We start from the raw sequence: 72,089 nt of genomic DNA, 5'->3' as shown, positions 1-72,089 counted from the left end.
ATACCCAATTTTTTACAATTTTTATCATAAAAAATGTTGAATTTGTCAAACGCTTTTTCTGCATCAAGATGAACATACAATTTTTATTCTGTTAATCTTTTTCTTAATGTGGGATGTCACATGTACTGATCTGTGTATATTGAAACATGCTTGCGTTCCAGCGATATTTTGTTATCATATATGAACCATTTGATGTGCTGTTTAATTGATTTGCTAGTATTTTGTTGAGGATTTTTGCATCTTTGATCATCTGGGGGTATTGGCCTATAATTTTCTTTTCTTGTATGTCCTACTCTGGCTTTGATATCAGGGTATCATAGCTTCATAAAATGATTTTCAAAGTGTTCCCTCCTCTCCAATCTTTTGGAATAGTTTGAGAAGAATTGGCATTTATTCTTTAAATGTTTGATATAATTCACCAGTGAAGCTATCTGGTGCTAGACATTTATATGACTGTAGAGTTTTATTACGAATTCAATGTCCGTACTTGTTATTGATCTATTCAGCTTTTCTACTTCTTAATGAGTCTTTGTAGATTATATATTTCCAGTAATTTATCCACTACTTCTAGGTTATTCAATTTGTTAGTGTATAATCATTCATAGTCATCTCATTATCCTTTTCATTTCTGTGATATCAGTTATAATGTATCATCTTTCATTTATAATTTTTTATAATTTATAAATTATTTTTATTTTATTTAAAGTTTCGTCAACTGTTTATCTTTTCAAAAAGCTAACTCTTAGTTTTATTGTTCTTTTCTATTGTTCTTTTAGTCCCCATTTTATTTAATTTCGCTCTGATCTTTGTTGTTATTACCATTATTATTATTTTAGAGACAGAGTCTCTACTTTGTGGAGTGCAGTGATACAATCATGGCTCACTGCAGCTCCAAGCTCCTGGGCTCAAGTGACCCTCCTGCCTCAGCCTTCCTAGTAGCTGAGACAATAGGTGCACACCATTACACCAGGCTAATTTTTAAATTTTTTATACAGAACGGGTCTTGCTATGTTGCCCAGTCTGGTCTCAAACTCCTGGCCTCAAGTGATTCTCCTGCCTTGGCCTTCCAAAGTGCTGGGGTTATAGGTGTGAACCATTGTGTCTGACTTGATTTTTGTTATTTCCTTATTTCTACTAGCTTTGTATTTACTTTCATTTTTTTTTCTAGTTTACTAAAGTGTATACTTAGGTTGTTTATTTCATATATTTCTCTTTTCTTCATGGGTGGCATTTATCACTAAAACTTTCCTCTTATAGCGGTTTTTCATCCATCCTATATGTTTGGTATGTTGTGTGTTCATTTTTGTTTGTGTCAAGATATTTTAAAATTTCCCTTGGATTTCATGTTTGACCCATTGGTTGTTCAAGCATGTGTTCTTGATTTTTACATACTTGTCAGTTTTCTGAAATTTCTCCTATTGTTTTCTAATTACCATTGCAGTTGGAAAAGACACTTGATAAAACTGCAATCCTCTTAAATTTTTAAGACTCGTTTTTTGGCTCAATATATAATCTGTTATAGAGAATGTTCCACATATGCTGCTGTGGGATGAAATGCTCTGTAGGTCTGCAGGGATGAAATTACCTTTTAGGTCTGTTAGTTTTATTCACTCTAAACCCTAATTCAATCCAATGTTTTCTTATTGATTTTATTCCTGAATGATCTATGCATTGTTGAAAGTGAGGTATTGAAGTCCGTTGTATTATCAATTGCTGTATGTTTTTCCCTAAACACCTATTATTTGCTTCACGTATTACGGTGTTCTGATGTTGGGTGCATGTATGTTTATAATTGTAGTAGCCTCTTGATGGATTGTTCCCTTTATCATTTTATAATAACCTTCTTCATTCCTTTTTGTAGTTTTTGACTTAAAGTCTATTTTGTGTGATATAAGTATAGCTACTTCTTCTCTCTTATGGTTTCCATTTGCATGGAAAATCTTTTTTCATCCCTTCGCTCTTAATTTATATATGTCCTTAAAGCTTAAGTGAGTTTCTGTTGGCAGCATTTAGTTGGGTCTTTTTGTTTTTTATCCATTTAGTAATTCTTTGATAGAAGAACTTATTTACATTTAAAATGGTTATTAATAAGTAAGAACTTACTATTGTCATTTTGCTAATTATGTTCTGGCTGTTTTGTAGATCCCTTTATTCCTCCATTGCCATTTTTCTTTACAATTTGTTGATTTTCTGTAGTGGTATGCTTTGATTTCTTTTCATGTTTTGTATATTCATGATAGATGTTTGATTTTGATTACCATGAGGCTTACTGAAAATACTTTATAGTTATATCAGTTTATTGTTTTAATTTTATTATTATTATACTTTAAGTTTTAGGGTACATGTGCACAATGTGCAGGTTAGTTACATATGTATACATGTGCCATGCTGGTGTGCTGCACCCATTAACTCGTCATTTAGCATTAGGTATATCTCCTAATGCTATCCCTCCCCCCTCCCCCCACCCCACAACAGTCCCCAAAACAAGCAATGGGGAAATGATTCCCTATTTAATAAATGGTGCTGGGAAAACTGGCTAGCCATATGTAGAAAGCCAAAACTGGATCCCTTCCTTACACCTTATACAAAAATTAATTCAAGATGGATTCAAGACTTAAACGTTAGACCTAAAACCATAAAAACCCTAGAAGAAAACCTAGGCATTACCATTCAAGACATAGACATGGGCAAGGACTTCATGTCTAAAACACCAAAAGCAATGGCAACAAAAGCCAAAATTGATAAATGGGATCTAATTAAACTAAAGAGCTTCTGCACAGCAAAAGAAACTACCATCAGAGTGAACAGGCAACCTACAAAATGGGAGAAAATTTTCACAACCTACTCATCTGACAAAGGGCTAATATCCAGAATCTACAATGAACTCAAACAAATTTACAAGAAAAAACCAACAACCCCATCAAAAAGTGGGCAAAGGATATGAACAGACACTTCTCAAAAGAAGACATTTATGCAGCCAGATAACACGTGAAAAAATGCTCACCATCACTGGCCATCAGAGAAATGCAAATCAAAACCACAATGAGATACCATCTCACACCATTTAGAATGGCAATCATTAAAAAGTCAGGAAACAACAGGTGCTGGAGAGGATGTGGAGAAATAGGAACACTTTTACACTGTTGGTGGGACTGTAAACTAGTTCAACCATTGTGGAAGTCAGTGTGGCAATTCCTCAGGGATCTAGAACTTGAAATACCATTTGACCCAGCCATCCCATTACTGGGTATATACCCGAAGGACTATAAATCATGCTGCTATAAAGACACATGCACACGTATGTTTATTGCGGCACTATTCACAATAGCAAAGACTTGGAACCAACCCAAATGTCCAACAATGATATCAGTTTATTTTAAGCAGATAACAACTTAACTTTGATTGCATATAAAAATACTACACTTTTGGCCGGGCGCGGTGGCTCACGCCTGTAATCCCAGCACTTTGGGAGGCCGAGGCGGGTGGATCATGAGGTCAGGAGATCGAGACCATCCTGGCTAACAAGGTGAAACCCCGTCTCTACTAAAAATACAAAAAATTAGCCGGGCGCGGTGGCGGGCGCCTGTAGTCCCAGCTACTCGGGAGGCTGAGGCAGGAGAATGGCGTGAACCCGGGAAGCGGAGCTTGCAGTGAGCCGAGATTGCGCCACTGCAGTCCGCAGTCCGGCCTGGGTGACAGAGCGAGACTCCGTCTCAAAAAAAAAAAAAAAAAAAAAAAAAAATACTACACTTTTATCCCCCCCCCTCCACATTTTAGGTTTATGTCATAATTTATTTCTTTTTATATTGTGTATCTTTTTATAAATTATCGTAGCTATAGTTATTGATATAGTTTTGTGTCTTAACTTTTATACTAGAGATATAATTGATGTCCACATCATCATTACAATATGATGTTGTACTTACTTTTACCATGAGTTTTTACTTTCATATGCTTTTATGCTACTAATTAGGATCCTTTTATTTCAGCTTGAAGAACTCCCTTTATCATTTTATGTAAGACAGGTCTAGTATTTATGAACTCCCTTAATTTTTGTTTGTTTGGGAAAGTTATCTCCTTCATTTCTAAAGGACAACTTTGCCAGGCAGAATATTCTTCATTGGCAGGTTTTTGTTCTTTCACTACTTTGAATATATTATCTGCTCTCTCCTAGCCTGCAGTTTATTCTGATAAATACACTGATAGCTTTTGGGGGGGTTCCCTTCCATGTGAGTATATATATTTTTTTCTTTGCTGCTTTCAAAGTTCTCTTTTCTTTATTTTTTGACTATTTGCTTATAGTATGTCTTCTTGTGGTTTTCTTTGGGTTGAATCTAATTGAAGACCATTGGCTTTTCTATGCTTGGATATTTATATCTTTCCCTAGATTTGATAAGTTTTCTGCCATTTTAACTTTAGGTTTCTGTTCCCTTTCCCTTTCTTCTTATTCATTAAGGTTTTTAATGCTAAAGTTAACTATCTTGATGCTGTCTCATAAATTTCATAGGCTTGTGTATTTATTTATTTATTTGTTTTCCATAAGTTATAGGGGTACAGGTGGCATTTGGTTACCATGAGTAAGTTCTTTAGTGGTGATTTGTGAGATTTTGGTGCACCCATCAACGAGCAGTATACGCTGCACCGTATTTTTAGCCTTTTATCCCTTGCTTCTCTCCCACTCTTCCCCACAAGTCCCCAAAGTTGATTGTATCATTCTTTTTTTTTTCATCTTAATGCAAATGTTTAATTTCTGTTTTATTTACTTTTGGTTTACATTTTCATATATATTTATAGTTTAAATAGGTGCAATCACATTACACTGTACTTTTTTTAGTTAACATCATACGGTAAACATTTGAAGCATTCTTGCATGTTTCTCCCTAGTCTTTATAATTACTGTTTTCCTAGAGTCGTGATGGTGCATCAAGTTGACAGATCATACTTAATCAACCCCCTCTTACTGGGTGTTTATATTACTACCACTGCTTAGGCAGTGAAGCCTGTAAAAGAGGTGCTTTTCATCCATCTTCATAAATGTGGCTATGGAGTGTAGCAGCTCGAGAGCCTGCAAGGGATGTTGTGGATTCTGGTTCCCACATCAAGGAGATGCAAGCTGGCCTTCATTATAAGGGCTGCATGACTGAGGTTGGGTACTACAACCCTCGAGTCTTCCTCTCTGTTCTCTCTTTTAGGTCCTTCTCCATGAAAAAACTACAAAGCAAATCAAATCCACTGTGCATAGGATGTAAAACCTATGTTTTCCAGAAGAAATCTAATGTGTTTGAATGAAAAATTCTCTAGAGCATCAATTTGATTTAACAAAATGTATTAAGGGGCTGCTATATGGTAAAATTGCCGTGGTTAACCTCAAAAGCTGTGACTCAGAGAGACCTGGAGTTATATTTCTGCTCTGTTCTATAATGATTGAATAGCCACAGCAAGTTATTTCATCTTTCTCAGACACAGTTTCCTCAGTTGAAAAAATGAGAAGCCCATGATTTAATACAAGTAAAATATTTAGCATGTCTATGGCACACAGTTAGTGTAGAATAAAGCATAGCTATTATTATTATTGTTGTCTTTATTATGTGTCTTCCAGGCTAAGCACCTTAGGCAAGTTATATTACTCACAGAAGCCTCTATTTCCATATCTATAAAACGGAACTCATACTAGTATCTACCTTTTTTTTTTAATATATACTTTAAGTTTTAGGGTACATGTGCACAATGTACAGGTTTGTTACATATGTATACATGTGCCATGTTGGTGTGCTGCACCCATTAACTCGTCATTTAACATTAGGTAAATCTCCTAATGCTATCCCTCCCCACTCCCCCCACCCCACAACAGGCCCCGGTGTGTGATGTTCCCCTGACTGTGTCCAAGCATTCTTATTGTTCAATTCCCACCTATGAGTGAGAACATGCAGTGTTTGGTTTTTTGTCCTTGTGATCGTTTGCTGAGAATGATGGTTTCCAGCTTCATCCATGTCCCTACAAAGGACATGAACTCATCATTTTTTATGGCTGCATAGTATTCCGTGGTGTATATGTGCCACATTTTCTTAATCCAATCTATCATTGTTGGACATTTGGGTTGGTTCCAAGTCTTTGCTATTGTGAATAGTGCCACAATAAACATACGTATGCATGTGTCTTTATAGCAGCATGTTTTATAAGCCTTTGGGTATATACCCAGTAATGGGATGGCTTCTTACACCTTTATGTGCTCATAGCTTAGCTCCCATATATCAGTGAGAACATACAATGTTTGGTTTTCCATTCCTGAGTTACTTCACTTAGAATAATAGTCTCCAATCTCATCCAAGTCTCTGCAAATGCTTTTCATGCATTCCTTTTTATGGTTTGGTAGTATTCCATTGCATATATATATGTATATACTACAGTTTCTTTTTCTTTTTTTTTCAGAGGGTATTCCACTCTTGTTGCCCAGGCTGGAGTGTAATGGTGCAATATCAGTTCACTGCAACCTCTGCCTCCCAGCTTTAAGTGATTCTCTGGCCTCAGCCTCCTGAGTAGCTGGGATTACAGGCAGCACATCTGGCTAATTTTTGCATTTTTAGTAAAGATGGGGTTTCACCATGTTGGCCAGGCTTGTTTTGAACTCCTGACCTTAGGTGATCCTCCCTTCTCAGCCTCCCAAAGTGCTGGGATTATACTACAGTTACTTCATCCACTTGTTGATTGGTGTACAGAAGGGGTCTTGCTATGTTGCCCAATCTGGTCTCAAACTCAGTCACATTTGGGTTGGTTTCACAATTTTGCAATTGTGAATTGTGCTGTAATAAACGTGCGTGTGCAAGTATCTTTTTTGAATGATGACTCCTTTTCCTCTGGGTAGATACCCAGTAGTGGGATTGCTAAATCAAATGGTAATTCTACTTTTAGTTCTTTAAGGAATCTCCACACAGTTTTCCATAGTGGCTGTACTAGTTTACATTCACACCAGCAGTGTAGAAGTGTTCCCTGATCACCAAACCACATCCACATTAACACCTACTGTTTCTTTATTTTTGATTATTGCCATTCTCGCAGGAGTAAGGTGGAGTCGCATTGTGGTTTTGATTTGCATTTCTCTGATTATTATTGATGTTGAGCATGTTTTCATCTGTTGGCCATTTGTATATCTATTTTTGAGAATTGTCTATTTACTTCCTTAGCCCGCTTTTTCATGGGATTGTTTGTTTTTTTCTTACTGATTTGTTTGAATTTGTTGTAGATTCTAGATGTTAGTCGTTTGTCAGATGTATAGATTGTGAAGATTTTCTCCCGCTCTGTGGGTTGTCTGTTTACTCTGCTTACTATTCCTTTTGCCAGGCAAAAGCTCTTTAATTAGTTCCCAGCTATTTATCTTTGTTTTTACTGCATTCGCTTTTGGGTTCTTGGCCATGAAATCCTTGCCTAAGCCAATGTCCAGGAGGGTTTTTCCAATGTTATCTTCTAGAATTTTTATAGTTTCAGGTCTTAGATTTAAATTCTTAATCCATCTTGGGCTGATTTTTGTATAAGGTGGTCAATGTGCTTATTTTTATGCCAGTACCATGCTGTTTTGGTGACTATGGTCTTACAGTATAGTTTGAAATCAGGTAATGTGATGTCTCCAGATTTGTTCTTTTTGCTTAGTCTTGCTTTGGTTATGCAGGCTCTTTTTTGGTTCCATATGAATTTTAGAATTGCTTTTCCTAATTCTGTGAAGAATGGTGGTGGTATTTTATTGGAAATTGCATTGATTTTAGATTGCTTTTGGCAGTATGATCATTTTCACAATATGATTCTTCCTATCCATGAGTGTGGGATGTGTTTTCATTTGTTTGTGTTGTCTATAATTTCCTTCGGCAGTGATTTGTAGTTTTCCTTGTAGAGGTCTTTCACCTCCTTGGTTAGGTATATTCCTAAGTAAAAAGTTTCAGGTATTAGGCTTAAGTCTTTAATCCATCTTGAGTTGAATTTTGTATAAGGTGAGAGATGAGGATCCAGTTTCATTCTCATACATGTGGCTAGCCAGTTATCCCAACACCACTTGTTGAAAAGAGTGTCCTTTCCCCACTTTATGTTTTTGTTTGCTTTGTTGAAAATTAGTTGGCTGTAAGTATTTGGGTTTATTTCTGGGTTCTCTATTCTGTTCCATTGGTCTATGTGCCTGTTTTTATACCAGTACCATGCTGTTTTTTGACTATGGCCTTATAGTATAGTTTGAAATCAGGTATGCCTCCAGATTTGTTCTTTTTGCTTAGTCTTGCTTTGGTTATGCAGGCACTGTTTTGGATCCATATGAATTTTAGAATTTTTTTTTTCTAATTCTGTGAAGAATGATGGTGGTATTTTTATGGGATTGCATTGAATTTGTAGATTTTTTTGGCAGAATGGTCATTTTCACAATATTGATTCTTTTGGTGTCCATTTGCATGAAATGCCTTTTTCCACCCCTTTACTTTAAGTTTATGTGAGTTATGTAAGTTTATGTGAGTCCTTATGTGTTAGCTTGGTCTCCTGAAGGCAGCAGATAGTTGATCAGGGAGTTCTTATCCATTCTGTGGTTCTGTTCAATGTTAGTATTGAAATGTGAGGTATCATTGCATTAATCGTGCTCTTTGTTGCCTGTGTGCTTTGTTTTTTGTTTTTGCTTTTTCACTTGTATTTTTGTTTTATAGGTTCTGTGTGATTTATGCTATTTTCATGTGTTTCCAGGATTTGTTTCAAGATTTAGATCTCCTTTTGGCGGTTCTTTTAGTGGTGGTTTGGTAATAGTGAATTCTCTCATCATTTGTTTGAAAAAGACTGTATCTTTCCTTCATATATGATGCTTAGTTTCACTGGATACAAAATTCTTGGCTGATAATTGTGTTTGAGGAGGCTGAAGACAGGGCCCCAATCCCTTCTAGCTTGTAGGGTTTCTGCTGAGAAATTTGCTGTTAATCTGATGGGTTTTCCTTTATACGTTACCTGATGTTTCTGTCTCACAGCTCTTCAGATTCTTTCCTTCATCTTAACTTTGGATAACCTGATGACAATGTACCTAGCTGATGATCTTTTTGAGATGAATTTCCCAGGTGTTCTCTGTGTTTCTTGTATTTGGATGTCTAGGTCTCTAGCAAGGCCAGGGAATTTTTCCTCAATTATTCCCCCAAATATGTTTTCCAAGCTTTTAGAATTCTCTTCCTCCTAATGAACACCAATTATTCTTATGTTTGGTCGTTTAACATAATCTCAGACTTCTTGGATGCTTTATTTATATTTTCTCACTCTTTTTTTTTTGTCTTTGTTGGATTGGGTTAATTCAAAGACCTTGTCTTTGAGCTCTGGATCTTTCTTCTACTTGTTCAATTCTATTGCTGAGACTTTCCAGAGCATTTCACATTTCTAAAAAATGTATCCAATGTTTCCTGAAATTTGATTGTTTTTTCTTTAAGCTATCTACTTCCTTGTGTATTTCTCCCTTCACTTCTTGTATCGTTTTTTGGATTTCCTTGCATTGGGCTTCGCCTTTCTCTGGTGCCTCCTTGATTACCTTAATAACTAACCTCCTGAATTTTTTTTCAGGTAATCAAGGATTTCTTCTTCATTTGAATCTATTATTGGTGAATTAGTGTGATTTTTTGGGAGTATTTTGTTTGGATTTTTGGAGCATATTATCAGGGCTGGTTTCCTGGTTCCTTCTCATTTGGGTAGTTTCTGTCAGAGGGAAGGTCTAGGGCTCAAGGCTGTTGTTCAGATTCTTTTGTCCCATGGGTTGTTCCCTTGATATAGTATTCTCCCTCTTTTCCTATGGATGTGGTTTCCTGTGAGCTGAGCTGCTGTGATTGTTGTCTTTCTTCTAGGTCTAGCCAACCAGTTAGTCTACCTGGCTCTGGGCTGCTACTGGGGGTTGTCTGCACAGGGTCCTGTGATGTGAACCATCTATGGATCTCTCAGCCAAGGATACCAGCACCTTCCAGTGCAAGTAGCTGGGGGCTGGGGTGGGGGTGGCGGGGCGGTGAAATGGACTCTGTGAGGATTCTTAGCTTTAGTAGTTTAATGCTCTATTTTTGTGCTTTTTGGCCTTCTGCCAGGAGGTGACACTTTCCAGAGAGCATCAGTTGTGGTAGTATGGAGAAGAACTAGTGGTAGGTGGGCCCCTAGAACTCCCAAGATTATATGCCCTTCAGCTACCACAGTGGGTAGGGAAAAACCATCAGGTGGGGCAGGGCTAGGGGTATCTGAGCTCAGACTCTCCTTGGGCGGGTCTTGCTGTGGCTTCTGTAGGGGATGGGGGTGAGATATCTCAGCTTATTGGAATTGTGTACCTAGGAGGATTATGGCAGCCTTTGCTGAGTCATGCAAGTTGTTAGGGAAGTCAGGGAAAGCCGGCAGTCACAGGCCTCACCCAGCTCCCACACAAACTGAAAGACCAGTCTCACTCCCACCATGCCCCACCCCAGCAGCCCTGAGTCTATTTTTAGGTGGTGGGGGAAACGGGCTTGAAAACTCGCCCCAGGCTACCTGCCTCCCATCTTCGAAAGAAAGGTGTTTGGTTGTTCCCCTGCCTGTGGAATCTGCACACCAGATTTGCGCCCTCCCCAAAGTTCTGGCCAGGAGGCTTCTTGCCCTGTTCAAATTGTTACAGAGCTCAGCTAAAGATTTCCTTCTCCCTGTGTAGTTTTACCCCCTGCTCTTCTGGCCACCCTTCCAAGGATCCCTGTGGTGTCAAGCAGGAATGGGCTGTTTGGGGGCCTAGCGAGCTCCTAGGACTTTTCTGATCCTTCTTTTACCCCTGTATTTCACTCAGCTCTCTAAATTGACTCAGCTCCAGGTAAGGTCAGAACTTTCTCCCACAAACAGACCTTCAATTTCTCTAGTGGGGGGTGTGTGTTCGGGACAGGAGGTCTCCCTTTCCCACTTCTGCAGTTGGGGCAGTCACGGTGTTTGGAGTGTGTCCCAGGTCCTGCTGGAGCAGTCCACTTCTTTCAGAGGGTCTGTGGGTACTCTCGAGATTGATGGTTTGTTCTTAAAGTTGATCTGGAGCTTAAATTCAGAATGTGAGCCTCCACACACTGCTCTGTCCAGAATTATAATCTAGTCCTGCCTCCCCTCTGCCATGATGATCTCCATAGGCTTTCTTCATTTCTTTTTATCCTTTTTACTTTTTTCTTCTCTGATTTTATTTTTTCAAATAATCTATCTTCAAGTTTACAAATTCTTTCTTCTGTTTGATCAATTCTGCTGATGACCTGCATTTGGTATTTTATGCATTGTATTCTTCCACTCCAGGCTTTATGGAGTTTTTAAATTCTTAATCTCTTTGTTAAACTTCTTGTTTTGCTCATATATTGTTTTACTGGTTTCAATTTGTTGTCTCTCTGTGTTCTCTTTTAGTTTGCTGAGCCTCCTTAAGACAACTATTTTGAATTCTTTGTCAGGCAGTTTGTAGATCTCCATTTCTTTGGGGCTTGTTACTGGAAATTATTATTACTACTATTATTTGAGACAAGGTTTTGCTCTGTCCCCAAGGCTGGAGTGCAGTGACACAATCATGGCTCACTGCAGTCTCAAACTCCTGGGCTCAAGTGATTTTCCTGCCTTAGGCTCCCTGGTATCTGGGACTACAGATATATGCCACTATGCCCACCTAATTTCTTTATCTTTAGTAGAGACAGGGTCTTGCTCTGTTGCCCAGGCTGGTCTTCACCTCCTGAACTCAAACATTTCTCCTGCCTTGGCCTCCCAAAGGGCTGGGATTACAGGCAAGAGCCACTATGCCTGGCTGATATTATTCTTTTGGTGGTAACATATTTCCTTGTTTTTTCATATATCCTGTTATCCTTCATTGATGTCTGCACATTTGGTAGAACAGTCACCTCTTCCTGACTTTATGTGCTGGTTTCACTGGGAAAAGGCTTTCCCTTAAGGGAGAGTGCTATGGCACTGACTGGGAGAGATTTGGCGGTTTGGGCTCTGGCAAGGGTGCAGTGGCATAGTCTTTGTGCTGCTCTGTCAACTTAGGTTGGCATTGGTGAAGATTGCAGGGATTTTAGAAGCCAAGACTGTGGGTATCAATAGCAGCAGTAAGAGCTAATGGGGTCTTCAGTGGTGAAGGCCACTGAGGTTTTCTCAATCTCTTTTTATTCCACAGGGAAATCATGGCTGAGGAGATCACTTTTGGCACAGTGTCCAGTGGGTACACCTGTAGTTGTGGTGACACTGATATCAGATGCATGGTGCTTGTGCAACAGTCCTGGAGTCAAGATCTGAAGCATGGACATGCACAGAGGCATAATCACTCTGGAGTCTGAAGTGTCGATGACATGAATGCCTTGGGTGTAGATGCCCCACTGCTGCATTGATAACTGTGTGTGGGGCACAGATGCTTGTAAAGCAGCTGAGAAGCTGGGGGCCAAAGTCCAGGCATGTGCAGAGATACAGTGGCTCTAGGGTCCAGAGTGTAGGTTTGCTCAGAGCTACCGTGACTCTGGGCTCTGGGCCTCAAGCTGCTCAATATTGTAGTGGAGTTGGTGCATGAAGTGAGTATGCACACACAGCAACTGGGGCTCTAAGGTGTGGGGTGTGGCTAACCTATAACAGTAGTGGCTCCAGTGTTTGAGGCATGTGCAAAATTGGAAGGAATGGTGGCTTTGGCCATGGGGCAACAAAGCAGTTGCCCCTTCTGGGAGCATTGGTCCAGCAGTGTTTCCTTTTCTGGGGGCTCCACGGTGGGGATGGCTGTTGATTATCTTGGTAGTGAAAGATGGCAGTGTTCTCTGTAGAGCAGGTTGCTGGGAACAATGGTGGCATTCATAACATGGTTGATAATGCTAGAACTTGCTTTTCTTTGTTCCTAGACATCTCTAGACATGTCGGTTAATACATATCTCCAACAGTCTTTTCTATGTGGTTATTCCCCTCCCACATTTTTTATTTCACTATGTTGCTACAGGTTTTTAAATGGTCCCTTGAGTCCTACTAAGGCTATTATCATTCATGGATAATTATCGGTTGATTTTTTGTGTGAGGGGAAGAGGATTGTATCTCCTATTCTGCCATCTTGTTTATGTGTCACTCTGTTTGTTTTGTTTGTCAAGGTTTCTTTGGTGGAGGATGCTGAAATAGAAATTGACAAGGAAGAGGTCTAGTTATGAAGAAAACATACTGGCTTCTTTTAGATTTTGTTAACTGTTTTGAAACTTGGGTCCTTTACTACATACATTTCATTTTGTTTGGAATGATCTTTTCCATACTAGTTCTTTGTCATTTTTAAACTTGGCTGAAATCTTTTTTTTTTTTTTGAGACGGAGTCTCGCTCTATCCCCCTGTCCCCCAGGCTGGAGTGCAGTGGTGCGATCTCGGATCGCTGCAAGCTCCGTCTCCCGGGTTCACGCCATTCTCCTGCCTCAGCCTCCCGAGTAGCTGGGACTACAGGCGCCCGCTACCACGCCCGGCTATTTTTTTGTATTTTTTAGTATAGACGGGGTTTCACCGTGTTAGCCAGGATGGTCTTGATCTCCTGACCTCGTGATCCGCCTGCCTCGGCCTCCCAAAGTGCTGGGATAACAGGCTTGAGCCACCGCGCCTGGCCAAACTTGGCTGAAATCTTAATTTTCCAGAGAAAACATTCTGACCAAACAATATAAAGTAGACTTATTTTTTATCTCATTTTTATGTATAGTTACATGCTTATTCCACACATAATTATATATATGTACATATGTATTTATATGTGTAAATATGCATATTTACGCATGTTTCTTACGGGGTTTATTTGCTTACTGTCTATCTTCTCCATTAGATTTAAACACCATGGGCACAAGAATGATGTTTATTTTGAATGGGTCTATGTTCTCAGCTCTCATTACTATGGCTAAAATCCATTTGCAATCAATAAACAGTTGATGAATTAATATTTCTTCTCAATGGTTCAAACATTTAAGGTGAATTAAAAGAAGTACTAATCCCTGAAGTCCACATCCCTTATTTAATGATAAAATGTATGTCTCTGTCTCTTAGTATTTATGTCAAATAACAGTCTTGAAGGACATGCTGTGGCTTAATTTGTGCATTACCCAAGAGAATAACTGAAAGTAACATAAATACACTCATGATCTCCCACAACAAGCAGAGCTGAATCCCCATAGATACTTTAATCACCTGATTTCCAGTTATGTGAGATAAAGTGTTTTGTAGACCTCATAGAGTATGTGTCGCCTGAGAGCTCCATGACCATACAATTACCTCCTGGTTCCCACTTTTCAACTGATCAAGTACCTATATGATTCCATTTGGCTTCATATTAGAGGGAGCAGCCCCAGAACCAGAGTCACTTTGACCATTTATTTATTCGTCTGATTGTCAATAGTCATCTAGTAGTAACTATGGCCTTCTCCAAAACTGATACATAGCAAAGAGCCTACAACAATGTTTAGGAAAAAAACCAGTAATTATTATATTAATTGAGGTTATGATTATCACCTCTTACCAAGTATAAGAAATTGTAGGTTTCCTATTCTTTTCTTACCATAGCAGCAGTTTTCAGGCTGGATGTTGTTAGGGCTATCTTTTAATATTTTCTTTTTTATAGATTCAGCTATTGATATTCAAATGGGTTAAGAGACTTATCTACAAAGAAGGGGCAGTAAATACAGGAGTAGAGCTCTTGCTAGCTGATTCCAAAGCCAATAGCATTTTTCTTTCAATTTCCCCCTGCCTCTAAAGAACTTTAAGCCTTTTGGCCAAACGCTAAAGAACAGTCTCCAAAAAGTTGTTTTCCTTCTTTAAAGGACTTAATTTCTGATGTGACATTCACTTATATATGAAAGTGCTGGACCTGAATTTTGTATTTCTCAGGGAGAAAGGTAAGTCTCTGGATCAAATCTATTGTCTGCACAAAGTTACAGGGGCAGAGGTAACTAGAAAAATGCATCGAGGTACCCCTTTCTCCTTTGGTTTAATCAGGGATTTGGCTCTAATATTTTGACTATTTCTTTTATCTGTTTCACACATCCAGAGGCTATATATGTTGAGTATTCCTCATCTAAAATATTTGGGAACAGAAGTGTTTTGGATTTTGGATTTTTTAGAATTTTTGAATATTTGCATGTTTATGAGATATATTGGGGATGAAACCCAAATTTAAACACAAAATTCATTTATGTTTTATATACACGTTATATCCATAGCCTAAGTAATTTTACATAATATTTTAAATAATTTTTGCACATGAAACAAAGTATGTGCTACATACTTATGTGTGGAATTTTCCATTTGTAGCATCATGTTGGTTCTCAAATAGTTTTGGATTTGGAAGCATTTTAGACTTTGGATTTTTGGATTAGGGATTCCCAACTTGTGTAGAATGTGTTTACTTATCATGTGACATAAAGAAAAAGCACAAGAAGGCCTCGAGTCCCTGCTTTACAAAGAATAAGATTGCATTACTTTGAGCAAGTTAAACTATTTATTTCTCAGTTTTCTTTTTCAGGAAATATGATAATATTAGTTCTCCTAATTCTACAATTGTTGAGATAGTCAAATGGAATATCAACATAAAATTTTACCATAATCTGGAAGCCCATACTAATATTTTTTTAAAAAGAGAGACAGAAGGAATGGTGATTAATAAATGAGGAAGAAATCAGGCTTACAAGCCAGTTATAAAATGCACTGAAATAGAGATGTGCAAAATTACATAAGGCACAACTAACTATTGGAATGAGGAGACCTAATCTCATGTGCTAATTCTGTCACTAAAAACATCTGGTCATTGGACACACAATTTATAAACTATATTGTGGACCGACTGATGGTCTACAGTGTAGATGTGATTAACATCTATCACACAGTTCTGAGCAAATAAGAAAACACTTCTGTCTCCTTGGGAATGGAGAATAAGAATATTCTGAACTTAAACATAATATTTATCAGTTTAGATATCTATCTGGTCAGGAAATGTATCTCTTGCATTAATGTAAACCTGGCAATTAGCATGAAACATGGTGCTCCATTCGAAATTAGAGCTTGTAGAGAGAATAAAGAAATGAACACATCCAGAGATTTATGTTGATTGGTCAATTGGTTGGTATTACTGAAGAGTCATGTTCCTTTTTAACTTTTTGAAGATTTTTTTAAGGGTTGGAAGTAGTTATAAACATTTGTGGATCCAGTTATTATCATTTAACTGAGATCCAGAAATGTAGGTTATTTGCATGAAGCCAAGAAAACTGGTAAGTATATTTGATTCCTAATTTCATGCTATTCCATTCTTCACATTGACTTACAATGATAGATTTAATTACTCCATCAGGCAGTCAGTCAATTAAATAAATTACTGTCTTGTGCCCAGTTTAGACTGAATGTAAAAGATTTAAAGGAATTTTTCTTTGTGATAAAGAGTTAAGGCTTTAATTCAAAGTGACTTGGTTTTATATTTCACCTGTTCCAATTAATTAGTCTGATGATCTTGTATGAATCTTCCTTTTCTGTACCTTAGTTCGGTAATCTATGAAATTAGGAGTTCGGGATGAATTATCTCCAAAATCATTTTATTAAGAATGCTCTATGAATTATTGTAATTTAAAGTTGCATTTTGCGGTCATGGGCATGTTTTAGATCCGGGACTCCTGGAAACAAGTAATTACAATACTGGAATAAAGCAAAAAAATGGCATGCTGATTGATCTCAGTAGTCCTCCCTCCATTTATCATTCTGATTCTGCCTTTTCATTTCTACAGGGCAGCTACATAATTCCCAATGGAGAACAACACAGAGGTGACTGAATTCATCCTTGTGGGGTTAACTGATGACCCAGAACTGCAGATCCCACTCTTCATAGTCTTCCTTTTCATCTACCTCATCACTCTGGTTGGGAACCTGGGGATGATTGAATTGATTCTACTGGACTCCTGTCTCCACACCCCCATGTACTTCTTCCTCAGTAACCTCTCCCTGGTGGACTTTGGTTATTCCTCAGCTGTCACTCCCAAGGTGATGGTGGGGTTTCTCACAGGAGACAAATTCATATTATATAATGCTTGTGCCACACAATTCTTCTTCTTTGTAGCCTTTATCACTGCAGAAAGTTTCCTCCTGGCATCAATGGCCTATGACCGCTATGCAGCATTGTGTAAACCCCTGCATTACACCACCACCATGACAACAAATGTATGTGCTTGCCTGGCCATAGGCTCCTACATCTGTGGTTTCCTGAATGCATCCATTCATACTGGGAACACTTTCAGGCTCTCCTTCTGTAGATCCAATGTAGTTGAACACTTTTTCTGTGATGCTCCTCCTCTCTTGACTCTCTCATGTTCAGACAACTACATCAGTGAGATGGTTATTTTTTTTGTGGTGGGATTCAATGACCTCTTTTCTATCCTGGTAATCTTGATCTCCTACTTATTTATATTTATCACCATCATGAAGATGCGCTCACCTGAAGGACGCCAGAAGGCCTTTTCTACTTGTGCTTCCCACCTTACTGCAGTTTCCATCTTTTATGGGACAGGAATCTTTATGTACTTACGACCTAACTCCAGCCATTTCATGGGCACAGACAAAATGGCATCTGTGTTCTATGCCATAGTCATTCCCATGTTGAATCCACTGGTCTACAGCCTGAGGAACAAAGAGGTTAAGAGTGCCTTTAAAAAGACTGTAGGGAAGGCAAAGGCCTCTATAGGATTCATATTTTAATTATAAAGAATTCACAATAAGATAATTTTTTCCACCTCATATTAATCTTTGTCTACCAAGCCCAATATTTGGGCTTCCTCATGGACAGTTTCTATTGACTGTTTTCTTAAACATATGAATTGGCCATACTTTCTTCATTCTTTAAGTGACACTTTTTTTGTTGTTAAAATCTGGACATTTTAAATAATAAAAAATAGCATATTCTAAAAATCAGATCTCTCCTCCCATCTAGGCTTTGTTTTTGTTGGTGGTACTTTTGTTTGTTTAGTGATTTTCCTGAGTTACTTATGTTAATTCTGCATTTCTTGTTGTGTGTGGCCACTGAAATTTCTACTCAGTTAGGTTAGTGGTCAACTAACAATTGGGTAAAGTTTTTTAAGTGCTTTAAATTGCTAATTCTCTGAAGCCTTATGCATGGGCTTTGCATGTGTGTGTTGGAGCACGTTTTCAGCGCTCCAGCAGTTTAAATTCTGCCTTTAATCTTCACGTCCTCTGTGCAGAGCCTCAAGTTCAGCCACAAATGAAACATTAGGTCCTCTCAGGTCTTTCCTGTGCATACATAAGGCCTTGCCCATATGCATGATTTTTGTAATCCCCAGGAATGTATGGGAGCTTTTCAAAGCCCTCTATGGATTTCTAAAGCCGTCATCAATTTTTTTTAAGAGTTTGGTTAGATTATTGTATGCTCCAACTGATATTTACATTTTCAGGCAATTGCAATGTTAAACAATTGCTGTTCAACGCTTTGACAAACACTCTAGGAATAAAACTTTTTCACTGAGTGAACTGAGTCTGGTGAAATAGGGACAAAATTGTGAATGGAGTTTTCCTAGGAAGCTGCCAAATAGGTGAAACAGTGACAATTCCCTGGGAAGCAGGCCCATTAGCAATCTCCAACACATTTTGTTCACTTCAGTGGTTGTTAGGCCAATGTTTTTTTCAGCTACCATAGTTCCATGTGTGCTGGTTTTCAAGGTTACCACAGAGCTGATGGATAAAGCAAGCTAACATGCCACAAAACTCACCGTTGATACTGAGATTCAGTCATTGTTTTTGAATGAATACTCCTTGAATTGTTGCATGTCCTTGGTTAGTTTCTAGAGTTTCAAACATTTTTATTATACACAGTTTTGCCTGTGCTATAATTGCTTTTATGGAAGAGCAGATTTTTGGAGGTCCTTGCTTTGCCATTCTGGAAATATTTATTCTATCCTTTAAATTTTTATTTATTTATTTTTTATTTTTGATACAGAGTCTTGCTCTGTTGCCCAGGGAAAAGTGCAGTGGCACCATCTCAGCTCACTGAAACCTTCACCTCCTGGCTTCAAGATATTCTCATGCCTCAGCCGCCTGAGTAGCTGGAATTACAGGCATGCACCACCATGCCTGGCTAAATTTTTGTATAATATTTTTAGTAGAGATGGTGTTTCACCAAGTTGGCCAGGCTGGTCTTGAATTCCTGGCCTCAAGTGATCTGCCTGCCTTGGCCTCCCAAAGTGCTGGGATTACAGGCATGAGCCACGATGCCTGGCCTTATTCTATCCTTTTAAATTTAAGGTTCCTCTGTTATAATCCTCTCTGAGAAAATTGTTTTATTTTTTTCATAATATATATTATAATTTATAATTATATATTTATCTGTGAGTTTAAGTTTTTAATGTCTCCCCATTAGACCAAAGTCTATTTATGCACGGACCTTTTTTTTTTGCTGTGTATACTATGGATTTAACAAAATGTCTAACACCTATACGTGTCATATTCAGATTGCTGAAAACCAAATATAAGAAGAAAATTATAAATACATTCAGAGGAAAAAAGACACATTACATACAGAGGATCAAAAACAAGATTCACCGCAGATTTCTCATCAGAAACAGTGCATGCCAGAAAACATCTGTCAAATGCTGAAATAATAAAGAAACCCTGTTAAACAAAGTGAATATATTCAAAAATAAAAGAGAAATAAAGACATTTTTCAGACACACATGCTGAAAGTTCATTGTCAGCAGCCCTTCACTGCAAGAAATATTGAAGGAATTTCTTCAGGCATAAGAAATATGATGCCAATTGGTAATTTACATTGGCACAAAGAAATGAAGAGGACTGAAAATGAGATAAATGAAGACAGACAGACATAAGACCTACTCTTTTTGTATTTTTAATTGTTTAAAAGATGATTGTCTAAATCATAAATAGGAATATACTGTATATTTATTTATAGAAAACATAAAAGGAAAATGTGTAACAATAATATAAAGTATTAGAGTGCATAATTGGCAGTATAAGTTTGCAACATCCTTAAACTACTCGTAAAATGGCACAGTATTACAAAGAAGCATATTTTCATGAATTCTAAACATATATTGTAAACTCTAGGGCAATAACTAAAACAATTTTTAAGAGAGGTATTTAATAATAAGTTAATAGTGGAGATGAAACGGAATCATAAAGATCGTTAATAATTTAAAAAGGAAAAGAAGACAAAAGAAACAAAGAAAAGATGGAAAAAATAGAAAAAAAACTAGGAAAATTGTACGTTTTTTTGTTTGTTTGCTTGTTTTGTTTTTGTTTTTTGAACAGAACCATGCTCTGTCACCCAGGCTGGAGTGCAATGGTGCGAGCTCAGTTCATGGTAACCTTCGCCTCCCAGGTTCAATAGATTCTCCTGCTTCAGCCTCCCAAGTAGCTGGGATTACAGGTGTGTATCATCATGCCTGGTTAATTTTTGCATTTTTAGTAGAGACAGGGTTTCACCATGGTGGTCAGGCTGGTCTTGAACTCCTGGCCTCAAGTGATTCACCTGCCTCGGCCTCCCAGAGTGCTGAGATTACAGGCGTGAGCCACCCACTCCTGGCCTGATGTTAGATTTTAATTCATTGCGTCAATGAGTACATTAAATATAGTGTAAACTTAGCAAATTGAAAAAGAATGTTAGATATTTTTTTTTAAAAAAAAAGACCCACTGCATGCCATTTACAAGAAATTTACTTTAAATATAAAGGCATAAAATTAGTGTACTTGAAATAAGCCACTGGTATACTTGAGCTTGTTTTTTTTTTTTTTTTTTTTTGTCATTTTCCAGTATAATAACCTAGTATTATGAATTGGTATTTAATAAGAAAGCCTGAGAACTGAGCCAAATATGCTCCTCTTTCATGGCTTTTCTTTTTATTTTCTTTCCCAGCGAATTGAGTTGGAATTCCTCTACTGAACATAGCTGATAAAACATCATGGCCAGTGCATAAGTAAGTCGAGATAATGTGAGTAAGCAGAGACAAAGAAGGATGTCTGTTTTCCCCCATATTTAAGACATGGCATTATAATGTCATCTCTTTGATGTTTGGTATGTGGTGCCAAGCAGTCTAGTCATGGCCTGCTTGGGAGTTTAAGAGATATGAGAAGGCATTTCATAACATAGAGCAGAAGTGGCAGTGGAACCTGATAAGTTTCTCTCCACCATCACTATCACTGCCTATCATGAATGTGGGTGGTATGTGGGAGAGAGAGGTGACAACCTTGGATGTACACAACAGAAATCAACTCTGGCTAACTTAAACAAAAAAGAATTTATTTGAAGAATAATGGTGTGCTCCCAGAATCAAGGAGAAAGTTGGATAATTAAGCTGGAAATAATTAAAGGAAGCGAGAGGGCAGAAACCAGAGGCAAGATCAAACCACTGGAACAGTTTGGTTAAAACAATTCTTCCAGCAAGTTGACCACTTCTATCCTTTTACACTAGTACCTTTGGTCACCACTATCAGTGGTGCTTTTAGACTTTTGCTAATGCCACAAGCCACAGTATGCAGTACAAATAAATTCTAACTATCCTGACTTCTGGGTGTTACTCACTGCATGCTGTTGACTGAGACAAGTTTGCTGGCAGCTAAGCTGTGAGCATGGTAAGCAGAATTTCAAAAGGAACTGTTCTCATTTATATAGCATCCTCGTACAATTGCACTGTTCTTTGTGTTTTACATATCATAACTCATTTGATCCTGACAACTCCATGGCAAGGTAGTATTGTTATTATTATCATTTTATTAATGAGGAAAGTATGACTTAATAACATTAAGACATTTGCCCATGTTCCAGGACAATTTAGGCAGAACCAGGATTTGAATCCATGTCATCCTGAAAACTGTTTTTTTGTTTGTCTCTTTGTTTCTGTTTTGTTTTTTGTTTTGTTTTGTTTTGTTTTGTTTTTGAGATTGGGTCCTGCTCTGTTGCTTAGGTTGGAGTGCAGTCGCCATCTCAGCTCACTGCAGCCTATGCTTCCCAGGTTCAAGCAATTCTCCTGCCTCAGCCTTCCGAGTAGCTGGGACTACAGGCAGGTGCCACCACTCCTGGCTAATTTTTGTATTTTTAGTAGAGACAGGTTTTCACCATGTTGGCCAAGCTGGTCTTGAACTCCTGACCTCAAGTGATCCGCCCACCTCAGCCTCCCAAAGTGCTGGGATTACAGGCATGAGCCACTGTGCCCAACTGAAGACTATTATACAGTTTTCCACCAGGTTTCACATAGTAGGAAACTATAAAACAGTTCTTGAACAGTGTTACACAGTCTTCCACCAAGTTTCACGTAGCAGGAAACTATAAAAAATAGGAAGACTTGGGATAAAGGACTTCCAGAAAAAAATGTTATATGTCTGCTTCTGGTGGCCTTGTTATAGACTATCTCTGCATAAAAATACATCTGGAAGGTTTTTGATGAGTACTAGGGTTTTTCGACTTTATATCTCAGTGGATAAATTCAGTACGCTACAGATAAGAGTGTTTCCCAATTTGCTTTGTCAGCTTAAACAGTGTACATTTTAATTCTCTTCTGTTTTATTTTTAGCTTGTTAATTATTTAAAACAACTCCAACCTCATAATTATGTTGCAAGATATTTGGAATTAACTCGTTGTGGCTTCCAATGTCCCTAAGGGATATATTATGTATTTTGGAGATAATGAACACTCTTAGAAATGAATGGAGGCTCTTTCATAAAAAAGTATGACTTTATAATTTTTTTATAGCTAGTGTGTTTGTTCACAGTTTAGTATGTACCCGGCTCTGTTTTAAGCACTTTATTAATTTATGTGCTCCTACCAACCATATGCATTAAGCACTACCATCATCTTCATTTTATTTTTATTTGTATAAATTTAATGAATACAAGTAGAATTTTGTTATATGGATATATTGTGTAGTGTTGAAGTCTGGCCTTTTGAAGTAACCATCACCTGAATAATGCAACTGTATTCATCAAGAAATTTTTCATTTGTCACCGCCCCTCCCCCCTCCCCCTCCCCCCTCCCCACTTCCTACCCTTCTGAGTCTGCATTGTCTATTATTTCACACTGTATGTTCATGTGTACACATTATTTCACTTCCTCTTATAAGTAAGAACATGCGGTATTTGACTTTCTGTGTTATTTCTCTAAAGACAACAGCTTCAAGTTCCATCCATGTTGTTGCAAAACACATGATTTTATTCTTTTTTATGGTTGAGTGGTATTCCATGGTGTGAGTGTATATATATGTGTGTGTTTATACATATACATATGTGATATATATATATATAACATTTTCTTTATCCCGTCGTCTATTGATGGACACTTATGTTGAGTCCATATCTTGGTTATTGTGAATAGTGCTTTGATAAAAATACAAGTGCAGGTATATTTTTTATATAAAGATTTTTTTCCTTTGGATAGATAGCTAGTAGTGGGATTGCTGGATTGAATGGTAGTTCTATTTTTAGTTATTTGAGAAATCTCCACATTGTTTTCCATAGTGCTTGTACTAATTTACATTTCCACCAACAGTGTATAACTGTTTTTTTTCTACAGCCTCACCCAAATCTGTTATTTTTTGACTTTTTAAACAATAGCAATTCTGCCTGGTATAAAATGATATCTCATTGTGATTTTAATTTGCATCTCTATGATGATTAGTGATGTTGAATATTTTTCATGTGCTTGTGGGCAATTTCTATGTCTTCTTTTGAAAAATATCTCTTTATGTCCTTTGTCCACTTTTTAATGTTTTTTCTTACTGTTCTTGTTATTGTTTACTTATTTGAATCCTTTATAGTTTCTAGATTAAAATTAGTCCCTTCTTGGATGCATAGTTTGAAAATATTTTCTCTCATTGTGCAGGTTTTCTCTTCACTCTATTCAGCTGTGCAGAAGCCTTTCAGTTTAATCAAGTCATATTTGTCTATTTTTATTTTAGCTGCCTGTGCTTTTGAGGTTTTCATGAATCCTTTGCCTAGCCCAATGTCCAGAAGAGTTTTTCCTAGGTTTTATTCTAGTATTTCTACAATTTCAGGTCTTACAGTTAAGTCTTTAATCCAACTTGAGTTGATTTTTGTATATGGTAAGAGATAGGAGTCAGTTTCATTCTTCTGCAAAGGAAAATTCTATTTTTCCAGCACCATTTATTGAAAAGTGTATCCTTTCTCAAATGCATGTTTTGTCAACATTGACAAAGATCTGTTGGTTGTAGGTATGTAGCTTTATTTTTTGTTCCTATATTCTGTTCCATTCATCTATGTGTCTACTTAGAAACCAGTACCATGCCGTTTTGGTTTCTGCAGGCTTGCAGTATAACTTCAAGTCAGATGATGTGATGACACCAGCTTTGTTCTTTTAGCTTAGCATTATTTTGGCTATTTGAGCTCCTTTTTTGATTCCATATGAATCTTATGACTGTATTTTTCTAATTCTGTGAAAAATTACATTAGTATTTTGGTAGAAAATGCATTGAGTCTGTAGATTCCTTTGGACAGTATGGTCATTTTTATCATATTGATTCTTCCAATTCAGGAGCATGGAACGTTTTTCCATTTGTTTGTGTCATCTATAATTTCTTTCATCAATGTTTTGTAGTTTACATTGTAGAGGTGTTTTACCTCTTTGTTTAAATATATTTCTAGGTATTTTTTGCACATATTGTAAATTGATTGATGTCTTGATTTGATTCTCAGCTCAATTCAAGCTGAGAATCAAGCTTACAAATGAATTAAGTAAAGTTTAAGGTTATATAATCAACGTACAGAATTCAGTAGCATTTCTATACAAATGCTACTCATTTTGAAATGCTACTGAATTTTGTATGTCGGTTATATAGAAATGCTACTGAATATTTTATGTTGATTATATAACCCTAAACTTTACTTAATTCATTTATCGGATCTAAGAATTATTTGGAGGAGTCTGTGAGATTTTTTACATACAAATCATATCATCAGCAAACAGAGATAATTTGACTTTCTCTTTTCTAGTTTGAATGCATTTAATATTTATTCTTGCATGATTGCTCTGGCTATGACTTCCAGGGTTATGTTGAATTGGAGTGATGAAAATGGTCATCCTTGTTTTGTTCCAATTCTTAGGGAGAATGAGTTCAAGTTTTCTCCATTCAGTATGCTGTTGGCTATGTGTTTTTCATGTATAGCTTTTATTATTTCGAGGTATGTTCCTTCTATGTCTGATTTTTTGAAAGTTTTTATCATAAAAGGATGCTGAATTTTATCAAATGCCTTTTCTGGATTTATTTATAGGATCATAGGGTTTTTGTTTTTAAATTCTGCTTATGTAATTAATCACATCTATTGATTTGTGTATGTTGAACCATCCTTGCATCCCTGAATAAAACCTACTCGATTGTGGTATATTATCTTCTTGATATGCTGTTATACATATATCTCAATATATGTGCAAAATCCTTACATACAAAATCCTTAACAAAATGCTAGCAAATGATGTATACTTTTGAGGATTTTTGCATCTATGTTTATCAGGGATTGGTCTGTAGTCTTCCATTTTTATATCCTTGCCAGCTTTGGTATCAGACTCATACTAGCTTTGTAGAATGAGTTAGGGAAGATTCTCTCCTCTCTGATTTCTCAGAAGAGTTTCAAAAGATTGCTATTATTTCTTTTTACCTTTGGTGGAATTCGGTTGTGAATTTATCTGGTCCTGAGCTTTTTTGTTGGTGTTGTTGGGAAGTTTTATATTACTGATTTAATCACTCATTATTGCTCTGTTCAAGATTTTTCTCTCCCATTCAATCTTAGGAGGTTATTTGTTTCCAGGAATTTATTCATGTTCTCTACGTTTCTAGTTTGTGAGTGCAAAGTTGTTCATGGCAGCCTCTGATGATCTGTGGTATTAGCTGTGGTTTTAGCTGTAATGTATTCTTTTTTATTTTGGATTATGTTTATTTGGATCTCTTCTCCTGTTTTTCTTAGGTAGTTTAGCTAGTGGTTTGTCTATTTTATTTGTTTTTGACCTGATTTCATTTAGTTCTACCCTGATCTCTGTTATTTGTTTTATTCTGGTAGCTTTGGATTTTGTTTGTTCTTGTTTTACTAGTTCCATGAGGTACAATGTTATGTTGCTAATTTGTGATCTTTCTATTTTTTGATGTAGGCATTTAATACTATAAACTTCTCTCTTATCACTGCTTTTGCTGTTTTCAATATGTTTTGGTATGTTTTGTGTTTCCATTTTTATTTATTCCAAAAATTTTTAATTTATGACTTAATTTAGTAACAAACCTAAATATTGTTTAGGAATATATTGTTTACTTTCCATGTATTTGTATAGTTTCCAGAGTTCCTCTTGGTATTGATTTCTAGTTGTATTTGGCTATGCTCTGAGAAGACACTTGGTATAATTTCAACTTTTAAAAAGTTGAATACTATATTGAGACTTGTTTTGTGACATATCTTGGAGAATGTACCATGTGCCCATGAAAAAACTACATTTTACTTTTGTTAGTTACACTGATCTGTAAATGTTTGTGATGTCCATTTGGTCAAAAATTTAAGTCCAATGTTTCTTTGTTAATTTTATGTTTTGATAACCTGTCTAGTGCTATCAGTGGGGTAAGTCCCCCATTTTTATTGCATTTCTGTATGTTTCTTTCTTTATGTCTAGTAATTTTTTTATGACTCTGGGTGCTGTTCCATTTTTAGGTGCACATATATTCAGAATTTTTATATGTTCTTGCTGATTTGATCTCTTTATCATTATATAATGGCCTTATTTGTATTTTTTATCATGGTTTATTTTAAGTCTGTTTTACCTGATATAAGTGTAACTACTACTACCCACTTTTGGTTTTCATCTGTGTGGAATATCTTTTCCACCTGTTTACCTTCAGTCTATAACTGTCTACCAACCAGTAAGGTGAGTTTCTTTTAAGTAGCATGTAGTTGCTTCATGTTTTTATCCATGTCATCAATGTATATCTTTTAAGTGGAAAATTTTAATTCATTTATTGTTAAGGTTAATATTGTCATGTGAGCTTTTGTTTCTGACATAATGTAGATTGTAATCTAGCTGTTTTGTAGATTCTTCATTTCTTTTTTTCCTTTGTCTTTGTGCTTTAGTGGAGTTTTGTCATGTAGTCATTGGATTTCCTTTTTTTACTTTTTGTAATTTTGTGTTTATATGATGGTGAATATTGACATTTTGTATCCACATTTAGAACTCCTGCAGAATTTCTTATAGGGCCAGTCTAGTGGTAATGAATTCCCTCAGCATTTGATTGTCTGAGAAGAACTTTATTTCTCCTCCATTTATGAAGCTTATTCTGAATAGGATATAAAATTGGTGGTTGACAGGGTTTTTTTTTTCCTTTAAGTACTTTAAAAATAGAATCTCTATTTTTTCTGGCTTGTAAGGTTTCTGCTTTTAAAGTCCACTATTATTCTAATGGTGTTTTCTTTATAGATGACTAGACACTTTTCTCATGCTGATTTTAGGATTTTTCTTTCATGTTGACTTTAGACAATCTGATGACTATATGTCATGTTGAGGTCCTTTTTACAATGTATTTTCCTGTAGTTTGTTGGGCTTATTGTATCTGGATGTGTAAATCTCTTCCCAAACTCGGGAAACTTGTTGTCAATTATTTCCTTAAATAGGGTTTCTGAACTTTTTGCTTTTTCTTCTCCCTTGGAAATACTTATACTTCATATGTTTGGTTGCTTTATGTAGTCCCATACTTCTTAAAGGCTTTGTTTGTTCTTCTTTATTCTCCTTTCTTTATTTTTGTCTGATTGAATTAATTCAAAAGACCTGTCTTCAAATTTTGAGATTCTCTTCTCTGCTCGTTCTAGTCTATTCTTAAGGCTTTCAACTGTTCTTCATAATTCTTTCAGTGAAATTTTCATTTCCAGAAGTTGTTTGTTTCTTTAAGATCTCTACCTTCTTGGTAAATTTCTAGCTCATATCAGGAATTGATTTTCTGATGTCTTTGCATTGGTATTCAGTTTTCTCTTATGTCTTATAGAACTTCTTTAAAATCAGTATTTTGAATTCTTTATCTGACATTTTGAAGATTTCTTATTGGTTCAAATCCATTGCTAGAGAATTACTGTGCTCCTTTGGAGGTGTTATAGCACTTTGTTTTTCATACTTCCAGTATTATTATCCTGATTTCTTTGCATCTGGAGAATTAGTCACTTCTATTATTGAATTTACTTTCATTGGGGTGTGACTTATTTTTCTTGGGAATGTGACTATAATGTATGCTGAGTAGGGTTATTTGGCTTTGTTTCTGGCTGTCTAAACTGGTGTAGACTCTGTATGATTTTCTTGTTTGTAAATATCCTTAGTGTACTGGTTTGGGTGTCCCAGATAATGATTTGGGCTATGGAACACACAGTGGTCCTGGTTCCATGCTTTGTATCCAAGGCAAGAGGGCAAAGCTGGGCAGTGTTGGGTTGTGCAAGTCTGCACTTGAACCCCACGATGGCATGTACAAGTGCTGGCCCTTACAAGGTTCAGAGAGCAATCCTCAGACCTCTGAAGAAACGCTCCAGCAATAAGCAGAGCAACTGCTGCTATGCCAATGACCCCATGAGGGAAAGAGTACATCCTAGGCTCCATGGCCTATCAAGGGGTAGTAAGACCCAGTTTGCTCTCATTAAACCCAGCAGGGCTCTTTCCCACAGCTGGACACTAGCAGTGCGTTGGGACAGTTAGCCAACTCAAATGCACTTTGCCTTTAGAGTGTGAAAATGCCTCAGGCTGCAAAACTTGCTACCGTGGTCAAAACCACTCCTCTCAGACTCAAACCCTCCTGGTCTTGTCCTGCAAGGTGGATTCCCAATTCCATTGTCCACAGCTGAAGCCCATGCTATTCTTGCCTCTCCATTCTGGCCATGTGGATTCCTCCTCCAATCAAGGTAAGATCACAAATCTCTGGCTAACAACTCTACAAACCAGTGACTGACACCAATGCTAGCTGGCAGGTTCCTGTGCAACCCACTATGAGTTAGCATCAGGAATGACCTCCTTCCATTGGTCCTTAAGTCTGAGAGTGCATGTGGGGTACTTCCCAGTGCTCTTCCTTCTCACAGTCCCTTGACTGTTCCCCAAGTCTGATCCAGGTTTTGGGAAACTCAAAAAGTTCCCGATAGCCTAGGTTGCCTGGCTTCCTGGTGGGTATGTGTATTGTGGAGCACTCCCCCTCTCACATATGGAGGGACTGATTCACAGTTTTCCATTTGGGCTGCTGTCTGTCTTGTTTTCAGCAGTATACAAAGTTTTCTTTCACTTTTATATTGAACAATCATGTTTCTACTTGGATGCAAATTCACAGTGTGAATCTCTACACACCACTTGCTATTTCCAAGTGAGCAAGGATTCTGGCAAAGCATCCATTCTGCTATCTCAGAAAAAAAATACTCATCTCTGTTTTATTAATGAGAGAACTGAAGTGCGTAAGTGTTTATACAACCTATAATCTCAATATGAACTTTGTGAAGTTATGCTGCCATCGGCCAACGAAACTTACATAACACTTTAGCCTAGTTTCCATTATGCCACTCATGATTCTGTCTGATTTCTGCCAGGAAAGTTAATGATGAATCTTTTCTGAAGATGTTCACATTACCAAGAAGAAATAACCCTGAGTAAAGTAAATACACTGGTGTTCTTCCTAAGAAAATGGAACCAGGCTTTCATATGCAGTTTAATTATTGCTTCTCTAGATGATTGGAGTGAGAGACTGTGGTTATTCTCATGGGTAACTTGTCCCCTGAGAACTTTATGTACGTTCAAATTCCTCAATTATTGTTAGTTCCCAGTCATTGGTCTCTAACATCCCAACATGACTCTATTTAACATCATGTTAGAGGTTCCACCCTGTGTGTCACCTTTTGGTGATCATTTATTGATCTCAGTGTAAAAGGTTGTCCATTGTACTAAGTGGCCTTATTTCACACTGGTATATTACTCTGAGTCTGCAACAATGGCCAGGGATAAGACCCCCAGCTAAAAATGATGTTCATTGCAGATACGATGATCCCTTCTTACAGCTCTTTAGGACTTTACAGAGTGCATTCAGAGACTTCTATTTTTCCTCACAGCAGCAGCCCTGTGTGACAAGTTGGAGAATATTTTCTAATCTCCACCTAGTCATTACTTTTTCCTTAAATCTCCCTCCCTCTAGAGAACTTCAATATTTGTGACTAGACATTAAATAATAACTTCTTAAATAGGAGCTTTTCTTTCTTCTTTGAGTAGGACTTGCAATTTGAAGATACCAACTGAAAGTGTGTCATCTTCCTTGAAGAGCAAGGTAAGTTTCTAGCTCTGTTCTACGGTCTGTTTAGGTTGTAGTAATAGAATATGTGTTATATAAAAGTTCAAGGGCAAACATTTTCCCATTGAGTAATCAGAGTTCAGTTTCCCAGCTTTTAATATTTTCATGCTATCACGCTATTTAGCCACAGTCCAGGTGTTACAACAATCTCCATTAATTGGGAAAATGGTGATTTTATTCAAATAATAGAAGATGGTATTATTCTCATCATTTAAAATTCATATGCTTAGAGGGCAACAGACATTGGTGCCTATCGAAGGGTGGAGGATAGGAGGAGGGAGAGGATCAGAAAAAAAATAACTAATGGGTCCCAGGCTAATACCTGAGTGATGAAATAATCTGTATAACAAACCCCCATGATGCAAATTTACCTATGTAACAAGCCTGTACATGTATCCCTGAACTTAAAATAAAAGCAAAAAAACAAAAAACAAAACCCTTATACACACAAAAAATCCATGTGCTTAGAAGAACATTTAGAAAATGATGGGCACTCTAAATACTTGTTGAGGCAATGAGAGAATGTATCTAAATGAATAAATGAATAAATAAATAAGTCAGCAAATGATCAGTGAGCACATTATAAAATACATGGTTCTGTGTTACTGAAGCACAGTCTCATGCCTAACTTTGCACAGGCTATTCAGAGGCTCTTGATTGAAGGCTTTAGATTTTTTAAAATAAGGAGTCCACACGATTTACATTGTGACCCATAATGTATGACTGCATGCATGTGTACACACGCACATACACACACAGCAAAATCAAAACTTACATGGAACCCTATTTTTCACCTACAATGCACCTTTACTTTCTATTTTTTTATGCTAAATGAGCTAATGTATGCAAAATACATAAAAGAGAATCTGCACATAGTGAGTGATTTATGTGTTAAAGGTCATTCCTAACAATAGCAGTTATATTTAATTTAGTTTATTGATGCTAGTGTTTTTTTATTCTGTCTTTCCTTGCCATAGAGAACTTGGAGCTTTTTTTGACCACTACCTGAGACATATTTTTTTTCTAATGTTATTTATGCATTATTTCATGACCGAATTTCCAATTTTAGACCTAGTATTCAGGATTGACTATCTCTTTTTTTCCAGGCACAAGGTAAACTTCTATGTTCCATATATACATTTAGTAAAAGAGGGAATTTGTGCAAAAGCAGTGGGACGGCTATAGATACTATATTATTTCAGAACAGAAGTAGATGCTTTAAATATTTTTTTTCTAAAAACATATGCTGAGGCTGGAGTATAGAGATGTCAAAACTTCCATTGGTAGGGTGTTCAGTGATACTGCTTCCCTAAAGAAGATGAAAAAAATGAGATAGATGATGCTCTGATTAAGTAGGTGGTAATTTCATCTTATTCACTATTGGTTAGGCTTCTACTTGAAGTAAAACAAACAAAAATAACAGAAGTGTGAATTGACAGCTCTTCAAACTACAAAAGGATCTAAGTAAGTTAGCAAGATGCATACAGAATTGTAACCTTTCCCCCATAATCTCATCCTTATTATGACTAGCAATCTAATGCTCATTGTGAAGTAGCTAAAAGCACAAATTTTGATTAGGTTGGAACTTGGTTTCAATTGTGAATCTTGACTGTTCTCCATACTAGTTGTATAATTGTAGAATATCACAAAACTTTTCAAATATCAAATTCTTATAATGGTAAAATAGTAATAACAATAATACTTATCACACACAAACACACACATGTAAACGTTTATATAAAAAGTTCTTAACATCTGTTGTAGAACATAGTATATTCTAAAAGTGATTATGTGATTTAAGTTTGGCAAACATAATGCTTTCATGGGCTAAACTTATGCAGTGTGGAAAGACAGTAGGCAGTAGTAGTTAGCAGATGAATAGTAGTTAGAGGATGAATGCCCTTTCTAATTTAAAACACTATTCATATGCAAGAACTGATCTAAATAATAATTTTATAGCTTACAACCTGCCACCAAAACAGATCTGCAGACTAAAGGAAACCCACGAACGATGCATTTTAAACTATAAGGGTCAACTAAGAGATGACATAAATGAAAGAAAAGCATGAGTTTAAGTAAAGGAGATGCTGCGAAACCAAGCTAAAATGTAAATTTCAAGGAAGAAATTAAACAGAAGAATGGTTCACATAGAATTCTGGAACAGTCTATCATTTGGGTGAAAAAAAAGACAGAATGAGAATTATTGGGAGGCACAGAAAATCTCAGTAGCCCTGGTATGTGAGGAAAGACAAATTGAAGAAGGGGCTATAAGACTTCAAAATTTACCAACACACAAAGCCCTGCCATCCTCCTTTATGAAACTAACAGATCATCATTCCATTCTAACGATAATATTATAGCTAGCTCTCATCAGACTGTGCTAAACATTTAACATTTTGTTTATTGTTGTAAAAATGTATAACATTGAATTTTCAAAATAATGCCTTGAGGTTGATCTCATTAATATTTTCATTCTGCAGATAAAATAAATAAGGTTCAGGGAAGTTAGTGTGGGACCAATGCTGCCTAGGCAGTAAATGGTAGGGCTGATAAGCACCTCTTCCCAATCCCAAACTCTATATCTGATGCTGCCTTCCCCTCAGAATTGCCTTTGCTAGTTGCACATTTCCCTACTTCTCCAGCTATCCTGAGACCCTTAATGTGCATTTTCCTCTCAGTTACCTCACTGTGAAACCTGCCTAAGTTTGCACCAACAAAGACAATGAGTAATTGTAAATTGCTTCAAATTCAATCTGATTTAGATTCAATTTAGACCATTGAGCTTGAGAACGACTCTCCTGAGCCAGAAGATAGGCTTGACTATTAACACTTGTGTACATATGAATAAATGACTTAATCTTGTGAGCCTCACAAATTAAATAAATGTAATAACGAATCAACCTCATTATATTGTTGAGAGGAATCAATATACATACAAATTGCCTAGAGCGGTTCCCAGTATGTGAGCAACATAAATGTATAAGTTTTACCAGATTAGGGAAAACTGAATTGGCAGAAAAATTAGTTCCAGATGAGTCATCTTGGACACATCATTAAATATACTACATAGCAGTTTATAAATTTATAAAATGGAAACATTGGGATATTATTTATAAAGATCCCCTGGATTCAGCAGATTACAACTCTGTAGATAATGCATTAAAGATTGTTACCAAGCCTATGCTTTAGATCTATAGAATTTTGAAGTACAAATTGTTGCTATAATTACATAATGCATATAGTATTTATATATTTCTAAATCTCTTTTTTTGTTTATCACTCTATTGCTTTATTTCTCATTGCTACAGGTCATCTTAAGTTTCTCAGATAATACTGATGGAGAATTGTACGGAAGTGACAAAGTTCATTCTTCTAGGACTAACCAGTGTCCCAGAACTACAGATCCCCCTCTTTATCTTGTTCACCTTCATCTACCTCCTCACTCTGTGTGGGAACCTGGGGATGATGTTGCTGATCCTGATGGACTCTTGTCTCCACACCCCCATGTACTTTTTCCTCAGTAACCTGTCTCTGGTGGACTTTGGATACTCCTCAGCTGTCACTCCCAAGGTCATGGCTGGGTTCCTTAGAGGAGACAAGGTCATCTCCTACAATGCATGTGCTGTTCAGATGTTCTTCTTTGTAGCCTTGGCCACGGTGGAAAATTACTTGTTGGCCTCAATGGCCTATGACCGCTATGCAGCAGTGTGCAAACCCCTACACTACACCACCACCATGACGGCCAGTGTAGGTGCCTGTCTGGCCCTAGGCTCATATGTCTGTGGCTTCCTAAATGCCTCATTCCACATTGGGGGCATATTCAGTCTCTCTTTCTGTAAATCCAATCTGGTACATCACTTTTTCTGTGATGTTCCAGCAGTCATGGCTCTGTCTTGCTCTGATAAACACACTAGTGAGGTGATTCTGGTTTTTATGTCAAGCTTTAATATCTTTTTTGTTCTTCTAGTTATCTTTATCTCCTACTTGTTCATATTCATCACCATCTTGAAGATGCATTCAGCTAAGGGACACCAAAAAGCATTGTCCACCTGTGCCTCTCACTTCACTGCAGTCTCCGTCTTCTATGGGACAGTAATCTTCATCTACTTGCAGCCCAGCTCCAGCCACTCCATGGACACAGACAAAATGGCATCTGTGTTCTATGCTATGATCATCCCCATGCTGAACCCTGTGGTCTACAGCCTGAGGAACAGAGAAGTCCAGAATGCATTCAAGAAAGTGTTGAGAAGGCAAAAATTTCTATAAGTTTGGAATTTTAACATTGTTGTATACACAAAAATGTTGTTTCCCTCATCTCAGACTTTCCTCATGCAATGAGTTACATTTGAAACCCCACAATACATTTAAGTTCATGAGGTGATATTCTTACCTCTTTAGAAGTCAATTTTTTAATAAAAATAAAATATTATCAGAAATGTAATACCTGAATGAGGAAGGCTAAATGGAAATGTTAGAATTTTTGGAACTTGCTGGTCAAAACTTACTAATGACATTCGGTTTACTCACTTGTTCCCCTTGCATTTTTTCTACCACATTCCAGTGCAAACATACTTGTTAAACAGGGACACCAACAAGCCCACAAAAAAGTACATGTTTATGCCTCTTGTGGGCACATAGGCATTAGAAGGAGAAATTTACTCAGAAGTAAATGGAGTGTGGCTAGTTTTTATATAAAGGATGTAAGTAATTAATTTAGTATTATAGTATAAATTTATTTTTGAATAGACTTTAAGAACAGTTTTATGTTCACAGCAAAATGGAGAGGTAAGTACAGAGATTTCCCATATACCTTCTGCCCCCACATACATATACCCTCCCTCATTGTCAATATCCTCCAACAGAGTGCTACATTTTTTACAATTGATGAACCTACATTGACACATCATTATCATCTCAAGACCATAATTTACATTAGGATTCACTCTTGCTGTTGTCCCTTCTATGGATTTGAATAAATGTATAATGACATCTATTTATCATTATAGTATCATATTGAGTAGTTTCACTGCTCTAAAGCTCTTCTATGCTCTACTTACTCATTCTTCCTTCTTCCCTAACCCCTGACAACTACTGATCTTTTTCTGTCTCCACAGTTTTGCTTTCTCCAGAATGTCATATAGTTAAAATCATATGGTATGTAACCTTTCCATATTGGCTTATTTCACATAGTAATATGCATCTGTTTTCTCCATAACTTTTCGTGGCTTGATAGCTCATTTCATTTTAGCACTGAATATTGTCTATTGTCAAGTGGTATCACACTTTATTCATGTACCTACTGAAGGATATTTTGGTTGCTTCCCTAGTGTTGGCAGTTATGAATAAAGCCGCTATAAACACCTGTGGTTTAACTGGTATTTTCTTTCTCCAACCTTGCTGGATGTTCTGCTGGTTTTCATTGCTTGCTTTTATCTTGTACTCATACTCTGAATATAGATGTTCTTCAATTCTCCATCCTGAGATGCTTATATTTTCAGGTTTTTATTAAACTTCTCACTGACATCTCAAAAATAACATGTATAAAACTAAAATCTTGGTTTTATTCCCCAAATCTAGATTCTGATTGTACTTAGAGTAAATTTTCTAACTGTGGCCTACAAAAGTTGCTTAACCTCTCTGCTGCCACTTCTTTCATTTTCTCCCAAATTTCTCCTTGCTCTCTATGATCCAGCAAATTAATCTTTGTTCATTTATTGAACACAAGAAGCACATTCACATTCACACTGCAGAATGCTGTCCATCTTGGCCTCTTTGCCTGCCATGTTCTTTCCTTATATGTCATTTTAAATACGATATACTCAGAGAGCCCAATTTAACTAAGCATCTAAAATTATGATCTCCCATGTCCATTAGCCTCTATTTCAGCATCATGGCTTCTTTTCTTTTAATTGTGATAAGAACTCTTATAATAAGATCTACTCTTTTAATAATTTTTAAGTGTACAATATAGTATTGTTAATTATAGGTACTATGTTGTAAGCAGATCTCTAAAACGTATTCATTTTTTATAACTGAAACTTTATACCCGTTTAACCGTAGCTTATCCCCCTATTTCCCCCACTCCCACCACAGTCCCTGACAGCCACCATTCCACTCTCTTTTTCTGTATGTCTGACTATTTTAAATACCTTACGTAAGTAGAACCATGCAGTATTTTGTCCTTCTATGACTCGCTTATTTCACTTAGCATATTGTCCTCCAGGATCATCCAACTTGTCAAATACAGCAGGATAGTCTTCCTTTTATTGAAATATAATAATTCTACATATTTTTGGGGCACAATGTGGTGTTTTGACAAATGTATACATTGTATATTGATGAAAATTAGCATAGTAATCACCTTAAACATTTATCATTTCTTCGATGTAAGAACGTTCAAAATCCCCTCTTCTAGATATTTGAAAATATATTATGCATTTTTGTTAGCTAGACTCACCCTACTGCACAATAGAGTACGAGAACTAATTCTTACTAATTGTAAGATTGTACCTGCTGACAAACCTCTCACCATCTCTTCCTCTCCGCTATTCTCCCAAGTCGCTGCTAACCACTATTCTACTTTCAACTTCTCTGAGATCAGTTTTTTTAGATTCTATATATAAGTGTGATGACACAGTATTTGTCTTTCTGTGCCCAGCATTTCACTTAACACAATGTGCTCCAGATTCATCCATGTTACTGCAAATGACAAGATTTCATCTTTTGTAAGGCTGAATAGTATTCTATTGTGTATATATACTGCAGTATCTTTATCCATTCATCTGTTGATGGGCATTTAGGTTGATTCCATATGTTGGCTATTATAAATAGTGCTGCAATAAACACTGGAGTCCAGATATTTTTTAACACACTGATTTTATTTCCTTTGGATATATGCCCAGTAGTTGGATTGCTGGATCATGTGGTAGTTCTAGTTTTAATTTTTTGAGGAACCTCCATACTGTTTTCCATAATGACTCTATTAGCTTATATTCCCACCAACAGTGTATAAGAGTTCCCCTTTCTCCACATCTTTGCCACATTTATTATATTTTATCTTTTTGTTAATAGCTATTTTAAAACTGGGGCAAGGTGATATCTCATTGTGGTTTTGATTTACATTTCTCTGGATATCAACCCCTTGTCGAATGTATACTTTTCAAATATTTTCTCTCATTCTATATGTTGTCTCTTTTCTCTGCTGATTGTTTCCTTTGCTGTGCCAAAGCTTTTTAGTTTGATGTGGTCCCATTTATTTATTTTTGCTTTTGTTGTTGCTGCTTTTGGGGTCTTCTCTAAAAATATCCTTGTGTGGACCAATGTCATGAACATTTTCCTATGTTTTCTTCTAGTAGTTTTATAATTTTGGGTATTACATTTAAGTCCTTAATTCATTTAGAGTTAATTTTTGTATATGGTGAGAGATAGAGTCTAGTTTTATTCTTTTTCATGTGGATATCTAGTTTTCCCAGCACCAATTATTGAAGAAGCTGTTTTTACCCCATTAAGTGCTCTTGACTCCTTTATTGAAAATCAATTGGCTGTAAATTCTTGAATTTATTTTTGGGCTCTCTATTTTGTTCTGTTGGTCTATGTGTCTGTTTTTATTCCAACACCATGCTGTTTTGGTTACTATAGCTTTACAGCACATTTCGGGTTCAGATAGTATAAAGCCTCCAGCTTTTTCTTTTTTTGCTTAAGATTGTTTTGGCTATTTAGGGTATTTTATGGTTCCATATTGCCAAGACCAGCTTGGTCGGGGAGACCCTAACCCAGTGGCGCTAGAGGAATTAAGGACACATACACACAAACATAGAGGTGTGAAGTGGGAAATCAGGGGTCTCACAGTCTTCAGAGCTGAGAGCCCTGAACAGAGATTTACCCATGTATTTATTAACAGCAAACCAGTCATTAGCACTGTTTCTATAGTTGTTAAATTAACTAAAAGTATCTCTTAAGGGAAACGAAGGGATGGGCCGAATTAATTGCAGCAGGAACACGCCCTTAAGACACAGATCACTCATGCTTTTCCTTGTGGCTCAAGAATGCCTTTAAGTGGTTCTCCACCCTGGGCGGGCCAGGTGTTCCTTGCCCTCATTCCCGTGAACCCACAACCTTCCAGCTTGGGCGTTATGGCCATTATGGACATGTTACATTGCTGCAGATATTTTATTTATGGCCAATTTGGGGGCCAGTTTATGACCAGACTTTGGGGGGCTTGCTTCCAACACCATATGAATTTTTTGATTGCTTTTTTCTAACTCTGAAAAATAACATTGGTATTTTGATGGGGATTGCATTGAAACTGTAGACTGCTTTAAACACTATAATCATTTTAATGGATGATATTAATTCTTTCAACCCATGAGTATGGCATGTTTTTCCATTTGTGTTATCTATAATTTCTTTCATCACTGTTTTGTAGTTTTCCTTGTAGATATCCTTTACCTCCTTGGATAAATTTATTGCAAGGTCTTTTATTATTTTTTGTAGGTATTGTAAGTGGGATTGCTTTCTTTATTTCTCTCAGACAGTTTGATATTGATGTATGGAAACATTGCTAATTTTTGTATGTTGTCTTTTTATCTTGCAATTTTACTATATTTGTTTATTAGTTCTAACAGTTTTTTGGTGGAGTCTTTAGGATTTCCCGTATATAAGATAATGTCATCTGCAAACAGGAACAATTTGACTACCTCCTTTCTAATTTCACTACATTTTGTTCTTTCTCCTACCTAATTACTCTTGCTAAAACTTCCAGTACTATGCTGAATAGTAGTGGTGAAAGTGGGCATCCTTGTCTTGTTTGAGATCTTAGAGGAAGAACTTTCAATTCTTTCCCATTCAATACAATGTTGGCTGTGGATTTACTGTATGTTGCCTTTATTATATGAAGGTTATAGTACTTCTAAACCTGATTTATTGAGGTTTTATCATGAAGGGATATTGAATTTTGTCAAATGCTTTTTCTGCCTCTATTGAAATAATCATGTTTTTATCCTTTCTTTGTTAATGTGATGTATCACATTTATTGATTGGCATGTGTTAAACCATCCTTGTATCCCTGGTATAAATCCCACTTGATCATGGTGAATGATCTTTTTAATGTGCTGTTGAACTTTTATTGCTAGCATTTTGTTGAAAATTTTTGCATCTACACTCATCAGGAATATTGGCCTGTAGCTCTCTTTCTTTCTGTGTCCTTGTCTGGTTTTGGTTTTAGAGTAATTATCACCTCATAGCATGAGTTTGGAAGTGTTCCATTCTTTTCAATTATTTTCTATAGTTTGTGAAAAATTCTAAAGAACTTAATTTTTTTTGTAGAATTCAGCAGTGAAGCCATGAGGTCCAGCACTTTTCTTTGATTAGAGACTTTATTACTGATTCAGTTTCATTACTCATTGTTGGTCTGTTCAGACATTCTATTTTTTAAATTCAATCTTAATAGGTTTTATATGTCCAGGAATTTATCTATTTATTCTAGGTTTTCTAATTTGTTGGGATATAATTGTCCACAGCAGTTTCTTATCATCCTTCATATTTCTTTAGTATCAGTTGTAATGTCTTCTTTTTCATCTCTGATTTTATTGGTTTGCTGATTATTCTGATTTGATTATTCCACAGTGTACACATATATTGAAATATCATTCTTTACCCCTTAAATATATGTAATTATTGTTTTTCAATTAAAAATAAAATAAAATAATAAAAAACATACATCTTAAAACAAATGGAAACAAAACCACAACATAACAAAGCTGATGGGATGTAGCAAAAACAGTACTAAGAAGGAAGTTTATAACAATAAATGACTACATTAAAGAAGAAAGATTTCAAATAATCTAACTGTACACTTCAAAGAACTGGAAAAAATTAAACTAAAAATTAGAAGAAGGAAGGAAAAAATAAATATGAGAGCAGAAAAAAACTAAAAAATAGAAAACTAACAGAAAAATCAGTGAAAGTAAGAGTTTTTTGAAAAGATAAAATTGACAAATGCTTAGCTAGACTTAAGAAAAAAGGTAAATTTTGATTCAAATTTTTAAAAATGAAAGATGTGAAATTATAACTGATGCCACCAAAGTAAAAAGGATTATTAAAGACTACTATGAACAATTTTTTACCAAGATTGGATAACCAAGAAGAAATGAATAAATTCCTAGATTCATAAAACATACCAAGACCAAATCACAAAAAAATACAAAGTCTGGAATGACCAATAATGAGTAAACAGATTGAATCAGTAATCAAAAAGCTCCCCCAAATTAAATCCCAGAATAGATAATTTCTTTTTTTATATTTTTTTTATTATATTTTAAGTTCTAGGGTACATGTGCACAACATGCAGGTTTGTTACATATGTATACATGTGCCATGTTGGTGTGCTGCACCCATTAACTCATCATTTACATTAGGTGTATCTCCTAATGCTATCCCTCCCCCTTCCCCCAACCCCACAACAGGCGCCGGTGTGTGATGTTCCCCTGACTGTTTCCAAGGGTTCTCATTGTTCAATTCCCACCTATGAGTGAGAACATGTGGTGTTTGGTTTTTTGTCCTTGCGATCATTTGCTGAGAATGATGGTTTCCAGCTTCATCCATGTCCCTACAAAGGACAAGAACTCATCATTTTTTATGGCTGCATAGTATTCCATGGTGTATATGTGCCACATTTTCTTAATCCAGTCTATCATTGTTGGACATTTGGGTTGGTTCCAAGTCTTTGCTATTGTCAGTAGTGCTGCAATAAACATAGGTGTGCATGTGTCTTTATAGCAGCATGATTTATAACCCTTTGGGTATATACCCAGTAATGAGATGGCTGGGCCAAATGGTATTTCTAGTTCTAGATCCCTGAGGAATCGCCACACTGTCTTCCACAATGGTTGAACTAGTTTACAGTCCCACCAACAGTGTAAAAGTGTTCCTATTACTCCACATCCTCTCCAGCACCTGCTGTTTCCTGACTTTTTAATGATCGCCATTCTAACTGGTGTGAGATGATATCTCATTGTGGTTTTGATTTGCATTTCTCTGATGACCAGTGATGATGAGCATTTTTTCATGTGTCTTTTGGCTGCATAAATGTCTTCTTTTGAGAAGTCTCTGTTCATATCCTTCGCCCACTTTTTGATGGGGTTGTTTTTTTCTTGTAAATTTGTTTGAGTTCATTGTAGATTCTGGATATTAGCCCTTTGTCAGATGAGTAGATTGCAAAAATTTTCTCCCATTCTGTAAGTTGCCTGTTCACTCTGATGGTAGTTTCTTTTGCTGTGCAGAAGCCCTTTAGTTTAATTAGATCCCATTTGTCAATTTTGGCTTTTGTTGCCATTGCTTTTGGTGTTTTAGACATGAAGTCCTTGCCCATGCCTATGTCCTGAATGGTATTGCCTAGATTTTCTTCTAGTGTTTTTATGGTTTTAGGTCTAACATGTAAGTCTTTAATCCATCTTGAATTAATTTTTGTATAAGGTGTAAGGAAGGGATCCAGTTTCAGCTTTCTACATATGGCTAGCCAGTTTTCCCAGCACCATTTATTAAATAGGGAATCCTTTCCCCATTTCTTGTTTTTGTCAGCTTTGTCAAAGGTCAGATGGTTGTAGATGTGTGGTATTATTTCTGAGGGCTCTGTTGTGTTCCATTGGTCTATATCTCTGTTTTGGTACCAGTACCATGCTGTGTTGGTTACTGTAGCCTTGTAGCATAGTTTGAAGTCAGGTAGCGTGATGCCTCCAGCTTTGTTCTTTTGGCTTAGGATTGACTTGGAGATGTGGGCTCTTTTTTGGTTCCATATGAACTTTAAAGTAGTTTTTTCCAGTTCTGTAAAGAAAGTCATTGGTAGCTTGATGGGGATGGCATTGAATCTACAAATTACCTTGGGTAGTATGGCCATTTTCATGATATTGATTCTTCCTATCCATGAGCATGGAATGTTCTTCCATTTGTTTGTGTCCTCTTTTATTTCATTGAGCAGTGGTTTGTGGTTCTCCTTGAAGAGGTCCTTCACATCTCTTGTAAGTTGGATTCCTAGGTATTTTATTCTCTTTGAAGCAATTGTGAATGGGAGTTCACTCATGATTTGGCTCTCTGTTTATATGTTATTGGTATATAAGAATGCTTGTGATTTTTGCACATTGATTTTGTATCCTGAGACTTTCCTGAAGTTGCTCATCAGCTTAAGGAGATTTTGGGCTGAGACGATGGGGTTTTCTAGATATACAATCATGTCATCTGCAACAGGGACAATTTGACTTCCTCTTCTCCTGATTGAATACCCTTTATTTCTTTCTCCTGCCTGATGGCCCTGGCCAGAACTTCCAACATTGTGTTGAATAGGAGTGGTGAGAGAGGGCATCCCTGTCTTGTGCCAGTTTTCAAAGGGAATGCTTCCAGTTTTTGCCCATTCAGTATGATATTGGCTGTGGGTTTGTCATAAATAGCTCTTATTATTTTGAGATACGTCCCATCAAGACCTAATTTATTGAGAGTTTTTAGCATGAAGGGCTGTTGAATTTTGTCGAAGGCTTTTTCTGCATCTATTGAGATAATCATGTGGTTTTTGTCTTTGGTTCTGTTTATATGCTGGATTACATTTATTGATTTGCATATTTTGAACCAGCCTTGCATCCCAGAGATGAAGCCCACTTGATCATGGTGGATAAGCTTTTTGATGTGCTGCTGGATTCGGTTGGCCAGTATTTTATTGAGGATTTTTGCATTGATGTTCATCAGGGATATTGGTTTAAAATTCTCTTTTTTTGTTGTGTCTGTGCCAGGCTTTGGTATCAGAATGATGCTGGCCTCATAAAATGAATTATGGAGCATTCCCTCTTTTTCTACTGATTGGAATAGTTTCAGAAGGAATGGTACCAGCTTCTCCTTGTACCTCTGGTAGAATTCGGCCGTGAATTCGGAACCAGATAACTTCTCTGGTGAAATTTACCAAACATTTTTAAAAAGAGGAAACGTCAATTATTATCACACTCTTCCAAATAACTGAAGAGAAGAGAACACTTTTAAACTAATTTTATGTGGCTAGCATTATTCTCACATTCAAAACAAGGAAAAGGTACCATAAGAATGGAAACTACAGACAATATTTCTGATGACTATAGGTAAGAAATCCTCAACAAAATACTAGTAAACTTAACACAATAGCACAATAAAAGAATCATACACCATGATCAGGTGAAATTTACGTCTAGGATGCAAGCATGGTTTAAACTGATTAGTATTAAAGATAACATTAACAGAATGAATGATAAAAAATCACAAGATCATCTGAATTGTTGCAGAAAAGTATTCAATGAAATTTACCACCTTTCAATGATAAAAACCCTAAACAGGCTAGATATAGAAGAAATGTACTCTAACATAATAAAGCCTATGTAAAAAGCCCACAGCTAGTATCATACTCAAAGTTTAAAAAGTGAAAGATTTTCCTTTAAGATCAGAAAGAAGACAAGGATGCCCACTCATATCACTCCTATTGGCCATAGTACTGAAAGTCCTAGCCAGAACAATTAGGCAAGAGAAAGAAATAAAAGACACTGAAATAGGTAAAACTGTCTCTATTCATGGAAGATGTGATCTTATATACAGAAGATCTTAACAACTACTAAGAAACACCTGTTAGAACTAATGAATTTAGTAAAGCTGCAGGATACAAAATCAACACACAAAATCCCGTTGCATATCTATACACTAACAATAATCTACCTGAAAAAAAAGTTTAAAAAATCCTATTTACAACAACATGAAAAACAATGAAATACTTAGAAATAAAGTTAACCAATAAGGTGAAAGTCATACATTTAAAACATAACAAGAAATGATGAAAGAAATTGAAGAAGACTCAAATAAATTGGAAGATATCTGCATTCATGAATTGGAAGAATTAATGATGTTAAAATGTTCATACTACGAAATGCAAGCTACAGATTCAATGCAACCCCCACAAAAATTCCAATGGCATCTTTTTTACAGAAATGGAAATATAGTCTAAAAATTCATATGAAACCACAAAGACTCTAAATAGCCAAGACAATCCTGACAAAGAAGAAAAAAGCTGGAGACATTACAGTTCTGATTTCAGAATATGTTACAAAGACTACAGTAAAGAAAACAGTATTATATTTCTATAAAGATAGACATATGGAAGAGTGGAACAGAATAGAGGGCTCAGGAATAAACCTAGGAATATGCAGTCAACTGATCTTCAACAAGGGAGCCAGGGATACATAATGAGAAAAGGAAAGTCTCTTCAAGAAATAGTATTGGGAAATCTGCATATCTACATGCAAAAGTAGGATCTTTGCAAAAGATGTTACTCAAATGAATCTTTATCTTATACCATACACAAAAATAAATTTAAATGGATGCAAAATTAAACATATACTTGAATCTTGAAACCCCTAGGAAAAAAAACTAGGGAATAAACTTTTTGTCATTAACCTTGGCAATGATATCTTGAATATGACACCTAATGCACAAGCAGTAAAAGCTAAAATAAGTGGAACTACAACAAACTGTTTCTGCATAGTGATAGAAACCATCAAAAACATAGAAAGGCAACTTACAGAATAGGAGACAATATTTACCAACATTACACTTGATAAGTGTTACTATTTAAAGTGTATAAGGAGGGCTGGGCATGGTGGCTCACATTTGTGAGACCAAAGCAGGAGGGTAGCTTGAGGCCAGGAGTTTGAGACCAGCCCGAGCAATATAGTGAGACACCATTTCTACAAAAAGTTTTAAAAATTAGCCAGGCATGGTGGTGCATGCCTATAGTCCCAGATACTCAGGATGCTGAGGTGGAAGGATCATTTGAAGCCAGGATGCTGAGGCTGCAGTGAGCCATGATTGTACCACTGCACTTCAGCCATGTGACAGAGTGAGACCCCATCTGAAAAAATAAAATATAAAATATATTAGGAATTCCTACAAATCAGTAGTAAAAATTAATTCTATTTAAAAATAGGTAAAAGTCTCGAATAACTATTTTTCCATAGAAGGCATACAAAAGGTCAACAGGGATATGAAAATTTGCTCAACATCATTAATTGCCTTGGTTCATTTAATGTTGCTTATAACAGGATGCCTAAAACTAGATAGTTTATTTTTAAAAAGAAATTTATTTCTCACAGTTTTAGAGAATAAGCAGTCCAGGGTTGAGGGGCCATATCTGGTGAGGGCCTTCTTGCTGGTGGGGACTCCCTGCAAAGTCTCATAGCCGCACAGGACATCATATGGTGAGAGGACGGAGCATGCTAGCTCAGATCTCTTTTTACAAACCCACAAGTCCAAGTCCCATGAAAACTCATTAATACATTAACCCATGAATTCATTAATCTATTAGTCTATGAAGGGATCAACCCATTCATGAGAGCTGAGCTCTCATGACCCAAACACCTCTCTAAACTTTCACCTATATAGGAAGATCGTATTTTGTCCATTTTTGAAGGTTAGTTTTGCCAGATGTAGAATTCTCAGTTGACAGTTGTTTAAATTTTCCTTTAATACCTTAAAATATATCATCTTGCTACTTTTGGACTCATGATTTCTGATGATAAATCATTTATGAATATGAGTGAAAATCGTGTGTATGTGAGAAGTTGCTTATATTTTGCAGCTTTTGTAATTCTTTCACTTTGAACAGTTTGACTGTAATGTGTATGGGGATCACATCATGTTAATCCCTCTTAAACTTTGTGAGCTTTTTGTAAGTGCAGATTTGTGAAGTTAATCAAGTTTGGGAAGTTAGTGGCCATAGTTCTTCAAATATTTCTTATGAACTTTCCCTTATTTCACCTCTCATTCTTGCACTCTACTTGTGCTCATGTTGGTATACTTGATGGCATGCAAGAGGTCTCAAGCTCTTTCCATTCTGTCTTCATTCTGTTTTCCTTTCTTCTCCTGAGACCAGATTGCTTTAATTGACACATCTAGAAATTCACTTATTTGGCCAGACATGGTGGCTCATGTCTATAATACCAGTACTTTGGGAGTCTGAGGCAGGTGGATCACTTGAGCTCAGGAGTTCGAAACCAGCCTCGGCAACATGGCAGAACCTTGACACAAAAAGAAAGAAAGAAAGAAAATGCATCCAGGTGTATTGGTGCATGCCTGTGGCCCCAGCTACTTGGGAGGCTGAGGCAGGATGATCCCTTAGAGCCAAGAGGTGGAGACTGTAGTGAGCCATGATTACACCACTGCACTACAGCCTGGGTGACAGAGTAAGACTTTGTCTCAAAAAGAAAGAAGGAAGGAAAGAAGGAAGGAAGGAAGGAAGGAAGGAAGGAAGGAAGGAAGGAAAGAAGGAAAAGAGGGAGGGAGGGAGGGAAGGAGGAAGGAAAGAAATTCACTGATTTTTTTCCTTCTCTTGCCAAATATTGTTAAAACCCTCTGGTGAATTTTTTATTTCACTCATTGTACTTTTCAGCTCCAGAAATTTTACCTTTTTTAAAATAATTTTTATTTTTAATTAATATTTATTATATATTGAAACACCATTGTCCTAGTTTTCTTTAGTTCCTTGTCAATTTTTTCCCCTTAATCCCTTTGAGCCCATTTAAGGCAATTGATTTAATATTTTTGTCTTCTAAGCATAACGTTTATGCTTCCTCAGAACAATTTCTGTTAATTTTTGTTTTCTTGGAAGTTGGAAATGGTTTCTTGATCCTTCGTATGTCTCCTATTTTTGGTTGAAATTTTGACATTTTTAATATTATAATATGGTAATTCTGGAAGTCAAATTATCTCCCCTTCTATCCCCAGTTTCATTTGTTGTTGCTTGCTCTGGGTGCAGTTGTTTATTTAGTGAGTTTTATTAAAATATTTGAAAGAATGTATTTATTGTCATATGTGTCCTCTGAGGTCTCTGTACTTGTGGTCACGTAGCAGTTTAACAGATACTTCCTAAAAATGTCATGTGAGGTCGCCTTTTTCTTGAATCATCATTCACTTTGTTTCTGTAGATCCTTGACTATTTTCCAGAGTTCAAACAAAGTTGATTGTGCCAGTTTTTGCTTGCTTTTTTAGTGTTTCTGTGGAGTAACAGGCCCTTAAAATATTCTAATCTATCACTTTTCTTGCCCCCATCTTACAAGGAACTGGTAACTGCATTTACAGCCCACTGAATAATTTAGGTTAAACTCCATCTTGCTGTCCTTAATTTGATCATAACTGCAAAGCAGTTGTCATATAAGGTAAAATTTACTGATTCCAGGTATTAGAATCTGATATTTTGGAAGATAAATATTCAGCATCCTACAGATTTATTTCTCACTTATGCTATGACATGTCTGTCACACAGGTTGTCTGGCTAAGTGAAAAGCTGTATGTGGTCACTCAAAGACACCTGCTGATGAAGGTATCATCATCTGTTTCTGCACCTGCTGGAACATTAAGCCTTTTGATTATCATAGCAGGAGATGAGATAAGTGGAGAGTAGTGTGTATGTTTCAACCAACATTACAATTCTTTCCATAGTTCATTATCTAGAACTATTACATGTCCTACCTAGCTGGAATGGGGCATGCACATGTAGAAAAGCAGGTGGATTTTTTGTGTACCACTGTTTTGTGACCCATCTATGGAAAATATTATAAATAATAAATATTAATATTTAACCTATCAAACACCTGATATATGGTAGAAAGTGTGCTGTGCTCTATAAATACGTCATGTGATTATCTTTTTGAAAATATTATGAGAATGACAAGATAGTATTTTCTTCTTCCTTACAGAAGAGAAGCTGAAGTTTGAAAAGGCTACATTTCTTACTCAAATTTGAGGTGAAGCAACAACCTTGGTGTACAGAACAAATGTTTAATCATGACACTGGCTTGTACTAAGAGAGATGTGATAAGTCTGCTTGGGAGTGTGGTGTGGGCTCAGAAGCAACAGTGCAAAGCGATGAATCTGTGTGCAAAAGGATGAATCTGTCTCCTTTTTTGGAAAAGAAAAGCATTCCCAGGCCAGAATTGTGGTGATAAGGTAGATAAGTGTTAAGAAAATCGGTAAGGAGATATCTTAGAGAAAAATCAAAAAAAGTAAAATAAAAATTAAATTAAAAAATTTTTAAATATAAAATGCTGATACAGAGGTGAGACAATTTGAACGAACTGCTAGTGGGAATTCAAAATAGTAGAATATCTTCAGAAAAGATGTTGACAGTTTCTTATTCAGATAAACATGTGCTTACCATAGAACAATTCAATCTGACTCATAAATATTTATTCAAATGAAATGAAAATCTATGTTCACCTCAGAAACTTTTTTTTTGAGACAGAGTCTCACTCTGTAGCCAAGGCTGGAGTACAGAGGCGCAATCTTGGCTCATTGCAGCCTCCGCCTCTGCCTCCGCCTCTGCCTCCCGGGTTCAAGCAATTCTCCTGCCCCAGCCTCCTGAGTAGCTGGGATTACAGGTGCCCGCCACCATCCCTGGCTAATTTTTGTATTTTCAGTAGAGAATGAGCTTCACCATGTTGACCAGGCTGGTCTTCAACTACTTACCTCAAGTGATCCACCCCGCTCGGCATCCCAAAGTGCTAGGATTACAGGCATGAGCCACAGTGCCTCACCCAGAAATCTTTAATGAAATGTTTAGATCAGCTTTATTTCTACTCACCAAACACTAAAACCAATACAAATGTTCCTCAGTTGCACAATGAGAAAAACAATCTGTAATGTCCACATAATGCAATATTCTTCTACAATAAAAAAGATTTAACTCTGACATAGGCAACAATATATATGGGTCTCAATTGCTAAGTGAAAGTGAAAGATGCCAGACTCAAAGACTACATATTCTAGGATTATATTTAAAGACATTCTAGCAAAAGCAAAATTATTTGGACAAAAACAATTTACTTGTTGCCAGGGTAGCGGGTGGGAAAAGAGGTTACCAAAAAGTCGGCTTAGAAAATTTTTTTTATGTAATTGTTGCAGTCATTATGTGACCATGTATTTGACAAAATTCTTAGAACTGTACAGTAAAGTGTGTATTAATACTGGGTATTACTGTATGTAAATTATGCATTAATTAGAGAATGAAAAAAATAAATTTAATATGCACACAAATTATGTGCACATATTAAAAATAATAAGCTTGATCCCCACCGGCAGCTTTAATTGCTTCTTCACCAGGAAAGTAGAATGAGGAGCTGTAGATCCTCTCACAGGGGACATCTCCAGAGATCTCCATGCCCTTATAATTCTCCTCATGTCTCCATATATTAGCATCTAAAATCCCAACATGACTCCCAACATGATGTAGTTTTAGAGAGACCACACTGTGTACAAAGCTCTGCAGATCATAATTTATTCATCTAAAGGATAATTGTTTTTAGTTCATGCATGCCTTCTGACCTGAGGCTTTGCTATGAAGCTTCAACCCTGCTCAGGGAAAACATCCCGAGTTAAAAATTACATTGACTGATTTTTGCATGATGGCCCCTTAGCAAGATGTTTTACAGGCCTCCCTTACTTGTTCTTTACAGATGCAATTCTGTGAATTATGTGAGAGAGGTAATCTTAACATGTTTATTTTCTCAAGAAAGGGGAAGATAAGTAATTCCTTTAAGTTCACAGAAAGAATTAATAGTAGATTCAGGACTTTTTCCGTGTTAATGCTCTTCCCTTTATTTCTCCATGCCTAAGAGACCTTGAAACCTGTTGACCACTATCTGAAAGCAAGCTTCTCCAAACATATTAATGCAATGTTCCATGGCTGATTTTCTGATTGCAGAACAACTATTCTGTATTGACTGTTTCTGCTCATCCAGCTGTAAGGTAAGCTTCTATATCTAAGAAACATTTTAGAGACAAGTGTAACTCATGCAAAAGCAGTGGGGCAGCTATACCTACTATAAGCTATTTGAGAGCAGAAATAGATGTTTTCAACATTTTTTCTAAAATACTGAGGTGGGCATAGGGCATAAATGTTCCATTATAGGAAATTTAGTGGTTCTTATGAAATGTGCTTCTTCCTCCAAAGATATGAACAAAAAATAAGATAGATGATGCTCTGACTGACTAGGTGGTAATTTTATCTGTTTGTTATATATTGGTTTCTCATGAGTGGTAAAAAAAAAAACCAAAAACAAACAAAAACAAGTGAAATGTTCATTCTTTAAACTACAAAAAGGTGTTAAATGAATTAACGAGCTATGACCTGTGTTTTAACTTTTTTTATAATCTCATTACTATTAGCGCATCTACCTATGTTGACAGTGATGTGGCTGAAAGTTTTGACTTTTGATTAGATTGAAGATGGATTTAACTCTTGAACCTTGACTCTCAAACTAGTCATATAATTTTGGAGCATCATATCACTTCTCAAATTGTCAATGTTCTTAACGATAAAGTAATAATACTATCTAACTCTCTCTCTCTTTCTCTCTCACACACACACATGCGCACACACGCATATACACACACATTATTTATATATAAAGTTTTTATTATTGGTTGTAGAACATAGTGTATGCTAAATGCGGTCAGGTATGTTAAAGTTAGCAACATAACACCTTCATAGGTCAGGCTTGGGAAGTGAAGTTGCCAAGTGTTTAAAAGAAAGACAGTAGGAAACAGTAGTTAGTATTGGTTGGACACCCTTCTCCAGGCCCCAATCCAAATACACAGACTTAAAGTATTATTCCTGATTTCATTCTTTTTTTCATGGCTGTGTAGTATTCCATGGTGTATATGTACCACATCTTCTTTATCCAGTCTACCACTGACGGGCACCAGGGCTGATTCTATGCTTTCATTGTTGTGAATAGCGTGCTGATGATCATACAGGTACATGTGTCTTTTTAAAAAAAAAGTCCAACTTTTAAGTTCAGGGCTACGTGTGCAGGATGTGCAGGTTTATTACATAGCTAAGATGTGCCATGGTGATTAGCTGTACAGATCATCCCATCACCTAGGTATTAAGCCCAGCATCCATTAGCTTTTCTTCCTGATGCTCTCCCTCCTCCTACCCACCATCCTCTGACAGGCCCCAGTGTGTGTTGTTCTCTACCATGTGTCCATGTGGTTTCATCGTTCAGCTCCCACTTAAAAGTGAGAGCATGCAGTATTTGATTTTCTGTTTCTGCATTAGTTTGCTGAGGATAATGGCTTCCAGATCCATCTATGTCCCTGCAAAGGAGATGATCTCGTTCTTTTTTATGGCTGCATAGTATTCCATGGTGTATATGTACCACATTTTCTTTATCCAGTCTATCATTGATGGGCATTTAGGTTGACCATATGTATTTGTCTTTTTAGTAAAATGACTTATTACCTTTTGAGTATATACTGGGTCAAATAGTAATCTGTACACTAGATTTATGGAATACTACATAGCCCTAAAAAATGAAATCATGTCCTTTGCAGCAACGTGGATGAATCTGGAGGCCATAATCTTAAGCAAAGTAACACAAGAACAGAAAACCAAATAACTCATGTTCTCACTAATAAGTGAGAGCTAAATTATGAGAACACATGGACATAAATATGGGAACAATAGACACTGTGGACTACTAGAGGATGGAGAAAGAGAGGGTGGGCTTAAAAACTACCTATCAGATGGTATGCTCACTACCAGGGTGACAGGATCCATACTCCAAACCTCAGCATCATGCATATTCCCACGTAAGAAATCTGCACGTGTAACCCTTGTATCTAAAATGAAAGTTGAAATTTTAAAACATTAAAATAAATAAATACTAAAATATTGTTCCAAAACAAGAATAGATTCAAATAAAATATTTTATCACATGGAACTTGCCACCAAATCAGATCTGTGAGCTAAATAAAGATAGCCCATAAAGTAGGAAATTTTAACCCTTAATCTTTGATTTAACTATGGAATAACAGTAATAAGAGAAAGAATGGCTTTAGGAAAAAGAAACTTTTTTACCCACACTAAAATGTGGATTTCAAGGGAGAAATTAAGAAAAAGAAAGGCTCATGTGAATCTTCCGGAGCAGACAATCATTTGCTTGGAGGAAGAACAACCTGAAAATCACTGAAGAACACAGAAAATCTCAGTGGTCCTAGCATGGAGGAAAAGAAAATTGGAGGTGGGAGCTTCAAGATTTCAAAGCTCACCCATGCCTGCAGCCCTGCTTGTCACCATCCACCTTTATCAAACCAACAAAAAGATTATCACCTATCTAATAATAATATTTAATATTATAACTAGCACTCATTAGGCTGTGCTTAACATCTAGCATTTTTAATGGATTATCTTATTTAATTCTCACAATAATACCTCAAAGTAGGTCACATTACTGTTTTAGTGTTACAGAAGAAAATGTGATGTTTAAGGGAATTAGATTAGAACCAGTGATTCCCAGGTGGTAAGTCGTGGACTGATACGCAACTCTTTCAAGAACTCAAGCTCTGTATCTGCTCTGTTTGGTGATAGGCTTCTCTCAGAATTGTTTCTGGTAGTTGAACATGCCCCAAACAACCCTGTTACCCCAGCCCATTTACTAAGCATATATTACTTGCTTACTTCATTGTGAAACTCAAAACACTGAGTTTGTACCAAAGGAGACAATGAGTGATTGTAAATACAGTTGTATTCAATTTGATTTAAATTCAGTTTAGACCATTAGATTTAGGAACCATTCAGCATGGGTTCAAAAGTTGGTATGGGTCCAAAGCATGGCTTGCCATTTAATACTTGTATAAATATGAATATGTTACTCAACCTCCTGTGCTTCATAATTTAAATGAATGCAACAACTAATCAAATACATAATATTGTAGAAAGGAAATAATGAATATATATCTTAAATGTCTAGAGAAGTTCTTGGTAAATTAGCAACATGTGTCAGCTTTTACTGTGCTCAGGAAAAGTAAATTGACAGATAGATGCATCTAGATGAGTCATCTTGATCAGGTTAGTAAATTTTATAAATATGAGTTTACACATTTATAATATCTAAAAGTTGTGTAGATAATCTACTAAGATTCTTCAGTTTCAACAGTATGTAACTCTGTATAATTAATGCACTGCATTTGGTTGTCAAGGCCGCGCTTTTTCTAGGGAATCTTGAAGTACAAGTTATTGCTACAATGAAGGAATACATATTGTACTTATACTTTTCAATTTTAATTCAATTTATTTATCACACTGTTCTTTTTTGTATTGCTACAAGCATCCTGTGAGTCCCCCAGAGCAGTGATGGAAAATAAGACAGAAGTAACACAATTCATTCTTCTAGGACTAACCAATGACTCAGAACTGCAGGTTCCCCTCTTTATAACGTTCCCCTTCATCTATATTATCACTCTGGTTGGAAACCTGGGAATTATTGTATTGATATTCTGGGATTCCTGTCTCCACAATCCCATGTACTTTTTTCTCAGTAACTTGTCTCTAGTGGACTTTTGCTACTCTTCAGCTGTCACTCCCATCGTCATGGCTGGATTCCTTATAGAAGACAAGGTCATCTCTTACAATGCATGTGCTGCTCAAATGTATATCTTTGTAGCTTTTGCCACTGTGGAAAATTACCTCTTGGCCTCAATGGCCTATGACCGCTATGCAGCAGTGTGCAAACCCCTACATTACACCACAACCATGACAACAACTGTGTGTGCTCGTCTGGCCATAGGCTCCTACCTCTGTGGTTTCCTGAATGCCTCCATCCACACTGGGGACACATTTAGTCTCTCTTTCTGTAAGTCCAATGAAGTCCATCACTTTTTCTGTGATATTCCAGCAGTCATGGTTCTCTCTTGCTCTGATAGACATATTAGCGAGCTTGTTCTTATTTATGTTGTGAGCTTCAATATCTTTATAGCTCTCCTGGTTATCTTGATATCCTACACATTCATTTTTATCACCATCCTAAAGATGCACTCAGCTTCAGTATACCAGAAGCCTTTGTCCACCTGTGCCTCTCATTTCATTGCAGTCGGCATCTTCTATGGGACTATTATCTTCATGTACTTACAACCCAGCTCCAGTCACTCCATGGACACAGACAAAATGGCACCTGTGTTCTATACAATGGTCATCCCCATGCTGAACCCTCTGGTCTATAGTCTGAGGAACAAGGAAGTGAAGAGTGCATTCAAGAAAGTTGTTGAGAAGGCAAAATTGTCTGTAGGATGGTCAGTTTAACATTGTGGGATGCACCATAACCTAGTTTTATTTCTCTCGGATCTTCTCCATGTTCTGAATCACATTTAAGGTCCACAATAAAGTTAAATTCCTGAAGTGATTGCCATGCCTGTTTAAAAGTCTATTGTCTAAATAAAAGGAAACATTATGTCCAGAAACATAACATCTGAACAAGAATGGCTAAGACATCTTGGGACTTCCTTGCCAAAAACCTTAAAGATATTAATGTATTCATTTATTCTACATCCATTTTTTTTCTACCACATGTCAATGCAAATATGCATAAAACCAGAGCAAAAACAAGTCCATTAATAGAAGTACATGAAGGTTTCCCATGAAGTGGGGAATTTTCCATAGGTGTGGAAAGTGTGCCTGGATTCAATGTAATGTGGCAAGTTCTGATGGTTAATTTTATGTGTCAGTTTCGCTGGATTAAGGGATGCCCAGATAGCTGCTTAGACATTATTCTGAATATGTCTGTGAAGATGTTTCCAGAAGAGATTAATATTTGAATCAGGAGACTGAGGAAGATCTGCCATCACCAGTATGGGTGGCCATCATTCAATCTACTGAGGGCTCACCTGAAAAGAACAAAAAGGTGGAGGAAGGATGAATTCTCTCTCTTCTTGAGCTGGGTCATTCATCTTCTCTTGTTCTTAGACATTTGAGTTCCTGGTTTCTCGGGTCTTTGGCCTCCAGGCCTTATACCAGTTCCACAACGCTGTCCTGACCTTTCTCAGTCCTTCAAACTCCAAATTACTCTACTGGCTTTCCTGGTTCTCCAGTTTGCAGATAGTATATTGTGAGACTTCTCAGCCTCCATATTCACATGAGCCAGTTCGCATAACAAATCTCCTTTTATCTATGTATCATCTATCTATCTATCTATCTATCTATCTATCTATCTATCTATCTATCTATCATCTATCCATCTCTCTGTTCTGTTTCTCTGTAGAACGCTAATACACTAATATTTGATAAAAATAATTTAAATACTTAATTTGGGTAGTGGAATATAAAGTTAAGCCTAATGCTTTTAAATTTATTTAGCTGAATACTGTTTTAGGAGTCCTCATTTTATTTAAAAAAACATATTATTAAATGAAAGTATATGCTTTTCCTTAGCACATTTTATCAAGAATATGTAAATATAGCATCTCATATGAATTTTTTTATTTGTGTCATTACTGATTTATAGAAGCAACATGTTCATGTTTTAAATTTTAAAAGGATAAAATAACTAGAGTACCAGAAAAACTGAGTAAAAATAAAAGCATTTCTTTGTATATTACTACCAACTTTTACATTGTTTAAAAAATGTACTAAGAAACAAAAAGTGTACATTTTTCTTTCTGCAAATGCTTTGAAATGGTTAATTCTGCTCCTTCATTCTTATTTTAGTTGACATACACCACCTTTTGCAGCTTCACCTGTGTTTTACTCCATTTTGTCCAGGCTGCTCTCCTTGCTGTTTTTCACAATTCCAAGCATGCTCCAACCTCAGGGCCTGTGCACTTGCTGTTCTCTGTGCATAATATTTCCTCACTCCATTCAGGTCTTTCCTTAAATGTGACCCAGTCATAGAGTCCTTCCTTCACCACCTTTATAAAATAATCCCTCTCCCCACCCCATGTACACTACCCCTCATCTCGTGTTATTCTTCCTCGTTTTTATTCACACTCTCCTGTATATTTATTCACTTGTTTACTTTATATCCTTCTATCCAACCAGAATGCAAACTTCATTAAAGCAGTTAATTTTTTGTTGTTTATAAAATCTTTAGTACCTTTCTGATAGTTTATGGTCGCTGACAGTGCATTGTATCAGAAAAAGAAGTGAGCTTTCAAGAAATCTTGAGGCTATGTTATGGTTTAATAAGAGATGCTGGGTTAAAGTGAAGGTGATGAATAGTGGCACGTTCTCATGCTTCTTTTACCTTTGAAACTTAGTGAATTCTAGAGCCAAATCTTTTTTGCCCATGGCCCTCAGCATTATTCTTGGACTGTCCTTTTAGTTTTTAATTGAATCCCTCCCCACCCCCATTCAATTGCTTATGTCTCCATGTATCATAAACTATCAGAAAAGTCTATGGGAAATCATAATTACACAAAATTCCTTTGTAAACAAAACCCTGGGAGAAGAGAAATAACAATAGTGGTGTACAAAACTGCGTGCTTCCCTGGAGATTATCTTTGACAAGATCTCAGAAAGAAGCTGTTCATCTCAGAGCTAAAATATCCCAAAAAACTACCCTGCTACTTCCCAGGAAGAAAAACATCTCTTTGTATGACAAGGGAAGTAGGAGAGTTAATGAGAAAGATGTACCTATACCTACATAGCAGGATGAAAGGGGACTGAGTTGTATGTCTGGTGCTACAGCAAATGTTTTTCCCCTGCTTACAGAAAGGGGGAAAAAGGAAGGTCAAGGAATACAGAAAAATAAGTCTTCAGCCACATATAAGGCACCTTTCTCTATCCTATTCTTGCTGGATCCTGTGAATAGTCGGGGTACAAACTGATAGTCTGTATAAACTGAAGCCTCTTTTGTGCCAAAAGTTAAGACATTCTGGTGATTCCCACTTGGACTTGAGACAAAGGCCATAACTGATTCACCTACAGAGCCCCAATAATATGCAAAGCCCTTCAGGGCCTGGGGCCACATGAGCACAAAGCCAAACAGCCAGTACTCAGTTAAGCGTGACTTACCTTAGGCAAAACCAAGTGGGACTTTAATTTACATGTATGACTGAAAAATAATTAGTTCTCTGCCAAACAGTTTTTAATATTATAGTTTTTAAGGTATTGCTATAAGATGCATTTTGCTAGTTCAAATATTTGTCATTTTTAAGATTATTTTTCTCCCCAGAGAACTGTATCTGCTTCCAATAAATTCAATTTCAATTAAAAAAAAAAATAAATAAATAAAAAATAAAATAAAATAAAATCTTTAGTACCTAAATGAGTGTGTTTTATAGGAGATTTTCAATAAGTATTTGTTAAATGAATGGATAAAATAATTAAGCTTTGAGTCTAATTGTATCAATATGTTGAAACTTTGAACCATTCATGATGATAGTAAACCATCTATAATATAAGCCTTCTAGACAGACATATAGTTCATTTCAAAAGACACAGGTAATTTCTTTGCTGAAACATTTTTACGTATATTCTAAGCACTTTTTCTCCAACTTTTAGACAATCGTTTCCTGAAAATTCTATCATCAAGTAGCTCATTTGAAGCCATCTCATAATTTTTACTTAGATGTGATGTCTCATTAAGTAGACAATAATATATCAAATAAATACTACTTTAATAAATCATAAAAATACGTTAAATGTGAAATTATTTAAGGTTTAATATCTAATTATATTTGAAAATTACTTCATACACATAAATTATAGAATTAATTGAAATGATTCTAAACGTCCATGTAGAATATAAACATGACAATGTCTGTCAGTAGCAAACATAGCATAAATTCAATAGGCTATTATAATGCACATTCTTTATGCATCTTGATTCCTGGAACCTTTCGATCTTACCTTATATTGCCTAAAAGGACTACGTAGAGGTGATTAAGACGGAGATAGTATTGTGGATTATCTGTGTGAGCCCTAAAGGCCCACATATGTCACTATCAGAAGAAGACAGAGAGATGTGATGACAGACAAAAGAGGAGTCAGCAAGGTGACCATGAAAGCAGAAACTAAAGTGATGTGATCCCCAAGGCTTGGAATACCTGCAGCCACCATAAAATGGAAGAGGCAAGAAATAAAATTCTCACTTATAGTTTAGGAAGGAAGCAGGCCTTGCTAATGTGTTAATTTCAGTCCAGTGCCACTGATTTGGGACTTCTGGCTTCCAAACTGTGAAAGAATAAACACCTGTTGTTTTAAGCTTCCTGGTATGTGATGTTTTATAACAGCAGCTTTACAAATCTAACACAAACACTTGCCTGATTTATCCTATGTCATAATCTTACAATATGATGGTACATTTGTCAAAACAACAACAAAAAAAGATTGACACACTATTACTTTCTAAACTTCAGACCTTATTCCGATCTCACTCATTTATCCACTATTTTCCTCTTCTTGCATTTAGTTGTCAGGTTTCCTTAATCTCTTCTAGTTATGACAGATTGTCCATCTTTCCCTGTGTTTTGAGGGAGTGCTGTTGAGACATTCCATAGAATGTCTGAAATGGAAATTATGTTTTTCTGAGGTTTTCGCATTATTTTACTGGGGCTGTACTGTTTTTCAAGTCATATCAGTGATAAAATTTCTCTTCTAGCACATCATATCATGGACACATGCTATCAACATGACTTATCAGTGATGAGTTTAACATGATCACAGATCCTAGGTAAAGTTTGCTTAATTATCTCTCATACAGTTACTTTTGTTCCCCCTTTCTCTGCTCTATTCTTTAGAAACAAATCATTAATTCCAGCTCACACTGTTGGTGTGTGGGAACTAAGCTGCACCTCCTGTTGAGATCAGTGTTTAAACAACTTATTTGGAGTTTTTCTGTAAGCAAGATTTGTCTCCTTTCTCATTTATTTATTTATAATCATTAGGGCATTACATGATGCTCTAAGCTCATCTTGTATTTTTCCTACCACTGTCACAGAGTCAACTGCTTCTACAAAGAGGCTTCTTTATTTTGATAGAGAATGGTGTTTACAAGCCAACATCTGGACACAGGGTGCGCTTGCTGTTTCTGCTGTTTCACTTCTTCCAGGCTCTTTTATCAAAAGAACTAAGTATATATTTCTGTACCCTGTAGTCACAGCAAACTATATTTATTTCTAAATTTATTCATTATATTAAACTAAATATGAGTTCATACTGATGTCTCTGTTGGGGCTTAGAAAATGACACCCCAAAGTATGACACTTTGTCATGACGAGCACTTTGAACTAAAGGACATTGGAAGGCCTCAGAAGCAGCCTCAGAACCAGTCTTTCTGATCTTCCCCTGTCCTCCTGTCTCTTTCCCCTCTTTCTTCCCCAAAATAGGTCAGAAACCAGAATTACTCTTCTCCATGGTGGACCATAGAAACTAGAACTTCTTTTCCCCAGAGCAAGCCTTAAAACCTATAAATATTACTCTTTCTCCCACCTTTCTATTTAGGAGCTTGTCATTAAAAAAAAAATGGACTCATATGCTTGTTGGCCACATGTATGTTTTCTTTTGAAAGGTGTTTGTTCATGTCCTTTGGGCACTCTTTAATGGGGTTGTTTGTTTCTTGTAAATTTGTTCAAGTTCCTTATAGAAGCGGGATAGTAGACCTTTCTCAGAGGCATAGTTTGCAAATATTTTCTCTCATTCTGTAGATAGTTTATTCTGTTGATAGTTTCTTCTGCTGTGCAGAAACTCTTGGTTTAATTGATCCCATTTGTCAATTTTTGCTTTTGTTGCCATTGCTTTCGGTGTCTTTGTCATGAAATCTTTGCCAGTTCCTATGTTCGGAATGCTGTTGCCTAGGTTGTCTTCTAGGGTTTTTATAGTTTAGGATTTTACATTTAAGTATTTAATCCAACTTCAGTAGATGTTTGTATATGGTGCAAGGAAGAGGTCCAGTTTCAATCTTCTGTGTATTGCTAACCTGTTACCCAGCACCATTTATGGAATAAGGAATGCGAAAACCGCATGTTCTCACTTAATAGGTGGGAGCTAAATGATAGGAACTCATGGACACAAAGAAGGGAACAAAAGACACTGGGGCCTACTTAAGGGTGGAGGATGGAAGGAGGGAGAGGATCAGAAAAAAGTAACTATTGGGAACTAGCCTTAGCATATAGGTGATGAAATAATCTGTACAACAAACCCCCATGACACAAGTTTACCTATATAACAAACTTGCCCATGTACCCCCAAGCCTACAATAAAAGTTACAAAAATAATTGACTCTCATTCCAGAGAGGTCCTGCCTGATACATGGAAGGAAGAAATGCTACAACAGAGAGGCCAAGAAGAATCTGAAGAGACAGGCCTTGCTGGGTTTTCTCACTATTACCATTAGGTCATATACCTTGTCCAGTCACATTTCTACATGCTGTCACGCTTCCATGAGAAAACAAAAAAACAAACAATTTTCTGGAAAAACAAACAATTTTCTCTGGTTCTTTGAGTCTTCATTCCTGAAGGCTCCATGTCACATAGAATTTTGATTAAATTAATCTGTTATGCTTTTCCCCTGTTAGTCTGTCTTTGTCAGTTTTATGTCAGACCTAGCCAGGAACCCTAGGAGGGTTGAGGAAACTTTTCCTCCCCTATGTCTCTGACTTTAATTCAGTTTATTCCACCTCCAGCATAGGAGTAAACCAGTTCTATAATTGTTAATCCATACCTCCATGAGAAACAACTTTAGCAATTAAAGTACGGTATTTTTGTATGATTTATTTTTAGCTTTAGGGCTTCTGGTTAGCACATTGTTTTTCCACATTACTTAGCTTGGCTTTCCCCCCCACCCCCATCTCCTTTCAGTGAAGTAAAGTCATACATTTATAATAAAATTAGATTTTTTTCACAGTCTGTTTAATTCTGGAATTCCCCTGTACTCTTGGTTGATCATTTTTAATTTGTATGTGATACATTCAGTCTTTGCTACGTGTAGTTCTATGAGTTTGGACAAATGCAGGCATATGTTCACCAGCAGAGCACCATAGAAAATATGATTCATCCTAAAATTTCCCTTTGCATGCTTTTTATAGACAACCACTTCCAACTCCCCCAACCCTTGGAAATCACTGATGTTTTTACATTTCTATGTTGTATGAATGGAATGACGATATGTAGCCTTTGGGTTTTCCTTCTTTCATTATTAAAAACCACTGTCCCACTGCTGGCTGCTGCCACCAGGGCCAAATCACAAGCCATTGGCAGTGATCCTGCACCCTGGTCACCTCAATAGCAGGGCCTCTGTGCATAGTGACCCACGGTCGCCACCTGGGGCTAAAGCACATGCTGCCCAACTGAACTGAAAAGAACCCAGCAAGACCACTGAGCAACCATTGCCACACACACCCAAGCATTCCACTGGGGGCCTGAGGATCACCCTGTCCCTGCGTACCACAGCCAGCACCACATGCACGACCAAGGCCCCGAGAAAAGGGCCATACAGCCCAGCTTCACCCCTCTGAGCTCTGGAGCTGTTGGTCTGAGGCCCTGTGGATCACTCTGCTCTATCCTCCATCACTGGGGGGCACCTGAGCACTCCTCCTGGGAGCCTGTTTTTGCTCTGGTTTTATGCATATTTGCATTGACATGTGGTAGAAAAAAATGCATGTAGAATAAATGAATACATTAATTTATTCACATTTTTGTGAAAGTGCAAATACAAGAAGCAGAAACTTTAGATGTCAGAGAGACAAACATACAAATAATAATTAGCCTGAAATTAGTCTTCTTATATGAAAAAAGAGTAGAAGTCAGCAGACAGTAGACTGATTTCTTCAAGTCTCAAGGAAAATAAATATCAATTCGGATTTCTATACCCAGATGAACTACCATTTGAATAAGAAGGCAAATCAAGACATTATCAAATTTACAAAAAAATAAAGTTTACAATTCACAGGTGCAGAATTACAGTGAAAATGTTTCAATAAGAGGAAAGAGATGCTATATATTACATTGGGGAATTTAGAAGAAAAAATAGAACATGTTTTAGAACTCTGCTTTTCTGTTTTTGGTCCTGCTTATCTGCAGCAAGATTGCTGTCTGTTCTTCTGTCCTGCGTTTTGATAGGGATAATGAGATAGGGCCTGCCGGTACAAAAGCACAAAGGGGAGATGTACAATCGGGATACATATTAAATAAGATTCCCTAAAAGCTGACCCAGAGTCAGTGGTTTAAATCCAAGTAGTTTATTTGGGGGTTAATAGCAGAAAGCACTGGTAAGGTAGCAGGAAAGAGAGAAGAAGGAAAAGTCAATACAGGGTTTCCCTTGTGCATAGGTAACATCTGTGGACATCTGAAGTTCCATTGTACTAAGAACTATGTACAAAGAATCCTCAGATAACATCTGGAAAGTAAGGAATCTGGAGAATTTTTGGCTCTACTTCCTCTGACATTTACTGATGACAGCTGCCAGAGGAATGAAATGACTCACATGTGAGCTGATCATATTTGTACTGCAAAATAAGCCCTCAGCTCAAGAATTACAGACTATTAATAATTTTTAATAATATGCTTTGGCCATCACAGGGGCAATGAATACCAGGGGAGAGTGGGTAAAGTACTAACAGTGTTTGCTGCAGGAAAGTAATTCCAAGAATAAAAGAAGCCCTCTGCTTAAAGATCTGAAAAAATTTTGAAATGGCTTACCAGGATTAAGGCAGATTTTAATCTTCTGCCTTATACAACTATGTTATATTTTTCTATTCATCATAAAAAGGAAGGAAAAAAGATATTATTTATCAATCTCCTAAAATTTCTAGTAGCCCGATATTTAGTTGTAACACCTAAAAATTGGAAAGGTGAAAAACAAAATAAAAACATGGTAGGCAGAATATAAAATAAAATTTCAGAAATAGATTTCAAATATCAATAATCATAACAAATAATTAAACAAGCCACTCTTGATTTTTTATAAATGAGACCTTAATAAAAATGAGGGGGAAAAAGAAATGACAGTAGACACTCCAAATATACATATGTGCTAAACAACATACTTCACTATGTCCCTGCATGCAGTTTAATTGCTTGTTCCTTGATAAGGAGGATGAGGAGAAGCGATTGCCCTCATAGGAACCCTATTCCCCAGAGAGCTCCATGCGCATATAATTTTCTCTTGATTCCCCTTCATTAGGCTCTGAAATTCCATTGTGAACCCACATGACATTATTTTAAAGAGACAAAACTCTGAGCAGAGCCTCCAGTCAACATTTATTGAAATGACGCTAAGCTAATTCTTTTATTACACAGCAGCCTCTCTCCAAACTGAGCATTTACAGTGGGTCTGCAACCACAGGCAGGAAAAACACCCCAAGAAAAATATTATGTTGCTTAATGTTGAAAGGAAAACACCTTACTAAAGTACTTTCCAAACTCACCTTTATTTGCTATTTGGCAGACACAATTCTGTAAAGTATGTGGAATTTTTAATTTTATTATTTTTATTCCACAAATAAGGAAACCGAGCTGAATAGAAGATAAATAATTCTTTTGTGTACACAGATAAATCCACAGTACATATAAGACTTAAAGCCAGGCTTTCTAGTTACATGTTAAGGATCTTGTCTCTATTTTCTTTGTGCCTCAGGAATCTTGGAATCTTTTAACCAGTAAATGAGAGAAGTTTCTCCAATATTATTTATGTGTTCTTCCAGGGATAAATTTCTGATTGCAGACTCACAATTCAGGAATGCCTTTTCCTTCTTTTCAAGAAGCAAGATAAGTTTTTATAATCAATAGGCAGTAGTTCCCCCTCACCCAGTGTTTCACTTTCTGAAGTTTGGTTACCTGAGGTCAGCTGCAATGCAAACATATTAAATTTCCTTCTGGAAATTGAATCATCCCTGTGTCCAACCTATCCAGATATGCTACCTGCATGTAGTTTAGTCACTCTCTTGGTTATCAGATCGACTGTCAGAGTATCACAGGGCTTGTGTTGGAGTAATTTTTATTTTACTTAAAAAAATGGCCACAAAGTGCAAAAATAGTGATGCTGGCAATTTAGATTTGCCAAAGCAAAGTCATAAAGTGCTTCCTTTACTTAAAAAGGTGAAAGTTCTTGACTTAACAAGGAAAAATAACAAATTGTATGCTGAAGTTTCTCAGATCTACAGTAAAAATGAATCTTCTATCTGTGAAACTGTGAAGAAGGAAAAATGAATTCATGCTAGTTTTGTTGCCACACCTCACACTACAAAAGTTACAGCCATAGCGTGTTGTAAGTGCTAGTTAAGATTTAAAAAAAGGCATTAAATTTTGGGGTGTAAGACATGAACAGAAACATGTTTATACTGATGATAATTGGATTTCGTACTATCCACAGTTTCAGTCATCCACTGGGGGTATTGGAAAATATCCCCTGCAGAAAAGAAGGAGCTACCTCAATAAATAGAATTCATGTAGAAGCAGTGTGCAGCTACATCTTCTGTGAGTTTTTGAGCCCAGATCTGGCTAAAAAATTTTTCTTAAACTTTGACATGGGGTCTAGGATTCAAATGCAAAAAAACATTTTATTCAGGAGATAGTACAGTGATATTTATGAAATGACATGCTACTTTTCTTAACAAGATAAGCAAAAACTTAAGATAGATGATGGTTTCTTTGAATAGGTGGTAAATTCATCCTGTTTATATGTGTTAGCCTGTCATGGAAAGGATAGCTCACCCAAACAGAGTGAAATGACAAATATTTACATTTCAGAAGAATCACCATGAAACTACCAAGATTCTTACTCATTTTCACTTATATGTCCACAATCTCATACTTTCCTTATTTGTTCATCTAGAACATCTAGCATGCAGCGATTAAAGAAACAGTCAGTGGAATCAGTTAAATGTGGGTTTGTAGCATGAATATTTTGTACTAGGTGTGGAATTTTAGGAGGACATCTAACCTTTGAATCCTCCATTTCCTTAAGTGCAAATGAGGTTATATAAGTATATGTCTGTATGTGTGCATACACTACCGCCCTCCCCCTCAGTTACCTATATCTATCTTCTTAGTATATAATTATCTCTCTATCTATGAGAAAAACTACACATAAGCAGTATATTTAACCTGCTACTAATCTTGGTTGATCTGTTTTGGGAGATGGATACATTCCAGGTATGTGAACTTCGATGTTAATACCTCTTCCTGCACCTCTGTGACAGATATACAGTTAGAAAATTGGTCATGTGATCTGAGCAGATGGCTCAGTCAACAATCTCTAACTCTATGGATAATTCACCTACTATATATTGTTTTTATATCTACTGTGGCAGCCTAAATAATGGCCAACAAAGAATCTGCATCATAATCCCTGGAACCTATGAATATGTTGCCTTATATGGTAAAAGAGACTGCACACATGTGATTAAATTAAGGATTTTCAAATGTTGAGATTATCCTGGATTATCCAGGTAGGCCCAATGAGAATATAGGTACATATAAAATTATGTGGGTGAGGTATTGACAAACACAAATAATTTAAGATCTGAACATGTAAAATAATGTGTTATTGTATTTAGGGGGTAGGAAAATGATAGAGAAAAGTAGTTACCAAAGAATAGATCCTTCCCAAGGATTTAAATACAAATACAGTAAAAATACTTAAAACACCTTGAATGTGCTCATGAACTGATCTGAAGATTAGTGTCATGCCCCAACTGAGAGGTGACAGTGTGCTGGCAGCCCTCACAGCCCTTGCTCGCTCTCGGCACCTCCTCGGCCTTGGTGCCCACTCTGGCCGTGCTTGAGGAGCCCTTCAGCCGGCCGCTGCACTGTGGGAGCCCCTTCCTGGGCTGGTCGAGGCCAGAGCCGGCTCCCTCAGCTTGCAGGGAGGTGTGGAGGGAGAGGCACAGGAGGGAACTGGAGCTGCACATGGTCCTTGGGGGCCAGCACGAGTTCCACATGGGTGTGGGCTCGGCAGGCCCCGCACTCAGAGCGTCCAGCCAGCCCTGCCAGCCCCGGGCAATGAGGGGCTTAGCACCCGGGCCAGCAGCTGTGGAGGGTGTGCTGGGTCCACCAGCAGTGCCAGCCAACGGGCGCTGCACTCAATTTCTCACCAGGCCTTAGCTGCTTCCCCACGGGGCAGGGCTGGGGACATGCAGCCCACCATGCCTGAGCCTGCCCCGCCCCTCCATGGGCTCCTGTGTGGCCCCAACCTCCCCCACGAGTGCCACTGCCTGCTCCAGGGTGCCCAGTCCCATCCACCACCCAAGGGCTGAGGAGTGCGGGCACATGGCGGGGACTGGCAGGCAGCTCCACCTGCCGCCCAGATATGGGATCCACTGGGTGAAGCCAACTGGGCACCTGAGTCTGGTGGGGAACCTTTATGTCTAGCTAAGGGATTGTAAATACACCAATCGGCACTCTGTATCTAGCTCAAGATTTATAAACACACCAATCAGCACCCTGTGTCTAGCTCAGGGTTTGTGAATGCACCAATCCACACTCTGTATCTAGCTACTCTGGTGGGGACTTGGAGAACCTTTGTGTGGACACTCTGTATCTAGCTAATCTAGTGGGGAGGTGGAGAACCTTTGTGTCTAGCTCAGGGATTGTAAATGCACCAATCAGCACCCTGTCAAAACAGACCACTCAGCTCTCTGTAAAATGGACCAATCAGCAGGATGTGGATGGGGCCAGATAAGAGAATAAAAGCAGGCTGCCCGAGCCAGCAGTGGCAACCTGCTGGGGTCCCCTTCCACACTGTGGAAGCTTTCTTTCACTCTTTGCAATAAATCTTGCTGCTGCTCACTCTTTGGGTCCGCACTGCCTTTATGAGCTGTAACACTCACCGCGAAGGTCTGCAGCTTCACTCCTGAAGCCAGCGAGACCACGAACCCCACCAGAAGGAAGAAACTCCGAACACATCCGAACATCAGAAGGAACAAACTCCGGACACGCCGCCTTTAAGAACTATAACACTCACCGCGAGTGTCCGCGGCTTCATTCTTGAAGTCAGTGAGACCAAGAACCTACCAATTCTGGACACACAACCATGGACTTTCAACCTTCAATATATATAGTTAAGCTAAGTATTGATAATAATGACAGTAAGACTGAATCCAAGATTGAAGGGGAGCCTTTCATCACAAACTAAATTGTGGACCACAGGGAAGATATTAGGTAAAAGAGGTCTTGAAAATCCCTGGGATCTCACTAAAAATGGCTGGCACAGCCACTCATGCGGGAGATGAAGAACAGAGTGAGAAATACTGGAGGAAAGAAAAGAGACCTTAGACATAGTGTGTAGGGAAAGGCAAATCATAGAGTAAGGCTACCAGACATCAAAACCACCCACCTGCATGTTGCCACCTACCTTTCCTAAACTAATATAAACAGTGACATTTTATCCTAATAATTGTATAAGTGCTCACACCCGTTAGTATTATGCTTAATACCCACTTTGTGCTTTTTCATGCATTATCTCATTTAGTTCTTACAATAATCCCTAGAGCAGGTCCCAATACCACATTCATTTGATTGATGGATAAAATGAAGCTCAGAGAACTTCATTTAGGAGCAATGTCTCCCAGGTGATGAACAGTAGGACTTAAATGTGAGTGCAAGTACACTTCTTTTCATAGTCCAAACTTTTATGCCCAATGGTGTAATTTTCCTTAGAATTGACTGTCAGTGTTATACATGGCTCTAATATTGTATTTATCCCATTGCATTTACTGTGCATTTAGTTGTGAATTGCTCTACTATGCAACCCCATGCACTAAGCTTGGTATAGTGGAGACAAGTAAATGTAAACTAAATAAAATTAAAATCAATCCTATTCTATTAACAGCGTTTGGGTTGGAAACCACTCTGGGTATAAAGTTTGAATTTTTAAATCAATAAATGTGTAACCTTGAATAAATTACTCAGTATCTTTGTTGCCAAATTACCAGATAGAGTAATAGCTCCTCAATCTAATGGAGTTGATGGGAGGATTAAATGACTATATACAAATAAATCACATAGACTACAGAAGTGTAAAGCTGTTAAAGGTTCAAAAGACCTGATTTGGGAGATGGATTTATTTCAGGCATGTGACCTTGGACAACTCCTTAACTCTTCTGTAACTCACTTTTAAGAAGTTGGGAAGATGATTCATGAAGACCATTTCCTCTTCCAAAGTCTATTGCTGTTTAGATAAGTTAGCCACTAATTGCACTGCCATTTCTAAGTCTCAGATATGAGGAATATTGGAGAACAAATAATTGCTATCATAACATAGGCTACATGTTTCCATTTATGTGCAAGTCTTTGTTGCTCATCACTCTATTCCATCATCTCTCTTTCCTACAGAGCATCCCATGAGTCTCAAACCACATCTATAGATGATAATACAGAGGTAAATGAATTCATATGACTAGGACTAACCAAAGCCCCAGAACTACAGGTCCACCTCTTTGTCTTATTTAACTTCATCTACCTCTTCACTCTGAGTGGGAACCTGGGGATGATGCTGCTGATCCTGCTGGACTCTCGTCTCCACACTTCCATGTACTTTTTCCTCAGTAACCTGTCTCTGGTGGACTTTTGCTACTCAGAAACTGTCACTCCAAAGATGATGGCTGGGTTGCTGATAGCTCACAAGGTCATCTCCTACAATGTATGTGCTGCTCAGATGTTCTTTTTTGCAGTCTTTGCTACTGTGGAAAGTTACTTCTTGACTTCAGTGGCCTATGATTGCTACAGAGTAATGTGTAAACCCCTACATTACACCACCACCATGACAACAAATGTGTGTGCTTCTCTGGCCATACATGCATGTCTTAGGTTTACTGACTGCTGCTGTTGACATTGGAGACATTTTATGTCCAATGAGATCCATCACTTTTTCTGTGATATTCTGGCAGTCATGACTCTGACTTGCTCTAATAAACATATTAATGAGTTGATCCTTGTTCCTACTTCAAGCTATATTTTTTACCCTCCTAGTTATCTTGATTTCCTGCTTGTTTGTATTTGTATTTGTCACCATTTTAAAGATGCTCTCTTTAAGTATACAAGAAGGTTTTATCTACCTATGGTTCTCACCTCACTGCAGTTCCTTTATTTTATGAGACTGTCCTCATCACATATGTGCAGCCAAGTTCTATCATTTCATGAACACAGAAAAAATTGTATCTGTGTTTCATATTATGGTTATCCCCATGCTAATCCCTGTGGTTTATAGCCTGAGAAACAACGAGGTCAAGAGTGCATTCAAGACTGTTTGTTGAGGAAACAAAATATTTTCTGGGTTTAGTCTTTTAATAATGTAAAATCCATAAAAAGTCATTCTATCCCTCTTAGATCCACCTTATGCAATAGCTTTCTGTATTATATTATATTATTATATTATTAATTTCTTTAGTTGAGAAATAGCTCTAAGCATGCGAAATAGAGAGAAATATGATACTGGTTTTAATAGAGTATAGTTTTTTATTGGCACATTTTATCTAAATATAAATAATTACAGTATCTTAATATTAATGTTTCAGTCATTATGTAGTGATTTGGTGAGAGAAAGCATATTCACATGACAACCTTGAAAAGATAGTCAAATTAGAATAAAAGCAGAGAAAATATTGTCATCTTTTACCTTACCCATATGACTACCAACTTCACATTTTGTTTTTTAAAAAAGCATTGATATTAATAATAATGCTATTCTCTTTTTTGGCAGTAAATGTTTTGAAATTGTTGTGCCACCATCGTTGCTTTGGTTGGGCCCACATCTCTAGGCATGCTCTTGTCTTAGGAGCTCTTTATTTGCTGTTTCCTCTGCTCAGAAAATTTCCATACTCATTTAATATTGTTGCTTAAATGTTAACCCACCCAGGCAGATCATGCCTTTCCTGAACTACTTCATAATATAGCCTCTCCCCTCCCATGGACCTTCTTTCCTCAGCCTACTTCATTCTTCAAAATCATTATCAACATTAAACTCCGGTATTATTTGTTCACCTGTTTATCATATCTTCGACTTGAATGGAAATTCCCTATGAGTGGTCACCTAATCTAGTTATTTTACTGTAACAAAGCTATGAGGCTTGAATTTAAAATTCTTGTATGGCACACATATACCTCTGTAACAAACCTGTGTGTTCTGCACATGTATCCCAAAACTTAAAGTAAAATTTTAAAAAAAAAATTTTAAACAAATTTACAAGAAAAAAACAAACAACCCCATCAAAAAGTGGGTGAAGGATATGAACAGACACTTCTCAAAAGAAGACATTTATGCAGCCAAAAAACACATGAAAAAATGCTCACCATCACTGGCCATCAGAGAAATGCAAATCAAAACCACAATGAGATACCATCTCACACCAGTTAGAATGGCAATCATTAAAAAGTCAGGAAACAACAGGTGCTGGAGAGGATGTGGAGAAGTAGGAACACTTTTACACTGTTGGTGGGACTGTAAACTTGCTCAACCATTGTGGAAGTCAGTGTGGCGATTCCTCAGGGATCTAGAACTTGAAATACCATTTGACCCAGCCATCCCATTACTGGGTATATACCCAAAGGACTATAAATCATGCTGCTATAAAGACACATGTACACGTATGTTTATTGCGGCACTATTCACAATAGCAAAGACTTGGAACCAACCCACATGTCCAACAATGATAGACTGGATTAAGAAAATGTGGCACATATACACCATGGAATACTATGCAGCCATAAAAAATGATGAGATCATGTCCTTTGTAGGGACATGGATGAAATTGGAAATCATCATTCTCAGTAAACTATCGCAAGGACAAAAAACCAAACACTACATGCTCTCACTCATAGGTGGGAATTGAACAATGAGAACACATGGACACAGGAAGGGGAACATCACACTCTGGGGCCTGTTGTGGGGTTGGGGGAAGGGGGAGGGAGAGCATTAGGAGATATACGTAATGCTAAATGACGAGTTAATGGGTGCAGCACACCAACATGGCACATGTATACATATGTAACAAACCTGCACATTGTGCACACGTACCCTAAAACTTAAAGTATAATAATAATAAAATAAAATAAAAAATTAAAATTAATAAAAAATTAAAAAAAAGAAATTCTCCAAACCATTTGCTTTTCACCTTGTAGCCAACTAAGGACTGACAAATGTACCTGAAGACCAATTATTGTTTCTACCCCTTCCAAAAGTCTTATCTTAATAAGATGGTTGCCAATGATTCACTGGTTCAGTATTTATTCCATTTTACTCAATGAGCTTACTGTCCCTTCTAACACACTTGCAATCCTGCTGAAGTAAAAATAATAGAAGATGGTTTCCTTGCTGCAAGTTTATTAATAAATTGCCTTTATTTTGTGCTAGACAGGATTTTGTGTTCAACACACTTCAGAAATGGTAATGAAGAATAATGGATAAGAAGAGAAATGCTGAAGAGATTACACCAGCAGCCAAGGAAAACAATGGAAAATGGAGTTTTCCCCAGAGAAAAAAATCAGGGTCTCATAAAAAAATATATATCATTACTTGGGTGAGGGACTTTCATAATGCCAATTCTGTAAGATTTTAAAACCAACCAGTGTGCCTCCCATTACTGTCTTGTATACATGGGGATGACTTTTTTCTGTGTGTGTGTGTGTGTGTGTGTGTGTGTGTGTGTCTGTGTATGTGTTTGCTAATTATCTTTACTCTGGTATGACTTTATGTATTGGATGTGAATGTAGAAGGAGCTAAATTTTCTTTTTGGTTCATAAATTGCTGAACCACAAGGAGCCACATCCTGATTATGTGGAGAAGACCATTTAACCTGAGGTTGAGCTTGTATGGTGACTAGTTGGGATTTAGGTGGTCTCTTTGGGGGAGGTAGATAATATGTTCTTTCTGTGGGAAGAAGTATAAAGTGGATATTGGATGATCATAAGTATTACAATGGAAAAGACTGGTAGTTGTTTTCCAAACTATTTTATTTTTACTGTACTCATACCTAGGCTGTTTCTCAGCCTTTATGCAGTACTTTGTGGCTATGTGATTGTATTTTTGACAATCCAA

General features: G+C 36.9%; 3 protein-coding genes and 1 pseudogene across 3 annotated transcripts; all 4 read left to right on the top strand.

Moving 5' to 3' along the window:
* The first annotated feature begins 14,652 nt into the window (after nt 1-14,652).
* On the top strand, nt 14,653-17,895 carry OR5B12 (olfactory receptor family 5 subfamily B member 12). Its single transcript, NM_001004733.3, has 2 exons — nt 14,653-14,843; nt 16,719-17,895. The coding sequence occupies exon 2, from the start codon at nt 16,738-16,740 to the stop codon at nt 17,680-17,682; it is 945 nt and encodes a 314-aa protein (NP_001004733.1). The 5' UTR covers nt 14,653-14,843; nt 16,719-16,737; the 3' UTR covers nt 17,683-17,895.
* Nucleotides 17,896-28,767: 10,872 nt separating this feature from the next.
* OR5B2 (olfactory receptor family 5 subfamily B member 2) lies at nt 28,768-35,651 on the top strand. Its single transcript, NM_001005566.3, has 3 exons — nt 28,768-28,870; nt 30,213-30,267; nt 33,600-35,651. Exon 3 carries the CDS (start codon nt 33,628-33,630, stop codon nt 34,555-34,557), a length of 930 nt encoding a protein of 309 aa, NP_001005566.1. The 5' UTR covers nt 28,768-28,870; nt 30,213-30,267; nt 33,600-33,627; the 3' UTR covers nt 34,558-35,651.
* A 14,363-nt stretch (nt 35,652-50,014) lies between these two features.
* On the top strand, nt 50,015-54,425 carry OR5B3 (olfactory receptor family 5 subfamily B member 3). The gene is made up of 2 exons (NM_001005469.2): nt 50,015-50,088; nt 53,454-54,425. The coding sequence occupies exon 2, from the start codon at nt 53,480-53,482 to the stop codon at nt 54,422-54,424; it is 945 nt and encodes a 314-aa protein (NP_001005469.1). The 5' UTR covers nt 50,015-50,088; nt 53,454-53,479; the 3' UTR covers nt 54,425.
* Nucleotides 68,403-69,318, top strand: OR5B15P (olfactory receptor family 5 subfamily B member 15 pseudogene; annotated as a pseudogene).

This window comes from Homo sapiens, chromosome 11 (genome assembly GCF_000001405.40).
Source record: "Homo sapiens chromosome 11, GRCh38.p14 Primary Assembly".
NCBI classification, from domain to species: Eukaryota; Metazoa; Chordata; class Mammalia; order Primates; family Hominidae; genus Homo; species Homo sapiens.
The sequence above is the reverse complement of the archived record's forward strand: the minus strand, read 5'-3'. Positions and strand labels throughout refer to the sequence as shown.

What these genes read in the sequence shown, in the direction of transcription:
- OR5B2 (NM_001005566.3), top strand. Translation starts at nt 33,628, where the DNA reads ATGGAGAATTGTACGGAAGTGACAAAGTTCATTCTTCTAGGACTAACC.
- OR5B3 (NM_001005469.2), top strand. Translation starts at nt 53,480, where the DNA reads ATGGAAAATAAGACAGAAGTAACACAATTCATTCTTCTAGGACTAACC.
- OR5B12 (NM_001004733.3), top strand. Translation starts at nt 16,738, where the DNA reads ATGGAGAACAACACAGAGGTGACTGAATTCATCCTTGTGGGGTTAACT.